The 72089-nt window shown below is 39.2% G+C and overlaps 2 protein-coding genes across 2 annotated transcripts; both read right to left on the bottom strand.

The window, feature by feature from the left end:
- Positions 1-32034: 32034 nt before the first annotated feature.
- On the bottom strand, positions 32035-36625 carry LOC117402920 (retinol dehydrogenase 14). The gene is made up of 2 exons (XM_034004585.3): positions 36185-36625; positions 32035-32948 (listed from the first exon to the last, which is right to left on the bottom strand). Exons 1-2 carry the CDS (start codon positions 36533-36535, stop codon positions 32331-32333), a joined length of 969 nt encoding a protein of 322 aa, XP_033860476.1. The 5' UTR covers positions 36536-36625; the 3' UTR covers positions 32035-32330.
- Positions 36626-37372: 747 nt separating this feature from the next.
- LOC117402919 (cytosolic 5'-nucleotidase 1A-like) lies at positions 37373-47597 on the bottom strand. Its single transcript, XM_034004584.3, has 6 exons — positions 47248-47597; positions 46939-47106; positions 45670-45799; positions 43633-43755; positions 40645-40829; positions 37373-40211 (listed from the first exon to the last, which is right to left on the bottom strand). Exons 1-6 carry the CDS (start codon positions 47368-47370, stop codon positions 39846-39848), a joined length of 1095 nt encoding a protein of 364 aa, XP_033860475.3. The 5' UTR covers positions 47371-47597; the 3' UTR covers positions 37373-39845.
- Positions 47598-72089: the final 24492 nt, after the last annotated feature.

The following is a 72089-nucleotide window of genomic DNA, read 5'->3' on the forward strand; positions in this document are numbered from 1 at the left end:
ATAACGAGTAATGATATAAGTCTTTAGAATCATGTTTGTTATAAACATTTGCTAATTATTTATTAAGAGGTGCATTTTCAAGACTTGTGGTCATGATCAAAGAAAGGATAAATATAGGCAAAATAAAATATATAGGGGCTGATGTAAGGAGACATGCAAAGGGATTTGTGGCTGCAAAACACCCATATTGCAACCAAAATCGGCATTTGGCACGTGCAAACTGTATTTAGCTACCGTAAAGTGGGACATTAGTGACCACTAAAAGTATGGTGTATGCAAAGAATGGTTTTCATCCTGACGTTCTGCACTGCTATCAAATTTGCACTTTGCTGTCATTAAGCCATTTAAATGATATTGAAATGTATTCAAATGAAGAAAAGAGCATGGAATTGGGTGGGATCTGGAATATTAAGTGGGCGCAAACATTCTAATGAGATGTAAGGATTTTGCCTTGCACTTGGGCAATTGCTGACCTCCTCTTACAAGGTGCAAACCATTGTAGAAATTAGTAATTAAGAGCTGTATAAAACCACACACCTTAAGAGACCTGTCATTGGCCTCAGGGTGGCAGCTGTGGTACACTTCCTGATGCGGCAATGCTTTGATCATGTTGAGGATAGGCAGGAAAAGCTTCGGAGGAGACGGGCAAGACGAAAAAGACCCTGCATATTCAAACCCAGTGTCACTTTGTTTGGGATGCTGGAGGATGTGGTTGTAAGAAGTTATCGTCTCGCTCTGCAGGTCATCCTAGACTTAATAGCTGAATTTCACCTTTTCATCACCTGGTTGACATTAGAAATGCATGCAGCAAAGGAGAAGTATATTAATGGGAGATTTCAACTTCCCCGATATAAAATGGGAAAACCTGGTGGGGAGCACGACAGATAAAATTGAAATGGTAGAAATGACAAATGACTGCTTCCTAATGCAATTTGTCAAGGCACCGACTAGAGGGGAGGCATGCCTTGATTTAGTCTTTTCAAAGAACGAAGACAGAATAACTACAACAGAGGTCAGCGAACCATTGGCAAACTCAGATCACAACACGGTCTTATTTGAAGTGCTTTTTAAAAACAAAAAAGTAACGACTAAAGCTAAGGTTTACAATTTTAAAAAGGAAAACTATGAAGGAATGAAACAGAGACCAACAGAAGTGGATTGGAGTAAAATAGAGAAAACATCCACAGAAAAAGGATGGCTATTTTTCAAAAATGTAGTACTAGAGCCACAAAAAAATTACATCCCAAAAGTAAACAAATCAAAATCTGAAACAAACTGGCCAAAATGGTTTAATAGATCAATTAAAAAAAAAATATTCTGACAAAAAAGGCACTTTACAGAGCGTTTTAAAAAAAAAGGCACTTTACAGAACATAGTACACAGAAAGAGTACTTGGAATTGCAAACTCAAATAAAAAAAAGGACGTTAGAAAGGTCAAGAGAGAGATAGAAATGAGCATTGCTAAGGGGGCTAAAACCAATTCCAAAAAGTTAAATTATATCAGCAAGAGAACATTCAAAGAGGAGGTCAAATGTCTAAGAGATACAAATGGCAAAATCATAGACAAAGAGAAAAAATAGCAAATATATTAAATGATTACTTTTCACAAGTTTTTACAAAGGAGGATATGGACAACATGCCCCACATGTCGACCTGTTCCTATCTAGTTTTAAATAACTTTAGCATAACAGAGGCAGAAGTGTTAAAGGGACTACGATCTCTTAAAATAAACAGATCCCCTGTGCCGGATGAGATCCTCCCAATAGTACTCAAAGAAGTGAAAGAAGTTATTTACAAGCCACTAACCAAGATCATGCAACAGTCTCTTAACACAGGGGTTCTACCGATAGACTGGAAAATTGCAAAAAGGGAGACAAAACTGAACCAGGTAACTACAGACCAATAAGCCTGACTTCTATTATATGTAAACTTATGCAAACTATAATAAGATCCAAAATTGAAAATTACCTATATGATAACAGTATCCTTGGAGACAGTCAGCATGGTTTTAGGAAAGAGAGATCGTGTTTAACTAACCTGTTTGATTTTTTTTGAAGATGCAACATCAACAATGGATAATTGCAAAGCATATGACATGGTTTATAAAGACCTAGGAATTTATGTTGACTCAGAAATGTCTTCATCTAGACAATGTGGAGAAGCTATATAATTTCATGCTGAGTGACCTCAGCCATAATGACTATTAGCTCCTTCTCAGAAAACTTTTCTTTTCCACGTGCCAAAGGACTTTGTTGCCCTTCGATACAGCGCCTACTGCTCTCTGTACTCCTAACTTGCCTCACTTCTGGGCTGTAAGTGTGGCCACTAGATAACCCGATGCACAGGAGGCGCACATTGTGACCCTCATTATCATGATTGCAGCTCATTATTTGTGTGCGTTGAGTATTTTTCTCTTACGTTTATATAGGCCGCTGTGCAAAATAATTGCCTGTCCGCTAGGGAATTTGGATTTTGCAGATGCAATTGTTTGCACTACGCCTATCCTTATATCAGCCCCATAATGTCTAATCTACATATACGCTAGTCAAAGCAACAGTTATTATAATATTTTAGCAATAATAATAATAGTGCAAAAAACATAAAAAAATTAAATGTTGTTCTGTTTTATTTCTTGCTGCCACAAGAGACAGAAAGATACTTTTAGGAATGTTTTTCACAGTTGGTTGATATTTTATTATTTTAATAATTCAAACACATGTTCGTGTTTTTTTATTATTATTACAGTGACGTTGCTGTAACAAAAAAAATCATGAATGGGAAAGACAATCGATAAAAAGTCGATCATCAGGTTTTCATGACTAATGGAAATAATTATGTTTTTGGCATCTGTTATCTTAAGAACATAAGAACGTTTACAAACGAGAGGAGGCCATTTAGCCCATCTTGCTCATTTGGTTGTTAGTAGCTTATTGATCCCAGAATCTCATCAAACAGCTTCTTGAAGGATCCCAGGGTGTCAGCTTCAACAACATTACAACATTACATCTTCCTGCGAGGGCTGTATTAAAAGCATGCATGATCAAAGTAATTGTGTTTTCTTGTCATCAAATGGCTTACGTTGGTTTTAGGGAAACTGTAGAATAGCCTGCAGCATTCTTGAGTGACTTGGGAGAAGACCAAAGAGATGTGTGGCTGTGGGAACTAGGGTGATAGAGGAAGGAATACATAAAACAGCAGAATTTCATGCATGTGATATTATTAGCAAAAGATATTGTCTTGTTGAGTTATTTAAGGGTCTATTTATTTGCAACTATAAAGTAGTTTGACATATACTTGTGTTCCATCCGCAGATGTGGGGTCCGCAGGGCGAAGTAACCAGACTCTCTGTGTTTCTTTCCCTTGACCCTCCACCGACCCATGACATGGTTCAATAATGACTTTAGAAGTCATTGTAGTCATCGTCCCCCTCTCTCAACACACACATACACACCTTTAAAGTTGCCTTATAGTAACAGCTGTGAAAATTGTATTAAAAAGATTAACAGTCTCACAGCCAGTTGCAGTTACCATTTAAAATGAATGATACTGTAATCATTTCAATATACACACACAGACAAAAAGAACTTGTGGGAAAACACTTGTTTCTAGATTCTCTGTAATTGGGCCATAAATACTCATTTAATTTAAAATGACGCATTTCAAAACATTTGTCTACCAGAATGAGACGTTTGTTTAGTTTTACTAAGATTTTCGGACTCTCTGCCTAGTAACTGTGATTAGTCTACTTTTCTGAATTTTAATCTGGGAACCAACTGCTAAAAAGACTTGTGGTATGTATTTTCATTTATCTTAGGATACCAAAAATTTAAAATTAATTAAAATAATAAACCTTGTCATCTGACAGAAAAGGGCTTACAAGTTTCTGTTGCTCTTTTCCTTCCCAATCACTGTCTTTGTGTAGGTGTCCTCAATGTCATCAATCCTCACTACAAGGATCAAATAGTAGTTGATTTAATTATCAATCTTTAAAAGAGAATATGGATTTGAATGAGTGTCAAGGAGAACAAAAAAAAAAACAGTTAGAGGTGCTTATTTGAAGCAGAATTGACAATTTTCTGCACTCTTGTGTTCCAGAAAAAATAATATGTTCCTGGTTAGGTTTTTTTTCATCAAATTGTTTGTTTCAGTGATGCTTTATGAATAATTAACTTGAACATGTTTTTTTTTTTCTAAGAGAGTTGCACACGGTCCGGAACATCTGCAGATTGTTGTGCAGCATTCTGCCACACTGACAAAAACATAATGTTTATAGTGATGAATTGAAATGACTGCTGTAGAAAACAGCAAAAACTCTAATGCAACACAGATGTAAACAAATTGGTCTGATCTAAACTGATATCACATTTGACCAAGTTTTTCAGTGCTTTCTGTATATATGGTCAAGTCGGAGTGGTCGATGTTCACAGAGTGGTCTTGTCTAGTAAAGGAACAGCTGAGTGATGTTCAGGGTGAGTCACAGTCAGGGGAGATCAAATTATTAGGAACTATGTCATCTCACCGCACTTCACCTAGGCTCCTGGTGAGCTCAGTCAGACATCTTCAGATCCTCCAGAGGAAGATCTGTAACATCCTCTGTTGAGTTCCTGGGTGAGAAGGCATTGGCTCAGTGGTGGGATCGGTAGACAACCAGTGACCTCTAACTCTCTTAGGCTGCTGTGGGAAGTTGTAGCAGTGAGGGAATATTATTGGATATTCTAAATTGGGGAGAAAAACACAGGTAAAAACCTGATAAAAGGTCTTGTAGCAAAAGTATGAAACTCATAGATATTATTTTGCATCGTCAAGATAGACAGTAATACTTTGATTACTGTAATATCCCAATCGGTACCTTTTACCTGTCTCAAGACCTACAAGTGCTAAACAAATTAACCATCTTAAACTGTCCCAGTTGACCCTGGAGCCACAAGGTCACTCTAGGGTGCTGACACCTTAATTCAGTCATAGAGCTTCATACAATTGTAGAAAAAAGAACAGTGACTGGAGGATAATAGGATTCATGTGAGACTGTTAAATTACTTGGTGTTGAACGACCTCCAAGCATTCAAGTGTGGCAGCTGTACTTTCTCACATAATACTAGCATAGTATGTCAAGTGTTTGATGAAGCGGTTAAACACGTTAGACATAGATGCATAGTGAAGGGAGTCTTGTGATTGGTTGAGACTATCCTGCTTGTTTCATTTCAAGTTGCTGAAGATGACAACTCATAGTGATTGAGGAAGCAGGGGAAAGTTAATGTCCCATGAACAACAGTAGGAGTTACATGCATTAGTATCAGTACCATTGACTTTCCTGAAGATACAGGAGTAAATTCTTATTTTTGCATTCAACCAAGTCACCTAGACATTTTTTACCCTGTGTGTTGCGTGAACAAATGTGTCTTTAAATACTTTCAGCAGCCTGCAAGTGGTGGAGAAAAGATGTGGAGACTGGTCGCTGTTCATGGCTGAGAAATTGGGTTCGGTCTAGGATGTAACCTGTAGGCACGCAAGATTGTAATAATCTATTCCTATAATCACAAGCTTTGTTCATACAACCTAACATGCCACACTTTAGATTTTGTTGTAATCAAGTATTCTGCTGTATCTACCCATTACTAGAAAATCAAGAAAGAAAACTGCATGTCAGAGCTGTACCCTACTCTGTTTATAGTCATGGATCTTTACCAAGAATGCAGATATGGGTACTTTTGGCTCTCTTATGCAGAAAAGACAATGGTGTCTTTCTCCTGTCACTAAGGGGGCATTTTCAGTAAACAGATTGTTATGTTCTAGAACACGAGCTAAGATAAAAAAGACAAGGAAATACAGCTCTCTGCTAATTAAGACAAGGTGTTCAGGATAAATGGCATGCTTTCTATTTGTCAGTTAGTCTTTACTACTTTGTGGTATGCTTTTGTTAAAAAGATATTACTGAATGCCAACTGTAGTTGACATACTTTATATTAAATCTGGAATCATTATTGCCAAGGCTGAAGATAAACATGTTGTATTAATCCCCCTTCTATGTGCATTACTAAAAAGAACTGGTTATTGTGTTTGCAGTAAAATTTGAACACTAAACTTGGTGTTTATTTCAAATAAATCAACTCCCAGGATGTAGTAGGACAAGGGAAATGTAATCAGAATCCAGGCTAGCCAAAAGAGTACTAGATGGGGCATTTGTTTAAATTAAAACATTTATAGTGCAAGAAAATCTCAACAGTGTACCAAAAAAGCTCATGGAGTTAGATAACTGACTTTCACATGATTTAGTAAAAGTAATTGTTTCCCTCATAAACATATTTGAAAAAAAAAATCCATTATTGATTCCTGTGTGAGCCATTCAAAACTGAACTAATTATGAGCTTTTGCATTTCTGATGTTCATAAATAATATAAATACACATTTATAATGCCAGAAGAGTAAAAGCTTGATATGTTCTCTGTCAACCATGTCACCCCCCAGATCCTTCACACCCAAAAGAACATGCCCTGGTGGATACCACAAAGAAATGCTGCCTCAGCAATCAGAAAGCGCATATGTCACGGGTGACGAAAGGAACATTTAAGTTTTCACAGGATTATATTGTTTTATGGGTGTTTTACTTTTGCACATTTTATTTATATTGTACATGTTATTATTGTATATTTAGAGTATTGTTCTATTTGAGTGCATTTGTATGTGTGTTTGTATCTGTTTTGTTTTGTTTCCCCCCGGACGACATTCCCAGGAACAGTGCTGGTGTATCTGAATTATGTTATTGTGTATTCGACAGACTTTGCATCTCACTTACAACAGTTGGACTTAGTCTTTGAAAAGCTGTGGGGACACAGATTGAAACTCTGCCCGGATAAGTGCAAATTATTCCAATGGCAAGTGAAGTTTCTAGGGCATTTGGTCCATCGAGAAGGTGTCTCCCCAGACCCAGAGAAGATAGCAGTAATAAGACAATGGCCTTCACCAAAGATCGTCAGGCAAGTGTGGTCTTTTCTAGGGTTTGCAGGTTATTATAGATGGTTCATCGCCCAGTTTGCCCAAATCGCTGGACCACTCCATGGATTGCTTGTAAGCACTGCTACAGGAAGAAAATGAGACCACAAGCAAAAGGTATGTTGAACCGCAGATTGTGAAACAGCTTTTAATGTGCTTAAACAGGAACTAACGCAAGCCCTGATCTTTGCTTTTGCTGATTTCTCATTGCCATTTACTGTTTATACAGATGCCAACCAACGTAAACTGGGAGCAGTACTGGCACAACGCCAGGACGGAAAATAATACATTATAGCCTACACCAGCAAAAGCCTGCACCCAGCAGATAGAAACAATACAAATTATAGCTTCTTTAAGTTAGAACTCTTGGGACAGTAACTGAAAAATATAAAGATTACCTGATGGGGGCTAAGGGTGTGGTATATACAGATAACAAACCGTTAGCCCACTTTCATACAGCAAAATTAGGGGCGGTAGAACAATTTTAGATGCCTCAGTTGGCGAGTTTCCAAGTTAAGATCAAGTATCGACCTGGCGGACTTAACATAAATGCTGATGTACTTTCTAGACTCCCACAGAGCAGCAAATCACTCCTGAGAGGGAGGTGAGAATGGTGCAAACTGAGACGAGGATGAGGAGGGAAGGCCGCTGAGTTGGGGTTGGGACCCAGGTCGATGGCAACGAAAAAAGGACAGGAACCTGCATTAGTGAGAGTAAAGGAGCACATGGACTGTGGTATGCCACCAACTGCGATAGAATGAAAGAGAGAGGCACCCACCAGTCTAGCCTGGTTGCAATAATGGAAGCGGCTAGAGGAGCGAGATGGAGTATTATGCAGAGAGATGCTGGACCCAAAGTTTCATGAGGTACGTCTACAAGTTCTCGTTCCAGAATAAAATAGAGCGGAGATCTGGAAAACCTACCATATCCACATCGGTCGTCTGGGGGTGGATAAGACGCTGCCCATTATCAGAAGAAGCTTCTTTTGGCTGAGGATGGAGAGAGATGTACAGTCCAGGCATGCAACCTGCGAACACTGCAACCTGCGGAAGGTTCGACCGGAGGGTAAGGCTAAATTGGTGCCAATTCAGACCTCTGCTCCATTAGAGATAGTAGCTATGGATTTCTTATCGCTTGGTAGACCCAATGATAATGATCAGTATATTTTAGTGATTACCGATTTGTTTACCCAGTTCACTTAGGCCATCCCTACTAGAGATCAGACTGCCTCACAACTGCTCGGGTGTTGTGGCAGAATTCATTATTCAGTTTGGGTGTCTGACTAGATTTAATTTGGATCATGGTCCAAATTTTGAGTCAGCCGTACTCAAAGGGCTGTGCCAGTATTATGGGGCCCACAAGAGTAGGACTACCTCTTATCACCCCAAGGGAAACAGGTTATGTGAGCGTTTTAATCAGACGCTATTATGGTTACTTGGTACTTCAGCAGTAGAACAACAGAGTAGGTGGCCAGAATACTTACCTGAGTTAGTCCACGTGTATAATAATACAGTGCATGAGACTACCAGTTACATACCATTCTTCTTGATGTTTGGGAGACATGCCCATCTCCCCACGGACGTATTGCTAGGCACCCCAGAAACTAGTGGAGAAAGGGGGTTAGGGGAGTGGCTTATGAAACACCATGCAAGATTAGCCAATGCTTATCAGAAAACAGGGGAGCGATTGAAGCGGGCTGCAGATTAGTCAAAGGCTAGACATGATCATACTGTAAGGGATATCCCATTGCTGCTCGGGGAAAGGGTGTTGGTGTTGAATAAACAAAGAAGGGGACAAGGGAAATTGGCTGACAAATCGGAAAGGCAACCACAGGTAGTGGTAGGTCAGGCTGACCCTGATCCCTGTGTACCGGGTAAAGCCAGAGACTGGACAGGGCTCGATTAGAGTTTTGCATAGGAATATGCTGACACCCTGTATTTTGTACCCAGAGGAGGTGCAGTGGGATAGGCCACCCCCTATTGAGCCACGGTTAGAGGAGCCCCTTCAACCCATGTGGGACAACCTCTTCCCACAAGGGTGTGCCAGGGAACAGATACTCCCATTGAGGAGATCCAAGAGAGAAGGTTGAGGAAGGCCTCCTGCAAAGTATCAGGAATGAGTATGATTGGTGTCACTGTGGACAGTGCATTTGTATGTGTGTTTGTATTTGTTTCGTTTTATTCCTCCCTGGACGACATTCCCAGGAACACTTGTTGCCTAGAAGAAAGGATGCTAGGTGCTCATTAACCAAGATTTAGTACAGCTGGGGACGCTTAAAGGCTGTATATAAGCCTGACAAAAGAAAAGTAGAAGAGAGAGCCACAGGGAGAACCGTAAGCAGGGAGAGCCGTAGAGAGAGCTGTAAACCGAGAGCCATAAGCAGGGACCCATGTAGGGAGGCAAACATAAGCAGAAGGACCAGCTGCAACTGAATCAGAATCAGAGTACCGGCAGCAGCTGAATCAGAAGGACCAATTGCAGCTGAGCAAGCAAAGAAAAAGAGATGTAAAAAGAGAGATGTAAGCAGAGCAGAGCAGCAGAGAAGGAAAGACGGAGAAATACCGATTGCAGCTGAGCCAGCAGGGCGACGCAGCCTAGGCCACAGGCACAGCAGCTGAACCAGGAGTATCGAGAGGCGGCCTAGACAGAATCAAGACATGCAGCTGGCGAGTGACATCATGGTTGTCTAAACTTAAGTACACCACCTTTCTTGTAAAATGATCGCATTGTGGACCTTTTAATTGCTTTCAGATTGCAATTGTTGATTTTAAGATACAGTACTGAACGATTAATATGTTTTATGGTGTTTTAATGTGGACTTTCTTTGTGAGATAACCATACAACAACCAAAGCAGTATAAGTAACCCATATGTGAGGCAGGGCAAGGAAGGCAGTCAGGATAATAAACAGTTGCCTGATATAGGACTGAGAGAGACAGACTCATTTGTTAGATCTGAAGTTAAATGCACTATTGCTTTATTTGCTTGTCTAAAGGAGGATTAAGGGCGGAGGGTGATTTGGACTGTTCTGACATTATTAAGTAGCAGAGATCAAATTGAGAGCCAAACCTGCCCTAACCACTCCCAGTATATCTCTCCACATTGTCGGAGGAGCGGCTGTTGTGTTGTAGGTGAAAGAGGCCATATTGTACCAGCGTTTGACAAAACTAGTTAATTATCAGAATTGGCATTTAAACAGTGCAAAACTAGTTAATTGTCAGAATTTACATTAAATAATACAAAGCTAGTTAGTTGACAGAATTTGAATTAAACAGTGCAAAACTACTGGTCACCACTTGCCCTGGCTGGGTCATCAATGGAGGATATGGCTCCAGTCTTCCGCTCCCCAGTTTAGCATCACCAATTTCATCTTTCCCCCAGCAGGGGGTGCCACATAGGATGTAAATTCTGACAATTAACTAAATTTGCAGTTAAATGTTTTGTCATATAAGTAGTTTGCATTGTGGGTTGGACATTTGGATAGTTACAGGTGAATTGTTTAAGCCTGACTTTGGTGAATAATTGTATACTGATTAACCCTGATCAAGTGGGAACCACCGTACTCCTATTATGGTCTATTGACAGAATTGTTTACTCCTGATACTTGAGAGTGAATGTGGTATCTCAATTTTGAAATGTGATGTACTATTGAAGTAATAAAATTGGAAATACTTACCTTTGATGTACTCCTTGGGTTGGGTGTGGTTTAGGTGTTGTCCCCTCCTGTCGGTATGTTTTGATATAGTTTAATAATAATAATGAAAAATTCCTTATTTTCTCTAAACATAAGTTGTCGTAGTCGGAACTATTGAGTGGGCGAAGCCCTCTTGTCTGTGGACTTTCACCACGTCCATTTTGCATTTAAAGAAAGGTATTGACTGAGCAGTCACACATATCCCGTTCTCCTTTTTGCATTTTAGGTTAAATTGTAATAATCTAAACAGTGTTTTTTGTTATTTTAAAGTTGACCCTTTGGAAGAGAAAGTTGGCACAAGTAGAAAAGAAAGCATTACATGTATCCACGTTGGCTGCAAGTTTAATTTCTGGCCTTTTTCATTTCAGTGTTTACATCCTGGCAACTTTCAAGTTCTCTTGATCAAGGGTCATGAGAAGGTCTTTCTTCTTTTTGGTACAGGGTGTTGCCTACCTTTCTTGTTCTCAGTCCGTTATTAACCATAAACCACCGCAGTCCAGTGAATTTACTGGAGATATGCACACATGTATTATATATAATTTATTAGAATACTTTTTTTTTTTTATCAATGGGTATATTTGAATGACAGTTGTTTTTAATTGCATCTTGCTTTTAAAAGTCTATGCTGTGCAGCCTCAATAGATAAGGTGATCATAATGGTCACAATTACTTTTACAGAGCTATTTATACCAGATTACTGTACTGTTGCTCAGCAGTAAAATGTGACTGCTAAAAACTATAAAGAAATGTTTAGGAAACCATATGCTAGTAGTTTTAAGCATTTGGCCGACAGAGGATGTAACAACTGATGGTCCAGATTTTCTGGTTCAGTGGACAACAAATAAATCACTCCACAGTGATTAATCTGCCCCAGGCAGCCAATAAGGTCAAAAAGCAAATAAGCAATAAGCATAGCTTCCTGTGTGAGATTTTACCGTTTTATATCAGTACAGATGATACTTTTATGGTTCTGTACATAAAGCTGGGACCTTTTCTCCCCTCTTTGTTCACTTTTTTATCTTGTTAATAACTAAAACAAGAACTGGCATACCATTCATGCTAAAGGGAGTAAGCATAACTGCTGCTCAACAGTGCCTTTGTAAAAATACAGGTAGTGGACAAAAAAATGGAAACACCTGGGTAAAATAGGGACACCAAGTATATTGAAAGCAAGGGCTTCCACACAGGTGTGGCTCATGCGTTAATTAAGCAAATATCATCCTAGCATGCTTAGGGTCATGTATAAAAATGCTGAACAGGCCTGGTTGCCTATAATTATGGCTAGCATAGCTGCAAGAGGAGACTTCAGTGATTTTGAAAGAGGGGTGATTGTTGGGGCGCGTTTGGCAGGAGCTTCAGTGACCAAGACAGCTCAACTTGTTGATGTTTCACGAGCAACGGTGTCTAAGGTGATGTCGGCATGGAACTCCGAGGGAAAGACACCATCAGCAAAGGGCAACAGTGGGCGGAAGCGCATACTCCAGGATCGTGATATCCGTGCATTAATTCGAAGTGCAAGGCAAAACAGGCGAGCAATTGCAGTTCAGTTGACTGCAAATTTCAACCTGGGGCGCAAGCAGCCAGTTTCATCAAAAACGGTCCGCCAAGAACTACCTGTACCTTGTGTCTATTTGTACTTCATAAATATGGCTTCCTATTTTCAGTTTTAACCGATAAAACCTGTTAAAACACCTCTGATACAAAAAAAATTTAAATCGGTGGATAGCCAATAAACACCGGAAAACACCGGAAAAACTGTGGAAATGGTTACTCTATTCACGTTGACTTTACCCTTTTACATTTAAAAAAATAAAACCTACTACAAAAATAATAATAAATACATTTCCCTGTGCTGCTGGGCAATGTCCCGCCTTCCTGACTTGTATCTATCATTGATTAATTCTGAATACTTTAAACCCGCCCCAACTACTGAGTGACAGCACATTCCTACATTTCTATTGGAGACTCCGCTTGCAAGATTTAAAACGAGATTACAATCAGGATTGAGGCTTGTTAGCAGGATTTAAAGCTGTATTACAGTTAAGACACAGAGTTTAAAACAGAGTTGTGGCGAAATGTACAAAAATGCTTACACACAAAAACCCCAGAAGAATGTGCCCGTGACCATAGGGATTTCGTTGTGGAAGCCAGCAAAGGAAAGAAGGTACAACTTAAGTGTGCAAGAATTGTCGAGTTACTATACATATTTTGACACACACACACACACACACACACATACAAAAAACGCTCAAGCATTCTGGGAAGTAACCGAAAACACTAATTTCATACAGTATATCAAAAACGAAATCCCCGAAAAAAAACGATTTACATAAAACAAAAAAATAGCTCAAAATAAGCACCGAAAAATACAATTAATAAAACCCGGAAAACAGAAGCCCTATTCATAAATTACATTAATTCAACAGTGGCTTCTGGTTGCTATCACAAGCATAGCAAAAGTTGCCTTGCATAGTATTCATTGTTTGAGTTCCGGTAGCAGAAAATACATTTTACTGCAGATTATTTTTATTTGTACTCACAAATAAGGTTGTCATTGAACTGCGTTTCATTAGAACTAGGAAAGGCAGGGCTTAGGTTAAAGATGGATGTATTGAGTAGTTAACTAGATAACTGTATGTCATTACCAAGTCACTCACAATAAATGGAAATTTAAAACAATGACAGCAATGTGACTCAGACAGAACTCTTTGCCAACACAAATGAAGGAATGAATGAATGACAATGCTTTTCTTACTTTTGGGAGTGGTAAAACAATAGTGTTACATTTACAGTGCTCATGTGTTCCAACTCTTTAAGTGGCATTTTGAGTATTCTGTACTCTGTTTAGGATAGTGCTGGGGCTTTCATAGACTCCCTTTAAAAAACAGCTTGGTCTGATTTTTTGGGCCCTATTTACAAGCACTATAGCCTCCATTGGGATATGTGCCAAATCATTGTCTTTTGTCTTTTGTCTTGCTTCCACAGTCTTGAAAGTGGAACCTACATCCCTTTACTAAAGGGTACGGAACACAGACATACTCAAAATACCTTCAACAAAGACCTAAAGTGGAAAAAGTTGTCAGGCTGTAAACACAGAAGCCAAAAATTACAGAAAGAAATGGATCTGCAAGTGAGTAAATATAACCCTGTACCCCTAGAAACTTGCTTTTTAACTAATGAACGTGACATTGGAAATAAATACCAATATTGATACATTTAAATTAATTGTTGAACATGAGGCTAATGCATTAAGAATGAAAAAAGAATGAATGGATACCTGTAAGAGAATAAATGAACCTTTGAATAATCAACCTCTAATATTGAGCATAAATATTAAACCTCATCAGCCCTGTACAGTCCATTCTATAGACACCGTGGGTCACAGTAGAACTACAATACAAATTAACGATATGCATGATCATTTTTCTTTGGAAATAATGGTACCCCCAGTTTTAGAGGGTAGTACTCTTCTTTCTGTACCTTAACATCTTCTGCTCTATAGATGCTAGAAAGACAGGGCTTGGGTCACAGATGGATGTATTCAGTAGTCAACTAGATAATTGTCTCTTGTATCTAAGGAGACAACAGCCTTACCAACTGTAGCATCAAACATACTCTTTTATCAACATGATGAACTTTCTATGAAATTAAAAAATAACCCAAGTGCTTTTATCCAGTTACATAGTATAAAAAATACCAACTGGTGCCATAAAATATGTATTTTCTTAAAATGATTAATATTTGTGACAGAAGTAAAGCATTTCTGCATTGGTGGGTAGATCTTTATTTGAACTTATCTCAAGCTTGTATCAAGGAATTCTCTGACTACCAGACATGAGGAGAATGTATCATTTAATAAATCGGACCACAAGGTTTATTGACCCAATAAGAAAAGCATTTCATTGAGAAGCTAATTAACCACCATTGTTTTACATACCTGCTTTAAAATGGTAAAGAGATACACATTGTACCCAACATCATCGATACCATATCTTAAGGCAATTAAAATGTCAACGTTACCAGGTCTAAATTACCATGAAAAACAGATCATATACCCGAGCACTACCTGTTAAAATCAATTACCGTATTCTGCCGAGTCAAAGCCCCGGTTTGAACGAAATATCGCGACTCACGTGAACAAACTGCCTAGAAGTAGTTGCTTTGTGCATTAATGATTAATGCTCCCTCTGCAATAATGCCTGTGTAATGTTGGAATGCATTTTCTATTGTTTTGGCCAGGTTACAGTATTTGCACTGTTCAGATAATGTTAATTTAATGTTATTAGTTGTTAGAATTAATACAGCAAACACAAAAAGATTAGTTGGTACTTGGTTTTGTACTGCCCAGCTTATGCTGCTGTAGCTTTAACTGGAAGACCTTACGCACTTTGACGTGGCTGCTGAACTGTTTTGAGTTAGGTTGTGTCTTGGATCTAGGGAGAGAGATCGTTACCACAAGCAACAAACCTGTGCCAAGGAAATAAAGAATACTGAACAGAGAAATCTTGTTTGGACATTGTTTATACACCTCATGAACCTCGGCTCCTCTGAGGAGAACACATAAACTTATACCGGCCTACACCTGGAATTTCATACCTGCCTGAGTCAACGCCCCCTGACCCCCGTCGACTCGGCAGAATCCGGTAGATGAATTCATATTTAGTGATATAGGACAAAAGTTTGCTAGTTCTCTAATGGTTCCTATCCCCCCCCCCCCCCATTTAGTTTACAGTGATTTGATTTATTAGAAGAAACCTGCTGGGTAGCACATAATGCAGAGCTGATTAATGTCAGCCTCTGTCATCAGCCTCCACTTACATTCCTGGCCAGCTCTGATTCGTATCCCCCTCAAGGAACCAGAAGTATTCAAGAGCAGATCCAAAGGCTCCCCCAGCAAGGGATTTGCAGAATGTGGTGCGAGCAAAAGAAGGAAAATAAGGAAGATGAATGAAAGTGAAATTCATGTTCAGTAGAGGGCTTGTTTCTTTAACACCACTCTCTGGAGAAATATACAAATGCCAGGACCACACCAGCCAGGGAAACAAATGAATAGCATGTTCGCTGGTTTTGTTACAGATGTCTCGCATTTCCTGCGCTGCTTTATGTGCTCACTCAAAGCTTGACAAAGCTGGGAAATTACTAAAGGACGAAATGTAAAACACACAGAATTGGGCAAGGCCACAGTTTCCATCACTGCTACAGCTTATGCTTTATATCTCATTACCATACAACACCTACCAATTTATATGCAATGATTAAAGGTGTGATGGATTTAGCGAGATCATTAGAGCTTAATGGTTCTTTTTCTTGTGAGAACTCTGCCAGTGCAGCAGTATTTTAACTTTTTTTTAGCATAGCTGTATGGTGTACAAAAGCATTTAAGAAAGTTGCTGGCTATATGTAATGTATGGCAATTAACAAATGCAGTGGCACATTTTTGAATAGTCTATATAGTTTCCTGAGTTCTAATAGTTATGGTTAAAAAACAAAAACCCTGAATTTAGCTCATGTGTTTTAGTAAGCTTTATAGGCACTAAGTATCTATGTGAAAAGGTTGTCTTTTAATGATGATGAATATCTTTTCTATTTATGTATATATTTATGCTGCATTGTTACTATAATTTACAATTGCAGTACCATTGTGTTATGTATCTTGTCCGCTCTAAACACCAATTACAGCAGTGCTCAGTGAATGGTATTGCATTTAATGTATTTATAAACTTGACAATTGTCAACATTTATATTGCCACTAGTGGTCAACAATGTATGCTTACATCCATTATGGTACCAATCCATAAAATATTTTGACATAAAAATGCATCCTCATGTCCTTTCACATTGGTCAGATAAAAATGCAGAGGGCTTTAAATCATCTTTTTAAGTATTCTGTTTAAAATTCATCACTCCCAGATGTTTCAACATACAGCCAGCTTTATAAAGCACAGCAGATTTTTGGAATTTACCAATATTATACTGCCACAACAATATAAGATGTACTGCATTCATTTTTGTGTTTGTTTTGTCTTATTATATTTCATGAGGCATAGGTTTGTCACTCCATAATACAATTTAATGTCACCAATTAAATTCATAGAACTGCATATTTTCAGTTGTCAAAATTGTTACTGGTACACAACAAAGCAACATCTGGGAACCGTTATCCAGTTTTCCTGAAACTTGGTATTCATTTTTTAGCTTACGTTTTTGAGAATATAAGATTCTGGGGATATAGGGTATCTATCTGTCCATCGGAATTTCACAATTTTGTTGCATATTTCTGGAGAACCACTTATCGGAGTGTCATGAAACTGGTGACACTGACAACACTACAAGCACTTGCATGGTTTATATGTCTCATGATGGACTTACAGCCTCATTACTCCAAGTACCGTTGGGTACACATTATTATTATAATGGTTTTTATCAATAACTTACGCTTAAGTAAAATCTACTTATTCCCTATAATGAAACAAAATAACTATCCATCCATCACTATTTAGATTTACGCAGATATACAGTACCGGTATGTGTTACAACATTATAGAGGTAAATTAGAACCATAACTTCCTTCTTATGCAATTACTATACAACATATTCTTGAGCTATAAGGGAGGTAAAGTTTTATATTAAGAGGATGGTTGCTTTAGTCAATAACACATTCTGTCTTGGGTTCTCTTCAAGTTTAAACATGCACATTACTTCAGTGCACTGGAGGCTATTGGTTTGTGCCATCTGATTGTGTAATGGGGTTCTGGACTTCATTTACACATTAAGTTATCCCTTGGTGAGGGCGTTCTTATAAACCGTGACTCCTTACGATAAAGGCGAGCAATACTTTACTTTTCAGCACTGTTCTAAAGTCAATCTGGTTTCCCTCATCTTTGAAAACATCCATTTGTCAAGGGAGGTATAATTTACTGTTTATATTTTCCTCCAGACCTAAGCACTCAGAATAATAAAACAGTCAATTGTCTATCATGTTATGTCAAAATAAGTGCTACAAACAGAGGCTTGTCGTAGTCCTAGGAGCGAGGCTCAGCTCACTACCCTAGTCCTTTTGGTTCCTCAACCAATATAGTCCAGGCTCACCTTCCACTACTTGCTCTGCAAGCCTTTCTCCTCCACTTCCCTGTGGATCAAAATGCATGTTATTATTATAATTATTATTATTATTATTTTTAATTATCCATTCTTCTATGTGGATGGCAATGTTAAATAAAGTACATATTGAACTTGATTTACATAGTGTAAAATATAATGCAGATCCCTGAACATCAAGCCTCAAGGAGGCTGTGTGGTCCAGTGGTTAAAGAAAAGGGCTTGTAACCAGGAGGTCCCCAGTTCAAATCCCACCTCAGCCACTGAGTCATTGTGTGAACCTGAGCAAGTCACTTAACCTCCTTGTGTTCCATCTTTCGGGTGAGACGTAGTTGTAAGTGACTCTGCAGCTGATGCATAGTTCACACACCCTAGTCTCTGTAAGTTGCCTTGGATAAAGGCATCTGCTAAATAAACAAATAATAACATAGAGGCACTTGATTTTAAATCTAAATCTTAATAAGCACCATAGCCTGAACACACAACTTCTGAATTCACAACATCAGCAGCTTCAATCCAACCTATTCAGTCAGAAATATTTCATTGGTTCCCAATGCCTCTCCCAAGTTTCAGCATTTTGATTGGTTCACCTGTCCTACCTGCTCACTCCGACACAGGTTCAGAGGAGAAACTGAATTTTTCGGATTGAAAAGAATGGGCGATACATTCTCATATCACGCACTGCCCACACAATATTGCTGTTGCTTTTCTCATTTTGTTGATACAAGTAAAACAAAGCAGACTAATAAAAAGGGACAATGCAGATACTGATGTAAAATCTACAAACTGTGTTCCCATAAAGATGTCACATCATTCAAAAGTTGTTACATAACAATAATAGCTATACAAAAGGAATATAAGACCAAATCATGAGGAACAATGCTGTCTAAACTCCACTAGACTCAAACTGAGTTAACTTTCAACACAGCATTAGGAGTTTTTGAATGGCTGATATTTTGATGCTTCAAAACATTACATTGGTAATACAATTAATTATTCTCAAGTTATTTTAACAACAGAAGAATCGGTGCATGTGGACAGCATATTTCTCTTTTAGAGCTGACAGTACAAAACAACTTAGTCCTCATTACTTGATTAGTGCATCCCCATTTTACAGAATGGCATTCAGTCCTCGAGTGTAGTGCCCTGTGTCTCATGAAAGAAGCACTACTGGAAGATAAACAGATCTCCTCTACTGGAATATTTTAACTATGTTTACAGAATGAATGACAGCAAGCAGCATGTGCATATTAAATGTACGTACTTCCTGATAGGTATTAATAGCAAATTGAACCTATTCTGAAAGTTGCAGTTCCATTAATCTGTGATGGACTGTCATGGTGCTAAAGAGCACTTTACATTAGCCTCTGTGGGACATGTTGACTCATACTAACGGGGGAGTTCTCTGTTTATGTATGGAGCAGATATTTAAGATGGAGCATCCATTTTCCTGTTTATGTTTTTGGAAGGGGGGTGGTTACTAAACGATGCGAAATAGCTCTGTATTTGTGCATGACAACAGTAATAATTGGGGTGTTACTGCAGCATCAATTTAGAGGACTCACTGCTTCTGCAATATGAGTATACTTAGCGCTACATTGTGATTATTTCAATCTTATCTGTTAGAAATTGTGACGGGGTACTGCCCCGTCTTTATGATCAATGTTGGGACTGGCAGGGAGGGGGTTAAAATTCCTCCCTGCCAGAAAAACATGTGAGAATGTGGCTGGAGCCCTAATTGACTAATCAGTAATTATTGAATAATTGGGCTCCAGCCACAGGGAATAAAAGCCAGGGGAGAGGCCCTGGCTGAGGAGAGAGTTAGAGAGTTGGTAGAGAGTTCTGGAAGGAGAAGAAGAGTGTTTTCTGTTTGTGCTGTGTTTTGATCCAGTGAAGGCAACGCCCAGCCTGGAAACCTTTATTTTTGTAAGTTTTGCTTTTTGCTTTGTGTTTATTTTATGTTTAAACCTTTTTGTTTGGCCCTTGTGCCTATTTATTTTGTATTTTTGTTTATTAAAAACTTTATTTTTGAACTTAAAACTGTCTCTGAGTCTCAAACCTCGGTCCATCCTGTCACATTTGGTGTCAAACGGGAGAGCGCCACCTGGAGGCTCAGAGCAGTAATTTTTTTTTTTTTTCTTTCTTGAATTTTGGGAGTTTTTTTTGGAAACTTGATTTAAATGGGGAGGAAGAGCAGACAGCGGCAAAGGCAGGAGATGCAGCAGCCGAAGAAATGTAGGCTGCTGCAACAACAGCCACCCCAGCTGGAGGACCCAGCCAGTCTTTTCCCCTGGTGCTCATGGTGCGAGATGCAGGACCATCGATGGAGATCCTGCCCAGAAGTGCTACCAGCGGACTGGTGTGGGCGCGGTGAAGTCTATGGCCACAACTGGGCAGGACGCCCCTACGCCCTGGCCCAGGAGGAGGCAGATGACGACGGGGAGTTGTTTTTAAAAAGTCTCGCGGCAGAGTTGTGCACTGGCTGTGGGGCATATGGGCACACAGTGGCCATCTGCCCCACGCAAATAGAGGGGAGAAGAAGGAGGCAGAGAGGAAGGAAGACATGGGAGGAAGAGGAGTGGTGCACCCAGTGCATGCAGTATGGGCATGAGGAGCACCACTGCCCGGAGGTGTTATCGGACACAGACCTGGAGTGGGAGGAGCCCGAACGTCCTGCGCCTGAGTGGGAGGAGCCCGAACGTCCTGCACCTGAGTGGGAGGAGCCCGAACGTCTTGCGCCTGAGTGGGAGGAGCCCGAACGTCCTGCGCCCAAGAGGGGGGAGTCGGTGCGTCCAGAGCCCAAGAGGGGGGAGTCGGTGCGTCCAGAGCCCAAGAGGGGGGAGTCGGTGCGTCCAGAGCCCAAGAGGGGGGAGTCGGTGCGTCCAGAGCCCAAGAGGGGGAAGTCGGTGCGTCCAGAGCCCAAGAGGGGGAAGGCCCAACGTCCACGGTCCAGGTGTCCACCAGCAGAGGGAGAGTTCCTGCTGGTTTTGCCTCCATCACCGTCACCAGCAGAAGGAGCATGCCTGCTGGTTCCCCTGCTGCCGCCGTCCCAAGAGCCAGAAGGGGAGGAGCTGCCGTCCCGAGAGCCAGAAGGGGAGGAGCTGCCGTCCCGAGAGCCAGAAGGGGAGGAGCTGCCGTCCCGAGAGCCAGAAGGGGAGGAGCCGCTGTCCCGAGAGCCAGAAGGGGAGGAGCCGCTGTCCCGAGAGCCAGAAGGGGAGGAGCCGCTGTCCCGAGAGCCAGAAGGGGAGGAGCCGTCGTCCCGAGAGCCAGAAGGGAAGGAGCCGTCGTCCCGAGAGCCAGAAGGGGAGGAGCCGTCGTCCCGAGAGCCAGAAGGGGAGGAGTCGCCTCCCGAGGGTCCGCCAGTAGAGGGAGACGAGCTGCTGTTCCCGCCTCCGCCAGCAGAGGGAGACGAGCTGCTGTTCCCGCCTCCGCCAGCAGAGGGAGACGAGCTGCTGTTCCCGCCTCCGCCAGCAGAGGGAGATGAGCTGCTGTTCCCGCCTCCGCCAGCAGAGGGAGACGAGTTGCTGTTCCCGCCTCCGCCAGCAGAGGGAGACGAGTTGCTGTTCCCGCCTCCGCCAGCAGAGGGAGACGAGTTGCCGTTCCCGCCTCCGCCAGCAGAGGGAGACGAGTTGCCGTTCCCGCCTCCGCCAGCAGAGGGAGACGAGTTGCCGTTTCCGCCTCCGCCACTAGAGGGAGAGGAGCTGCCGTTTCCCCCTCCGCCAGCAGAGGGAGACGAGCCGCTGTTCCCGCCTCCGCCAGCAGAGGGAGACGAGCCGTTGTTCCCGCCTCCGCCAGCAGAGGGAGACGAGCCGTTGTTCCCGCCTCCGCCAGCAGAGGGAGACGAGCCGCTGTTCCCGCCTCCGCCAGCAGAGGGAGACGAGCCGCCGTTCCCGCCTCCGCCAGCAGAGGGAGACGAGCCGCCGTTCCCGCCTCCGCCAGCAGAGGGAGACGAGCCGCCGTTCCCGCCTCCGCCAGCAGAGGGAGACGAGCCGCCGTTCCCGCCTCCGCCAGCAGAGGGAGACGAGCCGCCGTTCCCGCCTCCGCCAGCAGAGGGAGACGAGCCGCCGTTCCCGCCTCCGCCAGCAGAGGGAGACGAGCCGCCGTTCCCGCCTCCGCCAGCAGAGGGAGACGAGCCGCCGTTCCCGCCTCCGCCAGCAGAGGGAGCCGGGCCGCCGTTCCCGCCTCCGCCAGCAGAGGGAGCCGGGCCGCCGTTCCCGCCTCCGCCAGCAGAGGGAGCCGGGCCGCCGTTCCCGCCTCCGCCAGCAGAGGGAGCCGGGCCGCCGTTCCCGTCTCCGCCAGCAGAGGGAGCCGGGCCGCCGTCCCCGTCTCCGCCAGCAGAGGGAGCCGGGCCGCCGTTCCCGTCTCCGCCAGCAGAGGGAGCCGGGCCGCCGTTCCCGTCTCCGCCAGCAGAGGGAGCCGGGCCGCCGTTCCCGTCTCCGCCACCAGAGGGAGCCGGGCCGCCGTTCCCGTCTCCGCCTCCCGAGGGTCCGCTGCTGCTGCCGTCGCCTCCCGAGGGTCCGCTGCTGCTGCCGTCGCCTCCCGAGGGTCCGCTGCTGCTGCCGTCGCCTGGGGTTGCCAGGGATCCTGCTTCGCATGGGGTCGCTACACTATGGCCGGAGCCCCACGGAGGGGAATTGCTGGCCATGAAGAGGGGGAGGGAGGTCAGGAGACCAGCTCCCCCAGCTGCACTTTCGCAGCAAGATGGTGTGTGGCCGGAGCCCCGGAAGAGGGAGCTGCTGGCCACGAAGAATTGGGTGGTGCCGGACGTCCCACCATGGCCACCCCCATGGACACTGTGCTTCCCCCTCTTCTGGGACTGAGACTGAGGGGGGAGGTGGCCATTTAGGCCATGTTGTGCTTGGCACAAGGGGGGGGATATGTGACGGGGTACTGCCCCGTCTTTATGATCAATGTTGGGACTGGCAGGGAGGGGGTTAAAATTCCTCCCTGCCAGAAAAACATGTGAGAATGTGGCTGGAGCCCTAATTGACTAATCAGTAATTATTGAATAATTGGGCTCCAGCCACAGGGAATAAAAGCCAGGGGAGAGGCCCTGGCTGAGGAGAGAGTTAGAGAGTTGGTAGAGAGTTCTGGAAGGAGAAGAAGAGTGTTTTCTGTTTGTGCTGTGTTTTGATCCAGTGAAGGCAACGCCCAGCCTGGAAACCTTTATTTTTGTAAGTTTTGCTTTTTGCTTTGTGTTTATTTTATGTTTAAACCTTTTTGTTTGGCCCTTGTGCCTATTTATTTTGTATTTTTGTTTATTAAAAACTTTATTTTTGAACTTAAAACTGTCTCTGAGTCTCAAAGCTCGGTCCATCCTGTCACAGAAATGTTATTGGCTTTGTTGGAATAAGGCCCATCTGGTTGGTTTTGATCGATACATGTTTAACAGATCGTTCTCCGCCTCATCTTTCTTGCTTTTGAGTGCACAGTTGTGAACAGGCTGCCTGTAGGGGTGACGTCAGGCTAGGAAATTAATGTAAGACACCCAGCAACTGTGGGCGAAACTGAGGCGCAATGACGCTCAGCTCTTTTATTAAATAAACAAAATAAAAAGGTTTAACAAACACTGAAAAAACAAAACGGAGCGTTGGCCAAAATAAATAGACAAAACACTGACCCAAACAAGTACCGGGCTGAAGTGGTTTAGCCCCAGTAGCAATTGTTATTATTATTAAATTACTCACTCTCTCCTGTTCTCTACACATGAACACCCAACCACGAGTGAGTGACTCATGCATCTATATATACAGTTGTGCCGGGATTCAATTACGTGTACTAATCTGTGGACTATTACACACTTTATCTGCACGTGAAGTGATTGTGCAATCCCCGTGCCTAAATACAACTAGATATTTTAAATCACTCGTGCTACACAGACCCATTTATATCCCGTACACCACTATAACCCCATATAACAGACAACATGCAGCACAGAGATACGCACAGCGGTAGGGCACACTGCCACAACAGTGTATTCCAAGAAACAAAATAGATTTTGGTTCATTTGCATATCTTGACTAGTTTATGGAGTACTTTACCTGGAGATATTAAATCTACATGCTCTAACAATTTAGAGCTGTTTATTTCTTTTTTAAGATCCTTGGCTAGTTGCCAGTACTATTGGCTGCTGTCAATGTTTTTATATTCTACCTTCTCTGCTTGTTTTTATAAACAGGGTGACAAAGGGTGATCTTTCCACAAAACCATACCCTAAAGAAAAGGATCATAAACGAGTATCTAAGCTAACTGACAGTAATTTCAATATATTTTTACATACAATAGGAGTCTGGTCATGGCTAAAAGTTACTAATTCTGAAACAGAAATTGATTAAAAATAAAAAGGCATACAGTATTAAGTAAATCCTAATCCTAGGTCTGACCATTCATGCAGTTTACACATGCACAGTTTATCAGTATTCACAGATAAATACAGGGAGTCTAAACTAAACATAATGTATTGATTGTCTTAGATATGCATTTCACACAATGACATGCTATTTTAAAATGGTTTCCCTGCTGCAATTCATTGATATCAGTCTGATGTGTGTGGTGACAACCTATTGCGAAAAGTCCTTACAATGCAGAAGCTCTCCAGCAGGGGGAACTAAACCTCTACTAAGTAGATCACCTGTAATTGTGAAACTTTTTTTTTTTTTTGTGGTGAAAAGTTGCAACATAGATTTAAAATGAATCTACTGACAATAATGAAAACCAAACGTGCAATACAATCCAACCACAAGAGCATCCTTGCATATATTGTATACCATGATATTTACCATCCACTTAATATGTTGAGAAAACCTCCTTTCTCCCTTTCCAGCAATGGTTTTGTCCCAATTAATTAACCTATGATTATTGATACACTTCTTTTAATTTGCTTTATTATAGATTGTATTCTTGGCCCATCAAATTGTTCTCAGTTTCAACAATATACTGCAAACACACAACCATCTTTACAAGTATATTCAGGTATCCCATAATGATTTACTGTATGTTTTACATCTCTTGTTAAGGAAAGCATACTTAGTCTTTTTGCAACTGTGCAGTAAACTTAGCTCAGTAACTAATTTTTACATTTACATATGCGAACCAATTCACAGCCACTGTATATCACTTCAAAGCTAAGTTGCTGGAATGCCACAAAACTATAATAATAATAATAATAATAATAATAATAATAATAATAATAATAATAATAATAATAATAATGTTCTTTCCCATAAGGCTGAGGGGTAATGTTCATAGATGTTGTCAATTTACAGTATGGTTTGAAGTTGTCTTGTTAAAAGAAGTCTCCCATTCCTGTAGTGCAGTCATTTGATGATGACTGGTACTAGTCTACCAATATCTGCACTCTCTCAATTACATGTCAAAGTTTTTGTGCAACATCACATCATCTATATAGTTTTACAATAAATGCTGACAGTTGTAGATCTTTATTGTCTTGTCTCTTTCACAGCAAACAAAAGGGACGTTGTGTGCATTTAGAAATACAAATTATAACTCCAGATTTTACAAGATTTTGCTCTAGTACAATCTTAAAAAAAACGAGTAATACAATATTTTTCAATTTCCATTATTATTATTGGAAACATGTACATTATACTGATATCAATTTGTTTCACATCCAAGATTTTTCTTATACAATACCCAAATCCTCAGTATTGATTCATATGTGTAGACTGTAAAATAAATCACTTTGATTTAATAAAAACAAAACATGCCTATTCTTATAACAGCAGGTCATACATACCATAAACATAATTTGTTTATTTCACTGTTTGTATCAAGTAAGGTATAATAGCACATGGTGTTCAAATAAAACTACTGAAGGCCAGTCATTATTAGAACAATGCCACCAGCACAATATTGCTTGGATTGGTTAAACCAAACAAAAATAAGTCTGCCAGATAGCAGGAAAACCTGGATTCTTTTTTGTTGAACTGCATTGTTGTGCTATTTTACAGTAGACAGTTCCAGATTAAATGTGTGCGTGTTCTCACAGCTGTGGTTTGACATGTTCTTTACCGCTCAGTTGCAAAGAATATACAGTGCAATAGCAAATGGACCACCATTGCGCTAAACTCTCCCCGTAGGCTACTTCCAAATCCCTCTCTACTTAACCGACATAGGATAATAAGAAATATAATACTTTCACTTCGTAATTTCTGTCAACAGGTCTGTTTAGTTTGTACACCTACTACATGGAGCTGTTTCCTGTGTTCTTATAGTTCTGGATCTAAGAGGCAGTTTCTTCCATTGCTGCGGTGTTAAAATGGTCGCCCCCATCTATTTCAAATGACAACATTCTGTTTTTTTTGAGGAAAAAAATAAACATTGTCTGTTAACGTTTACATGAGGTTCTTACTAAAAACATCAAACACAGCTGCTTATATACACCTCCAGACACTTTAAACTGGATACAATGAGGGAGATATGATAAGCATTCACAATGTTGCATATGAAAGCAACCTTAAAGATTGAACTGCATCTCATTTCATGCCAGTGACTGAGCTTGAACCAGGACAATGTGTGTAGGGTTGCCTTGTACTGTACCAGGGAAAATGCTAGCAGCCATGTTTTAGACACATGTTAGTCAACGTTGTTTTAAAATCACCTTGACAACACACCATGGAGAGAATCCTTGGTTAAAGCACAAAATACATTACATCTAAAACCCTCAGCCGTTTAAAACAAACAATAACACACACCCGAAAGTGAATCATGACAAGTGCAGCTCTGGAATGGAATTAAATCACTTTTTTGAATTCTGGAAATGAATAACAGTCATGACAGGATGGTTTAAGTTGATTACAGGACACAGTTATGAATAGGGTGCAATATAACATCCAGATTTATTGTAACTGCATGATAAACAAGATAGATATTGTATGGATTAATAAGTCAAATCATCACGAAGACTTGCATCATTCCTAACGGAATAATGAATGTGACTGGTAAATGTCTCTGTACATCAATGCAATAATTCATTTAGAATGATGGGGGTCTGCATCCAATATCTACACAAAACATATGCAACCAGTATTGATCACTTACTGTTAGCAAGCAGAAGCTGTCAACTTCTGTTTGAAACAAACAGGCAAAAACAAAAAAATACCAAGATATTCAAGTTTAAAAGTTCAGCGGGACTGCTGTTGTTTTTAAACTTTTGGACATACACAGAATCTTCATCCAAAGAAAATACTGAATGTTTTTCTTCTTCTGGCTACAAGGTTGGACCTCAACCAGACTGTCTTAGAAGAGGGGGTGAGAAAGAGAGAGATAAATAACTGCCCACATTAGTCATGCTATTTGTAAAGCTAAACTGATGTTGGCAGTGTTACCATAATGTTCAGTATTACTCACCACTCAGCTATTCTCTTGTTTTACCAACAAAAGAGCACTTCGGACACAACTTTGATGTTTATTGTCAACTTATAGCGTGCCACATTTTCTCTTTGTTACTGACATCCTCGTGGGTCAGTCAGTGATACTGTCAGGACTGCCCAGTCCCTGACCACATTCCGGCGCCTCCTTAAGACTCACCTCTTCAAAGAGCACCTGTAGAACTCCTCTATTTGTATCCTGGGACACTATCACCCTTCATTTAAATGTGCTTTATTTTGCTCTTATCTGCCCCCTATTTTTACTGCATTTAATCCTGTACTTCAGAATACTGTAATCTGCCAAGTGTTTAACCTGTAGTATTTTGTATTCAATCATATCCTGATGTAACTATCACTATTTAATCATATCCTGATGTAACTATCACTATTATCTGCTGTATTATTGAATTGTGGTTTGTCACACTTGAACAAAAGTTATTGTATTTCTTGCTCTTATTATATTACTTGTATTGTAACACTTGAAATGTATTTGCTTACGATTGTAAGTCGCCCTGGATAAGGGCGTCTGCTAAGAAATAAATAATAAATAATAAAAATAATAATAGTACTACCTTCAACTTCCAATAACAAGACCAACTCAGTGCAAGTTATGTTTTTCATGTCCACGTTTGATGCACTGTACAGCTGTGATACTGTATGTTAAAACCGAGTCTTACAGTACAAAACTTGTAAAATACTACAGTGCTAGCCATCATTGTTGCATTTCGGTAAGCAAATCAGTAAAATAGCATACCTCTTGCCAAAATCCTTGGTTATGAAAAGGAAATTTAAAAACTGACTAAACGTGTTTCTATAGCAATTATCACTGAGCAATGTTTTCCAACAGCTGTATTTATTTAAACGAAAATTGCAACATCGTGCTGGTGACCTCAGAAGTTGACCTGAATTAACAGACACACGGTAGGTGATTGCCAGGGTGGAGCCATTTCCAGATGTTAATGCAACTGGATGAATTTAGTTGCCAGTTAGTGACTTTAAGATGCCATACCCATTTTTCATTTTACAATATACAAATAAGAGATATGACATAGACTATTTATCCTATACAATAGACTTCTGCTCCATGTGTTTATCGCATACATGTGTCACATTCATTATGGAGTGTAGCAATACAATATGTTCGTCACAGTATGATACCTACCATGATACTATACATGTGATGGTCCTGATGGACTACCACTTTGTATGATGTGTACTAAGATTAAAACTATCCATGGACTTGTTAAGGGACTCAACCATCCAGTCAAAAGTAATAAAGTATTATCACATCTCCAGCAACTTAAAGTAACGATTACATTACTGCAGGAGACACATCTTCGCACCTCTGACTGCTTTCATAAGGGGGAGGTGGGTGGGGCAGCTCTTCCATTCAAACCTTCACTGCAAGTCCAGAGGTGCAGCCATTTTGATCCACAAATCAATCTCTTTTGTTAGCTCCCATGTGACTGCAGACCCAAATGGTCGCTATGTGATTGTAACTGGAAAACTTTAATATCCCCTTGGCCCTGTTTTTGCTAGTAACTGGGATGATAATGATTTTGTTTCAAAATTTCTGGCATCCTTGCCTGACTTAAATTCTCATCATCTTATTTTGGGGGGGTGACTTTAACAGTAACCTGTGCTGCTCTCCGATAAAGCATTTGCGTAATTCATGTCTGCACAGATAGCTTTTTTTGTTGAAACAATCTCTTCTCCAGAAGTGTCAACTTCCACACTGTGGGAAACGACGAAGGCCTCTCTGCATGGACAAATAATCTTGTATACAGCCCAAATTAATAAAACCCATAGTAGGAGACTGTCTGAGTTGACCGACCTTATTTTTAATCTTGATATAAAGATTAATAAAAAACGCCTGGCACTTCAAACTGGGTTTGATCTTCTCTCCAGTTGCCAGCCGGAGCACCTCCTGCAAAAACCCTATTCTCTGTAAGTCACCTTGGATAAAGGCGTCTGCTAAATAAACAAATAACAACAGAAAGCGGATCGCTAACACTGCCCAGCTACTAAATGCTTGCCGGTTGTCACTGATTGAATGAGCACAATTCCACTGAGCCTAGGTGGACGCACTGTCATTGAATACAATACTATGGAGATTACTAGAATATACAGGAGCCCCGATTACCCCATTCTGTAATTCATGTAGCATATATAGAAGGAAGACCTGGCCGTCAGTTTTGTACACAACGTGATTGTTTAAAATAAAAACAGTAGCCATACAAAAGATGGATTTATGAAAATATCACTAAATCATGTCACAATGATGTAGAAATGTTTATATTGTAAAATGTTTATATTAGAACACACAAGTTTTAATGGTGCTCTGACTCACAGTCACACACCTCCTTTCACTCCTGGTCCTGTGTCAATTTCCCCAGCACTAAAATGTTTAAACTTACCAATAGACAGGGCATCAGTAGAGGTGCAGTAGAAGAATCGTTTTACAAGAGTTTATTTTTAACAGTACATTTTAGTGTGGCGTGATGTGTTAAGTTAAATTTGTGTGATGAGGTGACAACCGGTGGTCCCCCTTCTAGAATGCCACTACTGTAGCCAATAGCCAATCAGATAATTAGTATAAGTTTTAACAGACAGATCGTCCGTGGTAACCAAAATGTGTCAACTTGAATTAATTTACCTTATGTTTTACCTTATAATTTTTGAAGTTACAGATTATTATTATTATTTCTTAGCAGACTCCCTTATCCAGGGCGACTTAGTTGTTACAAAATATCACAATACAAAGTATCACGTTACACAATATCACATTACATAATATCACATTACAGATAAGCGCAGTTATACAGTACAGTAAAATCAGTAGAAAATTAGATCAAATTAAAATAAGATCAATATACAGTAAATAATTATATTTAAGAGCAAATTCGACTAAGAGCAATTAAAGGGTACGTAGTAAGATAAATGGGTAAGAACGATTTCAAAAGACATGAATACAGATATCTTTAAGAGTAAAATCAAGTACAAGATATAGAACACAGTTATAATTAAGAGCAGTAGTAGAATACGGCAAAATATGGAGCAGTTAAGTGCAAGTACAAGATGATGCTAGTACTGGTACAATTGGGTGCCATATAGTCCAGTATAGTCGAGAGTTGTGAGGCTTACAGATGTTGTCTGAACAGGTGTGTCTTGAGGAGGCGCCGGAATGTGGTCAGGGACTGGGCAGTCCTGATATCCATGGGTAGGTCGTTCCACCACTGAGGGGCAAGGGTGGAGAAGGAGCGGGATCTGGAAGCGAGGAAGCAGAGGGGGGGTACAGCTAATCTACCAGTGGTGGAGTCACGGAGGGGACGAGAGGGGGTGTAGGGAGAAATAATAATCTGAAGATAGGAGGGACAGGAGATAGGAGGCAGCAGAAAGGTCTAACTCTAGTGATGTCTTGTGTCAACGTGTTGGATGTGTGCCAACACCATGAAACCACAAAAAAAAAAAAAAAACACAAAATTAAAGGTATTTCTTCTCTGACTGGATTTCAGAAATGTCCTTCAGATTAATGGGAGTCCTTATTGAAGACTACAGCCTTACCAGTACTTTTTTGTTGCACGCATAACTGTTAACATGTGTTTAATACTGAAAAAAACGAATCCAAATATTTTATTAAAGCCTGAGAAAAGTCCAAAAAGTTTAAGAGCATTCTTTTAAATAATGTACAGCTTCTCCTTTGGGGGTGCTTACTGAACAAAGTATTCATCTTTTTTAACATTTATCAACCTACTGCTCTACCGAGCTTTGTTGTTTTTCTTTATTTTCTTTCCTTTTTTGCAGCCATTGCAGCATTTATACTCTCAGCTCATTTGAATGCTGAACGTGCATTTTGATTACATTGTTTAAAATCTGTACAAGCAATGTTGTCCTGCACATCATATTTATGTGTTTCGTTGAAATAACAAATTCAAAAAGCAATTGGATCCTGTGCTAAATGTGACACCACCAGTAAAAGAGGATTTAAAATGAGTTCCTGGAGCTTCTACACAGTAGCAACCAACAATGAATTGCATGGAAGGAATTGGTATGTCCCATAATTAAACATCTAGTTTATCTATTGTATTTAATGAAATATAGGGTTAAATTCTGCACTGTGCCACCTAGAATATCCTTTGGATTAGAAGCCATTGTGCCAATTCCCACTGATTGTTTTAATGTTCATGCGAAAATAAGCATGACTTGATAATAACAGTTTCACTGTTTTGAATTATAGATTACGAGAAAATGTACCTCGGGCCATTGCTTTTATTACATAAACAAGTCAAAAGCAAACATGCCAGGACCACCTATTTTGTGTGTCCCTGGGCGGATCAATTTAAGAATTAATTTTGGTTAATTTGCAAGTTTGCCACTATTCTCTAAATTATTACATTACTTTCCAACTGTTTTCTAAAAAGGAGGCCAAAATATTTAAACTAGCTGTAAATGAACCACATTTCCTCAAATGCAGACCACACAAAATAAGACATGGGCAAAACAACTTTACTGTAAGAGTTACTTGCTTTATTTAATCCTTCTTGGAAAATAGGACCATTGCACCAACGATAGTTCAACTTTTTCCATGTATAATCAATGCCATAGCTGGTATTCAGCAATAATATATGGTATTCATCCTCACATTTAATTCCTTATTAATTAATTCTAATCCTGGTTTTATACTGAACATACACTGTGTAAGGCAAATAATGTACATCACTCCAGAAGTAGGAATACTAGACTGTGTAGTGAAATGTTACTCCTCATCCAAAATACATACTGTATGCAATGAACACCACATTGCAGGTGGTTTAGGTATATATATATATATATATATATATATATATATATATATATATATATATATATATATAATATTTTTACCAAAGTTAAATGGCTAGCTCTCAATTCAAGGCATTCTAACAATTAAAATTCCTTTTTGAAAAAAAAAACAAACAAAAAAAACATTATTAGTTAATGCTTCATTTGGTTTAACTCAAATTCAGCACAGTATTATTTTTTACACCTCAAAAAACCCTAAATACATTACGTAATGCACAAAGCAATCATTATGTATCTCATTCACTGAAATATAACAGCACTTGGATGGATTTGTATTATTTTTTGCCAGCAACACACAATTATGGAACTTCATAATTCTTATTTTGTCAGTCCCACCATAACTTCACTTATATCCCACAGTTTCTTTGCAACTGAATCATCTACTGCTTTTGGCAATAACTCCTCCTCTTTGCAGTTTGCAAAACACTTTCCAGAAACCCCCTCTGCATCTGGAGAACAGGCCAAATAAATGGAGGACTCAGCACCTTCTAGTGGGGTTTTAAAGAATGCCCAAGATGCTAAATTGAATAGAGGCTTGGCAAGCAAAGGAATATTAATATGCCTACCCAGGTTTGTTCTAACTATTCCCGGAGTTAGAGCATTTACAGTTACTCCAGTTTCTTCTAAGCGTTTCGACAGTTCATGAGTGAATAACAAATTGGCAAGCTTACTCCTGCTGTAGGCAAAGCTTTTGTTGTAACTCAGCTCGCTGTTTAGGTCATCAAAGTTGATCTCCCCATATTTGTAAAGCTTGGAAGACACCACCACAATCCTGCTGGGGGCAGACTTCTTTAGGAGATCAAGGAGAAGGTGGGTCAGAAGGAAATGTCCCAAATGGTTAACGCCTAACTGCATCTCAAACCCATCTTCTGTTTTTGTATATGGACACTGGTAGACTCCAGCATTGTTTATGAGCACATCTAACCTGGGTTCTTCCTGTAGAAACAAAATCAAATGAAACATTAGTTATATATGATGCTTAAACTTGTACTTATCAAGGTGTTTACTGAAGATGGTACTTTAATTGGATGAAATGGTTGTGTACTTTTTTGTTTATTTTACTGCTGGTTTCATAGACCATGATTTGTACTAGTCATGGACTACCTTACCTAAGATAACATTAGGTATTTTTGTGACATTAGTGTGAATTCTGGAAACAAGACATCTGAAAACAAGACACTTAAGGTTTAGCAGCTTTATTCATTGTATTGTAATGCAACTGGCACTGTGGCTTTCATTACATTGCATGTTTATATATAATCCATGTTATTTGTGATTATGACTCACCAAAGCAAAAAATAACGTTGGGCCCGTAATAACAAAAAGTTAAAAAAAGATTTATCATTCATTTCAAACATTTTAATCCCAGTGTGTTCTATTTAGAAGATACCCCTATGCCAGTAAGGACTCCCATTAAAACTGCAGAACAGAAAATTACTTCAGCATTGAAAGCATGGCAGGATAACTTGCAGACCAAAACTGAAGGCATAAAGTTGCAGTCAAAAGTACTGTATTGACACCCTACACTTTATACAATAATTCAAGGTAACAGATTAAGGACAAGCATTTAGTAAACTTTAACCACATTTTAATAAAACAAAAAGCAAAATACACATTTATCAAAAAACAAACAAATGGGGGCTCCCGAGTGGAACATCCAGTAAAGGCACTCCGCCCGGAGTGCAGGATGCACCCTATAGCTTGGAGATCACCGGTTCTAATCCAAGCTATGCCACTGCAAACTGTGGTCAGGAGTTCCCAGGGGGCGGCGCACAATTGGCCACGTGCTGCCTGGGAAGGGTAGGGTTTAGGTCAGCTGAGGAGTCCATGGCTCACCACACACCAGCGATTCCTGTAGCTGGCCGGGCGCCTGCAGGCCGGCCTGTATGCAATTCAGAACTGTGTGGTCCTCTGACACTGTAAGGTCTGGATATGGCTGCACAGCGGGCTTGCAGAGTGAAAAAAAAGCGGACGGCTGATGGCACTTGTTTAGGATGCAAGTTCTCATCTTAGTTTCTCCAGAGTTAGTTCGGGTGTTGCATCAGTGAACCAGGTTGAATAATAATTGGACATTCCAAATTGGGAGAAAATTGGAAAATTAATAAACATAATTGTTAAAACAAAAAAAAACAAAAAAAATGTACTTAAAGTATTCGGTCATGACAAAAGTATTGGCACCCCTCTTTTTGTTTCTATTACAGATTTCAAACATGTATGATCATTCTTAACCAGTATGTTACATCCTGTCGGTGTAATCTGGGCGCATTCTGTCTTGCATATTTCCTTCAATTCAGACAGATTGGTCACAATGCTTGGCCACTGCTTTTTTCATATCAGTCCAAGGCATTTCTATTGGATTTCGATCTGGTAATTGCAAAGGCCATTGCAGAACTTTTATCTTTGTTTTCTTCAAGAAATTCCAAAGTTGACTAAGCCGTATGCTTTGGGTTGCTGTCGTGCTGGAAGATAAACTGTCTGCATTTATTGTAGTTTGTAGAATATTTGAATACATGGCTGCATTCATTTGATCTTCAGTCACATGCTAAACTGCTAAACCACCACCATGTTTAACTGTAAGTACAAGGTTTTCTTCAGTCAAGGCTTAGCCTTTTTTTCTCCAAACATGCTATGGTCCATTTTGGGGTAAAAATTATATTTTAGTCTCATTGGACCAGAACATTTTGTTGAAGAACGCTTCAGATTCCTGTTCATATTTTTTGGCAAATTTTGGATGGTTTGTTTTAACAATTTTCTTTAAAAGTGGTATGCAGCGAAGTCCATGTCATACAACTCTTCTGTGTTCAGGTGCCTTTGTTCAGTTCTTTCGTGCACTATTATGCTTGATGCTTCTAAATCTTTCTTTAAGTCCTGGCTGTTTAATCTTGGATTTATTTAGCTGCTCGGACGATTCTTCTACCTATTGTTTCCGCAGTTTTTCTTTGGACGTCCACTTCTTCAAGCTGTTCAGTTGAATTTGTTATGTGGTACTTATATTGCTCTGATTGTGGATTTTGGTATCCCAAATTTATTTTAGCCTGTTCTGTAGCCATTTACTTTGTTGTAATTTTCTACATGTGCTTTTTCTCAAACAAAAACTCTTTTGTCTTGATCATCATCTGATGTGTTGCCAAAACGTTCTTCTTCAACAGATGTTGGACATAATAACCTCTTTTTCTGGCAATTGACTTTATAATGCAGCTTAATTACAGTGTAATGGTTTTCAACCAATTAATATATTTCTTAAATTGGTTCTATTACATTTCTACAGACTTTTAATATTAAGGTACCAATACTTTTGTCATGAAACTACCAAAAATTGTGTATTTTGGTCTTTGTCATATTAATTAGTGGCTAATGTTCACTAAATGCTTGTATTTAACATGTTTTCTTGAATAATCTTATAGTGCAGGGTGCCAATACTGTCTGCATGTGCAAGTACGCTATATTGTTGTACTGTACCTTCAGAGAAAATTGGCTTTATTCACAAAACTTTAAGGAATATTTTTAAGAAATGTTTACATACATTCTTTTAAAGAGTAAACAGTGCTTTCTGAAACTTTTGAAAAAAGGGTTTCATGAACTGCCAACTTGATTTAATTAATCAAAATGGGGTTTAAAATGTGTCCTTATCAAACATTTTCTCTCTTTCTTTTCCGGTGACAGGTAACTTGATACTGTACCTGATGTGAAAACCTCAGAAAAGTGATCAGGGCAGGACAGCACAGCATTTTGTAGGCCGGTCTATAATGTTAAATAAGGCTTTTTTCTTCTTTTTTTAATGATGATAGTTATTATGACTTTTTTTTCCCTAAACCTGTATTGTATCAGATACAACAATTCAAAATAGTATATTTAATTGTGTATGAATAATGCTATTTAGATAACTGCAATTATTTTGTGCATTCCCCTCATATGATGGAATGAGTAAAATACATAAGAAAATGAAGCAGATGCATACGGGAAAATGCAAGTTTTCCAATTTATGAAAATAAAATGTTTTAATCTTAGCAAAATAACGTTTCATATAAATATGTTTCACAGGTATGGTATGTAATTTAATCAGACTACATTGTAGTCTACCACTAGTAGTACAGTTTTTCGGTAACAATAACGTGGTAAACTCGACATACAGTAGTAAGAATATAACTTGATATGTCATTCAAGCACTGCACCTTGATAACTTCCTCACAGAAACTGTTAACAGATTTTAAGGACGCTAGATCCAGCAGTTTGATAACTACTTCCCCCCGATCTGACCCAGCCTCCTGACGCAGTTCCCTGGCTGCTTCCTCGGCCCTCTGTTGGTCTCGACACGCCATGATCACACGGGCCTGCAGCTTCAATAGCTCGGCTACTGTGGCCTTGCCGATCCCGCTGTTGGCTCCAGTCACGATAACAGTCTTGCCTCGCATCATCCCGGCAGAATAACGTATGATTTGAGCGGAATTTCTGGAGAAGTACCGGCGAGCGAGGAGAATTACTCCGCCGCCCAAAACAGCGGCCAAAAGCACCGCTGTGGACATCAATACGAGAAATTAACTTAGCAGGGACTCAGCTGGATGCAAGCAAAACAGTCAAAAAAAAAAAATCTACGCAAAACTACAACCCCCAAAAGCCTTTGCGAGGAATTACCGAAAACAAGTTCTGAATGTTGCCGCAAAAACGACTGCACCGGCTACATGAGGTTTGTCATATCGTATATTTCAAGGTCAGATACTCTAGCTCAGTGCATGCAGCACACATACAGTTGGAGATTAGATAAAGGGGCATTCAGAACAGAAAATATGAGGCACTTTTTTACACAGAGAATTGTGAGAGTATGGAACCAACGCCCAAGTAATGTTGTTGAACGTCCCTTTTCAAATACTGTAAAATAGCGTTACCCCAAAAATGTAACAATATTCTAGAAATTTATATATATATATATATATATATATATATATATATATATATAGATATATATATATATATATATATATATATATATATATATATATAGATATATAGATATATAGATATATATATATATAATTAAAAAGGCTGTATTTTTTTAAAGCATTTTACAGCTGTATTTTTTTACAGCACGGGAATCCCCTGCACTGTATTATCCTCCTATTTTATTTTAAGGTTAATCCCAGGATGAATACAGAAGATGACTCCCAAGTGCTTTTAAATCGTATCCTGGTTTATCCCGGTGAGTGGATTATAGAAATATTTAATAACTATTGGCTGAGCGGTTCTCAACCAGCTAAGTGTGTCATACTGTACTTGTATGAATGGTGTGTTCTCTTGGCACCATGGATATTTATCATCCACATGGGGATAACATTGAAAACTGATTCAAATAATATTTACACAGATTGCACTTCAAACCAGCTTTATTGCAGTACAAATATTAGGAAAAAATAAAACTGACAGCAAGATTCAAAGTTAAAGTTAATCCAGCACACATACTAACATTCAGAATGTGCACATTACATTCTTCACCAAGCAACTACAAAACTTGGAAAAATAAAGTGAATACTAAAAAAATAAAATAAAAAAAGCACTGATGAAAAACTTTTAAAAAAATTTTATAAGAAACCTAAGTGCATGTTTTGTTTAAATAACGTCTTTAGCATGATTCACATGGGACTAAAAAACAGATGTCCTCAGAGTTGGTCAAAAGCAGATTCAATTCAAAATGAAATGCGATGTTGTGGCCAGAGAAGGTGCTTTTGTGCAGGATTTGGAAGCAATGAACCAGGTTTAAATAACTTATTTTGTTGTACCTTCGTTGGCAAAGGCTACAATAACCATTTCGTCCTGAGTTACATGCATTTCCATACATATCTTCAAATGCACTGTTAAAAGCTTTTATATATATATATATATATATATATATATATATATATATATATATATATATATATATATATATATATATATATATAAAATGTGTCGCCCATTATGTTTTGTATTTTCGTCTGTCCCCAGTTTGTTAAAACATACATTCATAACTGTACAATTTGCATTTGCCAACAAGAAACTGTAGACATACTGTGTCCGTTTTGCATGTATTTTCATGGTATAAAAAAGGATACAGTACAACATACCACTATGCACTGTAATCTATTTGTATCATTCTGCTGACAATTCAAACTTCCAACTAAATCACTGTTTTTCAACATTATAAGGTAAGAGTCACTCAGTTTACTAAATTGGGCCGCAAAGAACAGTTATGTAGTGTAGTAAGAAATGAACAAATTTCAATGTTGCTGCTGTACCCTTGATTGCTCCCGTAAAAACCCAACTATATAAATGGGTAATTGTATGTAAAAATAATGTGATATCTTGTAACAACTGTAAGTTGCCCTGGATAAGTGCGTCTGCTAAGAAATAAATAATAATAATAATAGTTTTAGACAATAGAAAACAACTTTAAAAACCGAAATGAATTGAAGTATTTTCCTTTGTTTCATGTACAGCAGACTAGCTGAACTACTGAACAACTAAAGACAAAAATTAAGGACACACACCAGTAAGTAATTTACCATGGCTGGGTGGTCTAACATTATCAGATAATGTTTTGGGTCTGGGAGTAACTTACTCTCTAATTTTAATACAAGAGAGTAAAATGTATTTTCAGGGGTAAAATGCAACATTACCTTGAAGTCATGAGTAATCTCGATAAATACTGTACAATCTTTAATGTTAATGGGGTAGGCATTAAAAAAGTCTTCCATTTTAACTGTGATGTTACTCTGAACTACTGTACAACCATGCATGTGTTCTACAAGTTTTTGTCGGCATTTTCATGTGCATTTTCTTTGAGGTATCACACTGACTGTAAATTAATTACGTTACTTATATTTTAACATTCTTAAACTCAGTGAACATGTTGCCCACACATATATGTCAAAAAGGTAATCAATAGACAGTGAGAGAAGGCTATCCAAGTATAGACTTCATGGAATCTATTCCACCCACCTTAACTATTCTTGATTTATCTTTGGCTATTAATACAAGCAGATGGCTGACTATGTTAAAAAGCAAGGTGTTGCAGCACTGTACAGTGCAACTTGCACTAAAGCAAACGTGAACAGCATGATTATATCTTTTTCTCTTATTATTGTAGGTATGGTGCTATAAAGTCAAAGTAGGCACAACAGTCTTAAAATGAATACAGGGAATTCAAGATTGAGGCTGTCTTTGACAAGTTCCACAGTGCTTTAAACATAATGCAGCCCAACTACTCTACTCTGATTTTAACATTTGCTATCTTTAGAATAAACACATCCTTTTGTGTATGTCATGTACAAGTTATTTCACCCAATATTTAAATTACAATGAATACCTCCAGAGGAGCAGCATACCCCTAGTGTGCTAGACATCATAGACAGAGGATCTGCAAATGTAATATGCAGAGACACCTTTGTAACTGTTGCTTGCATTGTGGTTTGGTACATTTCTACAACGTATATGGTCCCTTAAATAGTATTTTGTTGGCTACCTGCAAATCTAATATTTTACTTCATTTGAAACAACCTCATGACAGTTCAAATAACTCTAAAAAGACAAGTCTGTCATAGGCTTTCCAAAGGATATTTTTGCTTTGTAATGCAGATAGATAAGGCAGCTAAATCATTTAAATCATCTTGACAATCATCTTGCTTAAATCTGAAGTAAGTACGTTAACCAAAACGTCAGGGGGATAACATGGAATTTAAAAGCAGCACCCGCATATGAATAGGAAATTCCCACAGAAAGACAGCTGTTTCCATTTAAAACCAGTAGAGAATATAACTGCAGCTTCCACCAATCCCCAAAACATTAACCCACACCCTTGTTCTGTTACTTCTTCGTAGGATTCTCCTCTTTAAGCTTGCCCTTGTTGTACTTCTGACCAATTCCATAAGGCACATGTGCAGCAATGGTACCCAGCTGTTGAGCACCCTCAATGTGGAACATTTGATCATCAAAGAAGATATGAGGGCGGATCTTTTCCAGAAGCGGCCCCTTGGGGGCCCCAGCCAGGAAAAGTGCCTCATCAATCTCCAAGCCCCAACTCCTCAGGGTCTTCAGAGCTCTGGCCCCTGAACTTGCAGCACTCCTTGCAGTCACCAGGTAGGTCCTGATTGGGCAGTCCATACGCTCATTTTTTGCGTAGAATTTTCGCTGGAGTTTTCCCAGGGCCTCCAAAAAGCATTTCAAGGGACCCTGAACAAATTGAAAATGTCTTTAGTTAAACATATAACAGCATCTAAATGTTTTTTTTTTCTCCCTCAAATTACAGTCTGAGGTTATCTGAATGGTGCTTTCATTGTATTCTAAACCCTGTTAAAGTCTTCATAAGAGGAAACTGAATAGAGAGACAGAATGCCTCAGCTTATGGACTTGAACCCTACGGTTCAATTACAATGTTCCACTGACTCAGACTATCTTGGTACTAGCCTGAGGTCTGGTTCAACCCCAGTTAGACCATTACACAGGTCTAAACACAAAAGCCAATTAAGTGCCAGAACACGACCTTACTGGTTTATTTTAGACCCGTTTGAAACCAGTCTATGTTTATATATAAACCAGTTTAAGTGCAACGTTGCAACTGACCCAGTGTGTTTAATGTTGTTGAATTAAAATAAAAGAACTCTACCTGTGCCAGAGGTTTGTTCTCAAAAGTTTTCTCATGTTCAAAAAATGAGTCTAATCCATGTTCCTTCACAATCTGTTCTGATTCATCAGAGAAGAGAACAGCATCCCCATCAAAAGCAACCCTCAGCTGATTGTCACACAGCTGGATTTCTTTTTCAATGTTGAACATGGTGGCAGCTGCAATACCTGGGGAAAAAAAAAAGAGACACACTGTTACTTTTCATGAGGCCATTTACCAGCCATTTTGACCATGGATTCTGGCCATGGAAGCTTAGCAATGACTGGCGACTGCCACAGTCTCTGTACTTGGGAGGGTTGGGAAGTAGGGGGCACATCTCAGCCAATACCCCAGAATGATGTTAGGGTGCTGTATTCCAGAGACATTAGTGCCAAGTATAAAAGTTAACCGATTACTTCAATGCTGACTGTAAAGGGACGGTTAATTGTGAAACAGTATTTAGCTGTGTTGCTACATACTGTGGGTGTAATCACAGTCCCCTCCACTGAGGCCTTTCCTTCCTTCCTTTGCTTCACAGATGGGTATGGGTTGCCAATGTAAAACACAGAAAGACCAACATTTGAGGACAGTCTATACATTATTAATATCCCTCTTGTTGAACATATCACTCATTACTTTTGCGGTGTTCACATTATTTTGCTTCTGACAGGAGAACTTCTGAGAGAAGAACAAGGGTAACATTTAAGTAGGGACACAGTTTGGTGTGGTTGCACAATTAGTAGTCATGTAAAGTGTTAATTAATAAGCAACTTTTTGTTTGCTTTAAATTGAGGAGGACGTATAGGTAGGTGGTACATTCAGTGACGATGGAGTGGCTAAAGCGAGATTATATACCATTTCTGCTCAATCACGTGGGTCAATACAGTAATCCGTCGTGTGGGCTAAAGAAGCTTAAATTTGGGGACGTGTGTGTGTGTGTGTGTGTGTGTGTGTGTGTATATGAGTGTGAGTGAGAGAGAACCAGTGTTGGATACCGAAGAGTGAATAAGCAAGTTGAACCCGCCGACACTCGGGCGAGTTTGTTTATTATTGAAATGAGAAGATTAGTTCAGAGATTGTAGATCCCACCAAACATTTGGTACACTGTATTGTATGTAATCCGTGCGCTATCATTACTGGTAGTGTTACGTGACATGTTCAGTGTGTTGATATGTAAATAAATCCTGTTTGTCTGCGGGGCGTATCAACTTCAACCTCCGTCTCGATCTCCTGCCTGTCACTCAGCAGCGAATGCACGCTCCCACATGGCAGACGGCTACCCTGTCACAAGCATTAATCATAGGGGATTTAGGGGAGCTCCCTAATAAAAGCTTTTATTTTTTATTTAATTTGGAATCTGCAATTATTTTTTGCATGAAGAGCAGAGCTTCTCTGCTCCCCTCAGGTCTGACTCACTGAATCTGCATGCGATTGAGCTCTCCTGCTCCCCCCTGCCCCACCCCGCACCCTGCAAGTGTTTACTAATGGGAATGGATCTGTGCAGGAGTCTTCAAAGTAACAGAGCAAGTTAAGAGCATTGTGCTTGAATTAGAAATACTGTATTGACTAAGCTACATTGCCTTCCAATTATTTTCTAAATTAATGTTTACAGTTTTGCTGTTTTAAAGGTTCTTTAAATTTTCATTTTAGCACACAAGTCAAAAATGACTCTTGCTCTTTCCAAATTAAAGTCTTAATAATTCTCAGAAGCTTCCATTTTAATTGTCATGTTTTAGATGATCCTCATGTAAATGAGTGTTTGCCGGTCTGCACTCTGTTCTGACAGTTAAAACCTTGTTCTACTGGTACACAAGATATGGGTATTGTAATTGCAATTGCTGCAAGTTTTGCGAAAGCAGGAAAGATGTCGGAATAGTTCTCAATAAAAACCCTGCAGGCCTCATCCACAGTCTTCAAACCACAATTTTTTGAGCATGTGTTTTACTTGTCCAAATTCTTGCTTGAGTGTCTCCGATACAGATTACTGAGTCTCTCTAATACCAGGGATGTGCACAGTGCTATATGGGATACTGAGACCTCCGCAGCTGCTTTTTTTTCTTTCTTTTAAAAGAAGAGGATGCAGGGAGCAGTGGAACCATTTTTACACGTTGCATTGCATAAAACTACTTCGTAATATAAACAAAATTATTGGATAGAAATGAAAAGGGGATCTGTGGTCTTTTACATCTGTGTTTTAGAAACGCTCTGCTGTTATTTGTTTGCGTTTTAATAAGATGTCCTGTGTATATAATTCAGAATTCTGCGTAAATGCAACCTCTGGAGATGGCACCCTACAAAACTTCAAACAAAATCTGCATTTATTCATTTGAACTACCCCAGAGTAAAAATTAAGAAAAACAACCAAGTGAGCAAGTTTTCAGTAATGCTGGGCAGATTGTAAGCAAGTGCCAGTCATCGCTTAAATTAAAACAGAATGTGGACACTATCATGTTCTTTAACACAATTCAAATATAAGCCATGGACAAAACTCTTCTAACTAAACTGCTGTGGACAGTGGTAACTTTTTTTTTTTCTTGAATTTTGTTTTGACCCCCAACTGGTACAAATCAACACGAAAGGAAAAAAAAAAAAAATTATTATGTTTTTTAATTACTATATGCATAAACCGATGTAATGAATTGAATATGCATAATAGTTTTAAAGCTTTTTATGTACTATTATTACTTTTTTTTTGTTTTTTTACCCTTTCACAACACCAATGAATCGATGCATCGTTTTTTTTGCAGAACGATATATCGATTGTGGTGTAGTTGTGTTCAGGTCCGTCAGATTATTTCCTATTTACACTGTAAAAATATACGCTTTTTGGTCTATTTCAATAGTATATGTTTTTTTTATGAAGAAGAATAACATTAAGAACAACATTGTTTTGGTTTCAGAGGGATTATAGTCCCTGTAAATGATACCCGTTAACAGATCTTGCCTGAGGAATACTGCAGAAGGATTCTTCAACCTGTCACTTTTTCATACCTTCTTCTATCGCCTCATGGACTTTTTCAGAATCCTTTGAAAGGTAGAGGTTGGTAAGGTAAGCCTTCAGGTAACCAATGGGGCTTTTTCCACCAGTCATACAGAATCTCTCAATTGTTAAATCTATAATAGACAAAACAAAGATACATTTGTATCAGTAACAACAGATACTAAAATGACTATATTCTTTTGATGTAGTTTATATGAGAAACAAAACAGGATGGCTGGAGTGAATATAGCTGATTTATTTTTATTGTACCAAATACCGATGATTTATAAAACATTTTCCCTCATCACATTTTATTCATAGCCAAATTCACATGGAAAACACTTCAGAATGTGGGGCCTTCCTCAAGTTGGACAAATAAAGAAAGAAAGAAAGAAAGAAAGAACCACATTATCTTTCCATTAACACATTAATACTACTGTTATGTTTGCTGTCAATATATTTTATATGATTTATTCCATTGCTTAAGAAAAAGAAGAATATATAGAGAATACTGAATGATCATTCGTGGTATACGGTTTTTATTCACCGCAAGACAATCATTCAATATTCTGTTTATACCACAAGCATATATTTAAAATAAATAGCAAAAAAAATTGTACATTTTTATATTAAAATAAATTCAGGGATTATTTTACCTGGCGGATCTTTACTTTCATTGTCAACAGACTGTGCTTTGACATGGATACATTTTGAACCCTGTTTATGGCCTCTTTGCTACCATCTTTAGATAGAACCTTGAGCTCAGTCTGTCAATTTACATCCTCTCTGTTGTTTCCTACCTTAACCAGTTTTAATGAAAGGGCTACACACAGGCTGTTTGGATAAGTCAGATGCAGGCAGATAGGTAACTGGCATTTCTTGACTAAACTCTGTTATTTCCTGCCGTTACCAGTATTAATGAAAGGGCTACAGACAGGCTGTTTGGGTAAGTCAGACGCAGGCAGATGCTAACTGGCATTTCTTGACTAAACTATGTTGTTTCCTGCTGTTACCAGTATTAATGAAAGGGCTACACACAGGCTGTTTGGATAAGTCAGACGCAGGCAGATAGGTAACTGGCATTTCTTGACTAAACTCGTTCAAGAAAAACAACAAAACATTAAATTATTTCAGACATTTTAAAGTTGTTTTAAACACGTATAGGTGGCAGTATTGTCTGAACTACTGACACGCAGCTCCGTCCTGAATTTCAGCAGCACACCACTGGATTGGAATGTAAACAAAGACACATTCAAAACTAGTCCCAGTAAGCATGTTATCCACTCAAGTGAGATAACAAAAATATATCCCACGCTAGATATACCGACTCTTTTTCATAGTATCTATCAATACTGTATGTGTTGGCCACTCCCTGGAAAAGGATATACAGGAAACGCACAATGCTTTGTCATGAACTACCTAGACTGACATTCCTTATTAAGTTTGTGAGGACCAAAGCAGAAGCAAATTTGTTTTGTTTACACATAAGGAAAATCATCTTGCAAGCAAGTATATTAGTCACACTTTCAGACAAAGCAATCAGCTGCTACAGATTGTGTTTGCAAGCATCATATAGTATTTATAAATATTTAGCTGCTTGGTGTATGTTTATTTATTTTTGGTATAATTTTGTGCTTAAGCAAGGGATGGTGTTTTTGTATCTTCTCTGTGAAACCTGTGCACCTTCACCTTGTGTGTTACCTATGACATTTTGTGAAAAAGGTGTGTACCAGACTCCCCTGATTTGCACAGTTTTGACACTTGTTAAATAAGTGCAGACCTTGTTGCCATACAGTCTCCCTCCTAGGAGTTACACAACTGGTCAAAGGGCTAACTAATATGAAAATATAATATTTTAAGTGACTGCATATAGTTATACAGACCTTACAACATAGCTAAATAAGGAGGTGGCTCTAAGACAAAGTCTGTTACTACTAAACTTTCAGACTGGAGAATTAATCCGGTGTATGCTGCAATGCAAAAAGCTACTATGTATATTAACTGAACAGACCCACCTAAAGGATTTTCCCTTTAATTTATATACATACCATAATGGTTGATGCTGTTAATGAGCCGCACTCCAACCTGGGCGTGGTTGTTAGTCATCAGAACAATATCAAACAGTTCCTCGCTATCAGGATACAGTTCCCGTAGACGGGCATTAACTGTCATTATTGCCTGTGAAAAAGACAAATACAGAGTCCTTACCATGTAAGTAGCAGGGTTCTGAAAAATAGAGTTACACATCCCCACATGTTGCTACAATTATTTACATAACGTACCTGCAATTTTTATTTTCATTGTTAACATCCTGACAAATTTTTACACTTATAACTTTAAAGTCTGTTTCAAAGCTGTTTTCAAAATGTCTGTTCTAGCGCACTGGGGTGAGATCTGTCCTCTAAATCACTGCAGGAAGAGCTTTTCTGTTCCGTACCACATCATGGATCGTTAATGCTATGTTATATGTTTGACAACGTGGGCAATAATCCTTACACTATCAATGCACTAGAGCAGCCCTTTTGAAAAGAGCTTTGAAACAAAAAAATGATAGGTACAGTATTTAAACAGTTGTAGGCGGGGTCGTGTAACACTATATTTTTCGGAACCCCGCTACTTACTCTTAAAACCTGCCCATGCTTATCTCTAAGTTTGTCTTGAATGACTCATTGCTGTTTGTTGTTTTCAATACATATGGCCATTTTGTATCATCCCTTTAGATTCATAATAAATAGTACTGTTCATATTCATGGTGCACTTGTACCTCTCACTAGCTTTAGTGCTATTTTCATGCCAGTAGTTTTACATTTTTATGGATATCGATAAAGGAAAGGTTACTTCCTATGCTTTTGACATGATTGTACAGTTTGTTTTTGTGGATTTTCAGTTCCTGCTGACCAATCACAGTATTCAGAGTACATCTTTTGCAGTACATAGAATGGTATGCTCCTTGATATTATTTTACATGAAACATGTAAGTTGTTATGCATTCAACTCAGTGCCCTCTTACCATGATAGGTAATCGCTGTAGAAGGTGTATAAAAGGATGTGCTTTTTTTTTTAAAGAACCAAACCACATTTTAACGAAAGAAAGTGCTTAAATAAGATCTGTCAAAAGCCAGGCCTTTCTGTTTTCTGTATACGATTCCCTTCCTCGTGTGACACTGCCACTATTGGCGATGCACATTTGCAGTTTGAGCATTTAGACGGATGAGAAAGATAATACAAGTACAGAGCAGTTATCACAAAATGAATGCTATGTAAGATATCAATGAAGTACAGGAATCGCATCGTTAACTAGTCCTGCACACACCTACCTTTACAAACGGGAAAGCCGCTCCAGGCATCAGGGGCTCATTTTCGTGCTCCTGTTGGTACGCTACATATTTTTCCACCCCTTCATCTTCGTAGAATTGTCTTTCTTTCACCATATTGAACAGTGTCCGTGAAGACACGGCGATCGTGACAGCATTTTGGGGTTTGGGCTGTGTAGGAAAAATTGGGGAAAAAAAGTTATAGGTTACAGTATACTTTAAAAAAAAAACTCATCGTTTTAAATTAAAGCAAACAAACAAACAACAAAATATGCGCTATAATATTAATAACTTAATGTAGGTTACACTTACAGGTCTGGGTCTCTTTTTAGACCCCAACTTATCAAAGAACGCCTTAGCCGCAGCCCAGTCGTGTTCGTCTTCCTTCGGATCTTTGTTACTCACAGAAACATCCGCTGCTTTCATCTCGCTCATTATTAAGTAATGAAAATTGTATCAATAATATCAATGCTTACAAAAAATATTGCCGATAACTGTATAGGAAGACGAAGCCAAAACAGTTATACAAATTGCGGAAATACTAGTCTGTACATTGCTGAGATTGAAGGGCGTTTCTAAATCCCCCACAATGCTCTAGGATAGAAGGCTGCTCATGATGGGCAGGTCACAATTCTTTTTTTTTTTAAAACCTTATTCGTGTTTATTTGTAACACTGGGAACTCTGGATGCTTAATACTTCTGACCAAAGATACAACTTTTGGAGAAATCTTGGTTGTTTTTCTTAATTGTTACTCTGGGGTAGTTAAAATGAATAAATGTAGATCACTTGGTTTGAGGTTTTGTAGGGTGCCATCTCTAGTAGGGGTCGCGTTTACGCAGAATTCTGGGTTTACAGAGTACATTTTAATAAAACGCAAAAAAAAATAACAGCAGTGCGTTTCTAAAACGCAGATGTGAAAGACCACAAATCCCCTTTTCATCCCTATCTAATAATTTCGTTTATATTACTAAGTACTTTTATGCATAGCAACGTACAAAAATGGTTCCACTGCTCCCTGCATCCTCTTTTTTAAAAAAAAAAACCGCCACGGAGGTCTCAGTATCCCATATAGCACTGCGCACGTTTCTGGTATTGGAGCACTGTTGCATACCTGTCATTGAGTTCAAAATACGGGAGGGTTTGTAAACTGAAATCTCATACCTGTCAACTTTTGAACATACAGACTTGCCTCGGCACTGAATGCATGCCTGCCTACCACAGGACTCCCCTGGGTCCTAAACCCTGCTATGTACAGAGAGGGATTGCAGTAATAACACCGTGTAACACTTTTTTTTTTTTTTTTTTTTTTTTTTGTTCCTGGGTAGTAAGTGTTATTTCCTAATTGCTTATGCCTCAAAAGTATAGAAAATGGCTATTATTCCCCACAAACTTTGCTTTTGTGACCATGACAGTGATATTTTGAAATTTACCTATTTTCCAGAACATTCCAGATAGATTCAGTGCTGAGTAAACTTGGAGTAACTTCTAGAACTTTCTAGAACTTTCCAGTAATATAAATAGTAGTATAAATACAGGGGCCTTAAGCCTACCAGTTCAGTTTAGTTCCAGCTGCCTAAGTGGATACATATCTGCATTTTTCTGAGATGGCATCAAGGTCATAGGAGACTTCAAAATGGTGGCAATGGTCTCCAAGGCGGTTTTACCAAGTTTCCCTGCTATCTTTGCCTTTGGGACAGCAGGGACACCAAGGCGCACTACCACAGGCGGGACTGGCCACAGCAGACCGAGTTCTCTGTGGGGAGGAACAACGTCAAGTGGGAGCCACTGGTGGACCCCCGGAAGGTGCTGACGCCACCACTGCACATCAAATTGGGCCTTATGAAACAATTTGTCAGAGCTCTAGATAAGGAGTCGGCAGCCTTCAAGTACCTTCAAGACTTCTTCCCTAAGCTGTCTGAGGCAAAGGTCAAAGCCGGTGTCTTCGTTGGACCACAGATAAAGAAGATCCTGGAGTGCAATGAATTCCCCAAGAAGCTCACTAGTAAGGAGAAAGCAGCTTGGAACAGCTTTGTCGCAGTGGTTCGGGGCTTCCTGGGCAATCACAAGGCCGAAAACTATGTGGAGCTGGTTGAGACTCTGGTGAAGAACTACGGCACAATGGGCTGTAGGATGTCCCTCAAAGTCCATATCCTTGATGCTCATCTTGATAAATTCAAGGAGAACATGGGAGTGTACTCGGAGGAGCAAGGCAAGCGCTTCCACCAGGATATACTGGACTTTGAACGCCGCTACCAAGGACAGTATAACGAGAACATGATGGGAGACTACATTTGGGGGCTGATTCGTGAAAGTGATTTACAGTATAATCGTAAATCTCGAAAAACTACTCACTTCTAAATCTTTTGTAGTCATTTTTGTATTACTTTAGTATAAATACATGTTAATTTGGATTCATATGTTGTTTTCTTCTGACTTTATGTGAACGAAAAGACACAAATTCGCCCGTTTTCTCATTGGAAATAGGTCAATTTCAAAATATCACTGTCCTGGTCACAAAAGCAAAGTTTGTAGGGAATAATAGCCATTTTCTATACTTTTGAGGCATAAGCAATTAGGAAATAACACTTACTACCCAGGAACAAAAATTGTGTTACATAATCACACAATGGCCATGAATTTTGTAGACAAGGTTTGCTGACATAATGGGGTATAACAGTTGAATACAGGAAAAAAACAAACCTGTCCCAGGAGATGTCCTCGAGAAGGACTCTCGGTCAAAATGGGAGAATTGACAGGTCTGCTGTTTACAGTCACATGCTCAAAAAATCGTGGTTTTAAGACCATGGATGAGACTGCAGGGTTTTTACTGAGAACTATTCTGACATCTTTCCTGCTTTCGCAAAACTTGCATCAATTGCAATTATGATACCTGTATCTTGTGTACCAGCAGAACAGGGTTTTAGCTGTCAGAACATAGTGCAGATCAGCAAAAACTCTTGTTTACGTGAGGATCATCTAAAACTTATGAACATTTCAATGGAAGCGCCTGAGAATTATAAAGACTTTAATTTGGAAAGAGCACGAGTCATGTTGGACTTGTGTGCTAAAAGGAACATTTTAAGAACATTTAAACAGCAAAACTTTAAATAGTTATGATGTTGATACCCGCAGACATTGATACATGTTCTACAACACTGATTTTTACGTCGTGAATGGGGGGTTTTCAAAAGAAAACGTTTCATGGTAAGCTTGTCTTTATGTCTATTTCTACTACCATTATTAATATACTGTGTACTGTTTTGCGTGTTAACTTCGTTAATTTGAAGTTACACTGGAAAATTGTATAACTATTTTGATGCAATATGTAAACGCAGATTTTGAGATGGTATGCTTTTTTAAAAATGCACATTTAAGGCACACAATACCATTTGTAGACTGTTATTTCGAACAGGTTTCAATTTCGACACCTCAAAGAGTCCGTTCTACAGGTTCCACTGGGCCTGTTCCGGTGAGCGCCATCGGGCCAGAATCAATGATACCTGCTGTTATTCTAAAAAAGCAATTGTAAATGAAAATACATTTTAAGTGGGTGTACTAGCTGTAAATAAATATATAAAAAAGAAAAAAAAATGCAACAGGTTCGCCAGAGTCGGGCCAGAACTGGCCCGATAATGTTCAGAACATCAACTGATTATACGACGGTACAGACAGTGGCCCATTGCTGGCCTGATTATTGGTCGCCAATGCCGAAGGCGAGCCGACAGTGCCGATAAAATGCCAGTTCTGGCCCGATGTTGACGGTTGCTTTCTTTACTTTTCTTTCTTGCTGTCTTACTTTAGAAAATAATTGCCAAACATCGGAAGGCATTGTAGTCAGAAGGTGTGTGCTGTCAGCCGACCGCTTTTCTTCCACATTGCGGACTCACCATGCAGCCACCCAAGAGCTACGGCGTCGGAGGACAACGCAGCTCTCGGGCAGCTTACAGGCAAACCCCCGTCTAGGGGTCGCTGGTGCGCGTTGAGCCGAGGACACCCTGGCCGACCTAACTCCCCCAGGCGACGTCCAGGCTATAGAGTGCATCCTGCACTCCACCCGGAGTGCCTTTATCGGATGCGCCACTTGGGAGCCCCCCCTCTGTGAATTCTTTCCATGTGTCTCCCCGTAATGGAATGTTTCATTCACTCATGAATATGATAGTGTCTATGATACCGAGCATTACCTCCTGGTTTCTTTTCACTCTGTCTTCATATGCCTTAGAAATACAAGACTTAATGTCTTTCTTCTGTGTAGCAACAACTTGAAGAAAATCCAGAGCTTTGGTTTCTGCACTTATATTAAATCAGATAGCTGTGTAAGTGCTGCATGTAGTAACTATGTTATGTTCATGCAAGCCTGCCAGCTGGGGTGTGGAAGTGGGAATGGGAGCAGCCTGGAGGGGTACAACCTAGCAAGAACACAACTTAATCCCAACATTTCATAACCACCAGTTAGGCTGCTTCTTTATGTTGTTTGAAAATTTATTCTAATGTTATTAATTTCATTTGTGCTTCCCTGCCTGTTTACTGTCTGTAACTGCATAGGTAGCCTACCTTTTAGATGGATTTCAATGAGATTTCACCATAAAGGCCCCATGCCATTTTAACCATAAAAGGTTACTGCTTTAGTCGAAGTACCTGTTCTGTTTACAAGAAATACATCACTAAACAAAAATCACGGGATTTAAAATAAGCTATTTCAAACTAACTTGCATGGCTAACTTCAGGTGTTTTAGCCCTTTGGGTTGTTCTTTGTCGTCTTCTTCCTCTGCATGTTCAGCCTGAACAAGAAATTCTGCTGATGCACCTGCAAGTAATTAAGTGACAACTGTGGTAGATTTTCTGTTTGCCACTAAAACATGTTAATAGATGTACCTGTAATGTAAACTACTTAAAAAGTACAAAATAGCAGAAACACTGCATTGATTCCTTTTAGCTAAAAATCTGTTGGAAATAAGATGATGCAATTAGTTAAGTTCAACAGTGTATTTATATTTTATTTATTTACATTTATGAATTTAAACAGAGGACGCACACGTTATTTGTTAAAAACAGTGTTTTAATGCATACACCCCTCAAAGCAATATTTATTAGAAAGACCTACAATTCTTAACTCCACAACCATTTCTACACCTCCCAAAGCAAACTGAAAATCAAAATGAGATTGCTTATTATATACCAAAAAACACCATGCTAAACATACACCTCCCAAAATATTGTTTTTCTACCATTGTAATCTCCACAACCTGCAAAGCTTAGTAAAACAGCAATAAAAATCAATCAATCAATATTTATTTTATATAGCGCCTTTTATAGTGGACCACCATCACAAAGCGAAATCAGATGTATCGAAATGAACCCCAATATTAACCCAGATATGCCTGTTTGTTTCTCACTTATAGTATCGCAATTTCTTGTGAAGATGACAGTAAATAATGTAAGACATCACTCAGTCAACGTGAATGAAACTGAATAAAACTTGGTTCTGAAACGTGTAGCGAGTTAAGGGATTGCAAGAGGACACCAACAACACGCTCTTTTATTTAAAAGCACAGCAGGTTCAGCACCACGAACAGCAACAACAGCCCATAACACACCAGACAGCAACCAGCTACCTACCGAGCGTGGCAGAGCTCACAGAGCTTTACACAAAGCAGACCAACTGAAAATCCCCAAACGTTGAGCTGGCGCACTGCCAGCTACAGTGTCAAGTAGGGGAAAGGTCGCAGACGGTCCCAGTGCTGTAGCAAGTCGGCCTATGCATTACACATGGCCCTTAAACGTAAGCCAGTGTGAGCATCAGTGTGCAGTCAAAGTGATGACAAATAAATAAACCCATATAAATAAAGCAGACTCAACTGCCCAGTTTACACTTTCTTCACAACACATCAGTATTAAAACCAGTACTTCCTTGGATTTTTTTCCTCTAAAGAGAACATTAGGAAAATACATACTTTTTTTAAACTGCTGTCACCAAACAGTACATTTATTGATATAATTACCTCCAATTTTTCCAGTCCATGGCATCGGGGCGATATCGCACAAATAATACAATACGTGAAATACGTGAAAAACGTACAATACGCTGCTTCAGGGGCCGGTTGTACTAGCGAGAACAAAAAATGGGATTGGTTCCAGGATCAAATTTGTACACGGCCTGAGATCACAGTGATTAGTATATAACAAAGAAAAAATGTGTTTGTTCATTCATGCGGCTAGCAGGCCAACTGAAATATGACACTGCCTATCTCCTCACACACCAAGCAGCAACCTCATCAGCCCAAGCAAGCTGTGACTTAGCTAGTAACTTGCTCACACACATACACACCCACATACACACATACAGCCTAAACTGAAATGATGCAGACAATCTTAGAATATATCACATTAAGCTTATTAATGGTAAATTTATAAAGGATATGGCAAGATTACTTTTAAAGAAATTCTTCATACAGCAATATGAGTTAGATTACTTATAGTTACTTCATCAAGTTTCACTAAAAGTTATTTCACACGCAAAGTGTGCAAATTAAATAATTAACAGTTCAATTATATGTGAATGTGTTACAATTAATTAATTTAGTTCCATGAAAAGAAAATGCAACTGGCATTATACTCAACGGTTCCTTGAAGCTTAGACTTTTGGTCTGCTGGCTTGGAAACTGAATCTGTTGAAGTGTCCAGTACAAAAACTCTCCACTCAGCAACAAAGTCTTCAGTCCTACATTGGATCAAACTCGGCAACAAAGCTTTCAATTCTCGATAGAATCAACAACAGCTGCAACAAATTCTTCAGTCCTCTGTACAGGATCCACAACAGTGCCCGTACGCTCTGTCCTCTTTGCTGAATCTTTTAGTTGTGCAGGTAGCAGGGCACAGTTTCCTTTGGATACTGTGGTTTTAGGTGTAAACCAGACCCAGACTTATTACTTATTACTTACAGTCTCTGTAAGTTTTATGGCAGTCCTCCAGCCGAGTCTCAGTCTCGTTGCTTGTGGTAGTGACTTGCTTGCAGCTTCTTTCCTCTTCTTGGGTCCGTTTTCAGGCGGAGTCCCGTCTTGGGTCCCGGAGTTGCTGCTTCGCTTAGCAGAGTAACAGCACCTTGGTTAGCATTCGATGTGGAGCGCAAAATGTTTAGTTTTGCTTGGATACTTATAGTCTTTTCACTCTGCTGAGTAGCTACTTTCATGAGGTCACTTGTGTACCTCGCCTTTTTAACTTGCAGATCTTTGAGATTTGTCTTTTGTCTGCTTCCTTTTGTCCAGTAGCTTGTTGTTGCAGTTGGGACTTGTTGACATCAATATTTTATGTCTTCCTTGCACCAAACCGCTTGGGTTTGCAGTTTTACGGTTGTTTCACTGTCCTTTCACTGTCTTTTCAGCCTGACCCAGTCGAGATGCCCCCCTCCTAGCCCTGGTCATCTTCAGTTCAATATTCCTGCCAAAACACCAAGGGGCCCTTTTCTTAAGACACAGCAGTTTGCTCTTTTTCTTAAGACACAGCAGTTTCATTATTTAGTCCAGTTATATCATTAATACACATTCAGGTATTAATATCATATTCAGGGAATCTGATATTACATCAACCCCACATGGACTTGTATTATAACACATTCAAACCACATTAACCCTTTTCAATGAAACTTGATGAATTTCTTAGCATTTACTATATACATATACATATAAATATCTTCACCCTAACAACATGTGTAAATCACACTAAGGTATATCCTAAAAGGATAGAAAGATAGAAGAAAAGTAGAAAGACAGCACACATTAGTATATATCTGCTTTCATGCTTGTTACAGTGACTTTTCTTTTATACTGTTGCCTCAGCATTTTCACTCTGACCTGCTGCAATTAATTGTAGGACAACTATTCCCTTCCTGTTCATTACTCTCAGGCTTTTCCTTTTTCATTAAATTAATTGTCTTAGATCTCCAGTTAACATCCACTAGAGCCAAAACCAGAAATATTACGTCCATGGCTATCCTTACCACCAGGTATTTTTGGACAATTAACCCCCACTCCTGTGACCAAGACGGTCACTAACCCAGACGATATGCTCAGAGTGAATATAACTCCAAACTCTGTCTTATGGATTACTAGGTTGTCTCGGTCCCAGTATCAAATCCGAGACTTGAAGGTCAGTAGGAGTGACGGTAATTTCCACTGTGTGGAGCTCCTTTTGATTCAGGAGCTGCTCTATTGCATGATCCATTTGAAACTCGTGTCCTTTAAAGACAGCTAATATTTCAACTTCTGCCTTGTGAAAATCAGTCTCCAGGGTTAAATCTCCAATGTGGGCAATTGCCCCCATCGGCACCGTGAGTAACACAGGGTCTGCTGGTAGCTTAATAACCTTAATGATATTGTACTGGTCATATGATAGTGTAAACTCTTGTTGCGGGGTGCTCACGAGCCGTTGAGCATTGGCTATTTCAGCTCAGGCTATTGCCTGTATCCTGGCATATTCACAGAAACTTTGCATTTCTCAGCAGTAGCATCTTTCCTCAAACCACACAATATCTGAGCCGTATCCCTTTAATAAAGGGTTTGCTAGGGCAGAGCCAATGAATGTCCCAAATAGTGCTGCACATTTCTAAGTTAGGCACCAGATAGAGATTGGGACTGCTATCTTGATACGCAACCACGGGTGGTGTGACTAACTGCACATGCTTATCACCCTGCCAGAACCCGACGTTCAAGACAGCTTTCAATCGATAGACATTCACGGATTCCACCACCGGCAAATTAACCAAAAAGGTGACTTCTCTAGCCCTTGTATCCACATATATTGGGAAGGCACTTCCTAAACTGTACGCTAAATGCACTTGCAAGGGCTGTACAATTTCTTGTGTTGCTTGCTGTATGGCTGTGAGAGTCATCACGGCATCCTGTTCTATGGGGGAGAGAACAGGACCTGGTTTTGACTCATTCTCGGTAATATACTGTACTTGAACCCATTGGTGGGGTTTAGTATAACTAAGCTTCCCGTCCCCCCTTTCCAAGTATTCAGGACAAGGTCCCACCATGGGAAGGGTCAATTCAGAATCATAAAATTACTCACCCACTACCATGCCTACATCTATGTGCGGGGGAAGCCATATTTCCCTAGCGCTTGGATCAGCAAGTAAGTCACTCTCCCCTCTATTTCCAAATAAGGGCACCCTCTGTCTACTAACCCCAATTCTTGAAACTCTAAGGACGGCTGGAAAAAAACTCTCTTATCCATAAATTCTGGAAACTGTTGTGTGTGTTTGTTTGTTTTTTTACTAAATTGTATTGGCTTTTACATTTTAAGCAGTTCTGTGCATGGGTAACATTTTGATTTAATTTTGCTGTTGGGTCGTTCATGGAGAATTTGACATAGAAGCATGTATTTCTGTCTACCCAGAATGCACGATTCAGTTGTAAAAAATAAATTCTGCGTCAATTTTTTGTTGATTAATCGGAACAGCCCTAATAATATTTTTATATATACACTGCTGTGCAAAAGTCTTAGACATGTTGCATTATAGAGAAACATCATCAGTAATTGACAAATCCAGGACTGGAAGATCCAAAAAGCTGTCTAATAAGGATGATTAATAGTTGAAGATACTATCCTTAAGGAATAGAAAGAAGACAAGCGTTGAATTGACAACAGAACTGGCAGAAGGCACATGTGTCCTTCTCCATCAAATCAACAGTACGAAGGTCACTCTTTAAATCAGGACTTAAAGGATGTGTTGCAGTAAGAATACCTCTGTTAAGAAGGGGGAACAATACTAAAAGGCTAAAATATGCACAAGAAAACAGAAGTTGGACAATGGAACCGTGGTCAAAGGTGCTTTGGACTGATGGATGGACAACGACATCTGTGCCTTCTGCCAGTTCTGTTGTCAATTCTACCTGAATATAACACTACACAGGTAAGAAATTTAAGTTACTTTCATCTCTGACTACTTTGACTTCAATTCAGGTAAAATCTTCCAATCTGATGTAGACATTGCCAGAACTGTATATATACTGTGTTCTTAAATAGTAAATGTTGTATTATTTTTATATGTTCACACCTCAGATGCAGGTGAGGGGATGGGGTCCAGGGGGCCAACCTCAGTTGTAGAAGCACTGCCCAGCCTGATGCGGCTATCAACAAGATTAAAAAAATAATATAAAATACTATATAAATAATACAAATATACTGTACAGTATAAGTAGAAGTTAAAGCACTACTGAAGGGCACAGCCTCGGTAGAAAAAGGGACACACAGTGCAAAATAAAAAGCAGATTAAAACTGAAAAGAACAAAGTTGAACAAATAAGACAAATAACATTCATTTAAAGTTAGACAAAGCTAATTACACTTGTGAATTTTATTTTAATATTTAAACAGCTTAAACGTTTTCTGTCTTTCCGCAGACTAACACACTATGCAAGACTGAGAAGTGCCGAAGTTGTGCTGCTCATATCTATTGCTTTTGTTGTCTTGGCACGTGTGCTGATAACCTGATCACCGTGTTTGCTAACCAGCTGTGCTCCATCCAGACATTTTTAAGCCAGTCCTGGCTGACGGCTGGCTGCTACTGCACATGTGCACAGTGGATTTGGGCGCTCACATTTCTGAGTTAGCACAGCCCAGCTTTAGCCTATAAACTGATGGGATCAGTGGCATTGTTGATGTGCCATTGTCACGTGAGAGGGGGAATGAAATGCACATCACCTAGAAGAAGGGAAATGCAATTCATTAATAAGAGACTGGGGGTCAAGCAAGCAAATGAACACTGTTAACCAGCCGCCCCGTCACTCACGGTCGTTCGTTGCCCCCAGTGTGCAAGGCCCAGGACACAGAATTGGAGTTTAAAGTGCTGACACACTATTTTTAATAAACAAAACCAAACACATAGCTCTATTTGAGCAATAACTAAAACATAAAACAGGAACCTAAACTATAAAACAGGACAGCTAAGCCGTTTACCTGTAACACAAACAAAACCACACAGGTTTACACCACACGCAGTTTTGTCTTGACTGCTCGGAAACAGAGCTCACCTTCTGTCTCCTACTCAGCAGCCCTTTGCAGACTGACTGCACCTCTTAAATACCCTGCACCTGGTTCTAATTTCCAATTACTACCAGGTGCAGGGGATAATTAACAATAAAACAATTAACAAAACAATTAAACTAAACCAACGTGCATTTACACATGTTTTTTTTTTTACGCAGGGAGGATTTTAACCCCCTCCCTGCTGTGTTACAATATATACAGTATATGTATATTGTAAACCCGGCCGACACCACTCACGGTTCTTGCCCCTTTTAAAAATTAGACCCAGACACGGAAATTGATTTTTTTACGCACTGACGCACTATATTTTTAATAAACAAAATAAGCAAAACACAAAATAAACAAAACAAACACCTAGCTCCTTTTAGAGCACTGACTAAACACACAGGAACCTAACTAACCCGCAGGACGGCTAAGCTGTTTGCCCGCTACAAACACCAAAACACTCTCTTGAACTTACTTCTTAATGACTGCTTGGAAGCAGAGCACCTCAGCAGCCCCAAGCAAACTAACTGTTTTCTTTAAATACCCTGCATCTGGTTCTAATTTAATAATAAGCACCAGGTGCAGGGGATAATTAAGCAATAAAACAATTCACCAATTAAAATTAAACAATAGAGCAAAACAATCAAACAATAAAGGAAACTAACAAAAATGTGCCTGCTGTTTTACAATATGTATTGTGAACCAGAGGGGTACATGTATTAGCAGGATTTCTAGGTGTCTCTAAAGGACTTTTGTCGATGGCAACACGGTGGCGACAGATGTTGCCGGCTTGTGGCCTCGTGTGACCACCCTGGCGAAACACCAGCGACATGTCTCCCACTTAGGACGATGTTCTATTTTTCAGACAACACAAGGGCAACATTTTCAATACCAGCCAATCAAATTTGATAGTAGTGTCACATGACGATAAGGCTAGACCATAACATCACATAGACAGCGTATATGATACATTCTGGTTCCTGCATTTCATCCAATTAATTATATGTAGTCTATAGATATGCAATACAGTGTGTATGTGGATAAGTGAATGTTAATGTCCACGATTACAACAATAACAAATTTAAGTTATGGTTACAATTCTACAATAATAAAATACACATATTTTTATTTTTAAATTAATTTGCTGTGTGTATGCAGTATTCCTGTCATTCCTACATTAACCCCAAATCATAACATCTTTCATTTTAACAGTAAACAAAGTGAAATTTGTTTTAAAAAAATCTCAGTTCTGCCTTCTTGCTCTCGAAAGCCTAGAATTAAAAGTACAGTATTGAAAACATTGTTTAGGATAATGAATACCGATATATTTATTATGTTTGGCATATTAAATATGTAGACCTAACTAAATAATTCTACAATTGTACAACTTTTATTTAATTAAGAAGGAACTACAGGTTTGTTATAATGTAATTAGTACATTTTTCATAGACTTCCTTCACAGCATGTTTATGTCTCGTGACAAAAACGTGCATTATGATTGGGTTGTATTACGTTATTGCCTGTGTGTTGCCAACTTGTCGACTGTAAGACAACAAAGATAGTTTGGAAACACTTGCGGATTCTACATAATTCAGAAAAACTAAAAAAAGTATTTCTTAAGGCCCCAGTTGTAGCATTCAAAAGAGAAGCCAATTTAGGTGATATTTTAGTTCTCAGTAAACATAAAATAACAATTGAAAGAATAGGTTCAACAAATACTTGCAATAGTGTGTATATACAAGTAAACATAAGAACAACACATATCCACTAAAAACTAATACCTACTGTAAAAATAGCAATGTTGTTTATGGAATAGCCTGTGAAAAATGTGATGAAATAAAATGTGTTGGAGAGACTGGAACAACTTTATAGCTGGGGAGGCCAAATCAAGGCTGATCCTCAGAGCCAGTATTGCATGATAATATAAATATAAGTTTACAGAAATTAATGTTAATTTGAATTAATACAGATTTAAAAATAGCAGTAAAAATGATGTCATAATATATAGAACACCATTACATCACGTAAGAATAAATCATGGATTTGAATATAAACAATAACAAGTCGTTGTCATGCCGTCAAAAACACATGTTTCCTTGAGAAAGATATGTACAACATATTGAAATGTTGGGCAGCTGGCTCTTAGAGCTAAAATACTCAAACACTGTATAAGCTGTCTCTTCTTTTGTGTTTCACTGTTTGCTAATTTTCCATTTTGCAATTTGAGCAAATAATTTGCTCAAACACCAAAATAAACTTTCATTTCATTCTTTGATAATTTGTCAATGCTCAAATCGCAAAATGGTTATTTTTGTCGGTCATTGACCGAATTCTGACTATGAATGTAACATATATATGTATTATTATTATTATTATTATTATTATTATTATTATTATTATTATTATTATTATTATTTTACCAAACAAAGAGGGCTCACGCACTGAATGCATGCCTGCTAGGTACAGACAGGGATTACAGTAACTACAGACAGTACATGCCTTTTGCAGAATTTAACGGTTTGCTGATATAAATGGGGTTTAACAGTAGACTTTTGAGCAAAATATGGGAGAAAATCTGTCCTGGGAGTTGTCTGGGAGAAATGTCCAAAAAACGAGTTCTGGCAAATAAGGGAGAGTTGACAGGTCTGTATTAATGTGTATTGTTCCTAAAATTAACAAGTGGTATGAAACACAGGCCCTCCCCCTGCCCCCCTAAATGGCGCCCTTTATTTAGGCTCTCTTACACGTTGCTTTGCCGCAAAATAGAATGCATTTCATCCCTCATGGTGTGCATACATGAATTCCCAAGTCCCACTGACAACTGTAGTAGCCTCTGTACTCTTCAAAATCTTTTACTGTCATTGCAGACTACAGCGACACCATACGGCTCAGTTCATACCCCCAGAGCCGCGTTGGTTAAACTTGTTCAAATGACTTCGAAACAACCTCATTAGCGACTTTTTTACAAGGTGAAGTAAAGTAATAATGTTTATTAGAAAGAAGTACATATCAGCCTAATAATAAGGAATAATGAATTCCATTGGTAGTCTGCATTTTAGCAAACTCAGCTTATTAATATTCCAATTCTAAACCGCTAGTTCAAGCAGCTTGTTTAGCGCAAGCAGTTTTTATGCACGTTTTAACAATTCTATACAATATAGTTTAGAGGATCCAGGTTTTGAATATTATTACATGATTTTAGGTAGGGGTTTGGGGAAGGGGGTTGTTCACCTAAGAAATTACCATTGTGAGCTTTGCCAATTTTGGAACTGCTACCTCTAAATGCCAAAGTTCTTGATGCTAGAAACAATGTTACATCAAAAAGTCTCCCTAGTAATGCTTTAGTCTTTTCTGCTTCTGATTGGATTTGTTTTATGAAGTTGGCTATCGATCCCTTTACCTTGCAAAGACTGCTGTAGGTTTTTCCACTGCCAGTAATAATGTTGATGCTGACTACTCCTCTCATGCTCTGGAAGTTTTTCATATAATTTGAGCCACTTGCTAGTTACCAGGTTGAACCTTCTTTTTTTTGCACAGTGCACTACAATATTTTTTCTCTAGATCGTTGAAAAACAGCAAACATGGGGTGCAAAATAAGGCTCCTTTACTCTTGCTTTAAATTAACCAGTCCTTGGTATTCCCCCTACCATTTGGCAATTTTGAATACAGAAAATACTCTGGGAATAACCGACCATCAGAATCTGCTTTTGTAGATTTTCTGAATTCCATAAAATCAACTTGGCTCCTGGGGGACCCCAAAGTGGGAGAAGAAGCCTTCGATCAGGGCACTTAAGTCACTCATGCAGCTTAAGTTGGATGAAAAGGCATGGTCACAACGCACCCATCAAATTTCTGTTTTAATGTTTCTGTTGTCTCCAGGCCTACAAACATAGGCAGATACACATTCAAGATTGATGGAGTAGGCTAATAATTCGAATTAGTTGTTGTAATGTTAAGTAATTATTGGTTGTTTAATTAGATAGGGAAACACTGCTAAATAGTGCCCTGTACACATAATTACATTAAAAACAGCATCTAAAAGTGAATAAAGGTATAAACAGAGCCCCCTACTATTTAAAATGTCTCTAAAAGAGTTTATATGGTAAAGTTAGTAAATTATATGTACTGAAAACAAAGCTTGGTTTAAAAAAATATGTATTATTGGCCTAATTTTATTTTTTTACAAAATAGGTAAACTGCGAAGCACAGTCCCAGAAAAGCAACTGTATGTCAACAGAAAACTGTTACTTATGGAGCATGTCAGTAATTGTCAAGGGAACAGAAGAATTACATCACTACTGGCCTGCACTGAAAGACAGAAGCTTTAAGGCAGTGGAAAGGAAGTACGGTGGAACTACTTTATAATTAACAGCAGTGTGTAATTCTCTGGTGAAAAGCACCTTCTTTCAACTTGTTAAAAATACATTACCCAGATGTGTACTAAAAAGGTACTGTTGTCCTAAAAAGGCAGCCAATAGTAAAACAGAAATGTATAAACAAACATAGATATTATATCGTACAACTAAACTGATTAATATAACATCATAAAAGTGTATTTTTATGACAAGTGACATGTTAGGAATGGCCAATGTACCAACTGTAGAAATGATACTATGGCCTGAGACTAACTATATATTTTACTTGGCAACTGCTCTCTAAACTCGTGGTTTGTTTTTCTAAGAATTTGGCAGTGAGAAAATTAGGAATTGTTTAATAAAATGAGGACTGGAAGACAAATCTACAAGGATCCAGGTTTTACCAGGTACAGTTAACCGAAATCGACACCAAATAAACATTGCTGAAGTCATTGAAGATGGCAAATTAAAACCTACCATTTGATTAAAACATTGGGAGCTGGCAACTTTATTTTGCATGTGATAACACAGTGTAACAATTTTTTTTATTTATTTTTTGTTCCTGGGTAGTAAGTGTTATTTCCTAATTGCTTATGCCTCAAAAGTATAGAAAATGGCTATTATTCCCCACAAACTTTGCTTTTGTGACCAGGACAGTGATATTTTGAAATTTACCTATTTTCCAGAACATTCCAGATAGATTCAGTGCTGAGTAAACTTGGAGTAACTTCTAGAACTTTCTAGAACTTTCCAGTAATATAAATAGTAGTATAAATACAGGGGCCTTAAGCCCACCAGTTCAGTTTAGTTCCAGCTGCCTAAGTGGATACATATCTGCATTTTTCTGAGATGGCATCAAGAGGCTGCAAGCATCCAGCAGACGCATTTTGCTATGTCTGCGGCCAATTTATCAAGACAAGAGCGAATAAGTACTCCGTGGAAGCATCTGCTAAGATGTGTGAGGCCTACAAGGCGTATTTCGGCATGCCTGTCGGGGATCAAGACAAACCCTGGGCACCTCATTTCACCTGCGAGCACTGCAAAAAAACTCTGGAAGGTAAGATGGACAATTTTTGCTTGGAATTTTATGTTATACAATTTGTTAAAATTTTTAAAATTGTAAAAGTTTTTAATTTTAAAATGTTTTACAATTTTCAATGTTATTGAAAAAATATATCATATATGAAAAATGTTGTGAGAATTTCTTACACATTAGTCATGGGTGAAATAAATGTATTTTTGTAGGATGGTACAGAGGGGAAAAGAGAGCCATGAAGTTCGCTATCCCAAGAATTTGGCGGGAACCCACTGACCACTCAAGCAACTGCTACTTCTGCATGGTGGACCCTTCCAAACGTTGGACTGGCAAGAATGCACCTGCTATCACGTATCCGGACCTTCCTTCATCCATCGCCCCGGTGCCACACTGCCATGAGCTCCCCGTACCCACTCCTCCGGAGAGAGAGCAGTCTTCTTTAGAAGAGAGCAGCAAGTCAAAGAGTGAGGAAGACGTTGTAGATCCAGATGACAATTTCAGAGGTGGAGCTGAGGAGAGAAACCCATACTACCCCAACCAAAAAGACTTCAACGACTTGATTAGAGATCTTGGTCTCACCACAATGTGACCAGTCTGTTCGAGGCAATCGGAATCGCCTGTAACCAGAATGAGTGGCGCCTCTTCATTGACAGCTCATCCAGGAGCCTCAAAGCTGTGCTGCTCCATAATGGTAACAAGTACCCGTCTCTTCCCCTGGCTCACTCGGTGCACCTCAAAGAGGATTACAACAGCATCAAGACCTTTCCTGGACGCCTTGAAGTATGATGAGTACGGCTGGGAGGTCATAGGAGACTTGAAAATGGTGGCATTCCTGATGGGTCTCCAAGGCGGTTTTACCAAGTTTCCCTGCTATCTTTGCCTTTGGGACAGCAGGGACACCAAGGCGCACTACCACAGGCGGGACTGGCCACAGCGGACCGAGTTCTCTGTGGGGAGGAACAACGTCAAGTGGGAGCCACTGGTGGACCCCCGGAAGGTGCTGATGCCACCACTGCACATCAAATTGGGCCTTATGAAACAATTTGTCAGAGCTCTAGATAAGGAGTCGGCAGCCTTCAAGTACCTCCTAGACTTCTTCCCTAAGCTGTCTGAGGCAAAGGTCAAAGCCGGTGTCTTCGTCGGACCACAGATAAAGAAGATCCTGGAGTGCAATGAATTCCCCAAGAAGCTCACTAGTAAGGAACAGCTTTGTCGCAGTGGTTCGGGGCTTCCTGGGCAATCACAAGGCCGAAAACTATGTGGAGCTGGTTGAGACTCTGGTGAAGAACTACGGCACAATGGGCTGTAGGATGTCCCTCAAAGTCCATATCCTTGATGCTCATCTTGATAAATTCAAGGAGAACATGGGAGCGTACTCGGAGGAGCAAGGCGAGCGCTTCCACCAGGATATACTGGACTTTGAATGCCGCTACCAAGGACACTATAACGAGAACATGATGGGAGACTACATTTGGGGGCTGATTCGTGAAAGTGATTTACAGTATAATTGTAAATCTCGAAAAACTACTCACTTCTAAATCTTTTGTAGTCATTTTTGTATTACTTTAGTATAAATACATGTTAATTTGGATTCATATGTTGTTTTTTTCTGACTTTATGTGAACGAAAAGACACAAATTCGCTCGTTTTCTCATTGGAAATAGGTAAATTTCAAAATATCACTGTCCTGGTCACAAAAGCAAAGTTTGTGGGGAATAATAGCCATTTTCTATACTTTTGAGGCATAAGCAATTAGGAAATAACACTTACTACCCAGGAACAAAAATTGTGTTACATAGTGTAATAATACATATTTCACCCATTATAAAATAATTATTTCAACATTCAATGTAAGTCTTAAGTTTGCACAGCCCTTTTCCATCAACCCTCTTTGTTTTACTTTGAATTTTATGATTTTTACAGTACAACTGTAAGAAGAAAGATGGCAGTCTGTCTCAGTGCAACAGGGTAAAGTCACAGCTCAAGCTGCTACTGGCAGGAAGAGAGGCTCAGACAAGAAAGCTGCAGTTTAAGTGCTATAGCGCACATTTAATAATCCCCAAAATGGGAACAAAAGAACAACAATTAAACAGGAGCAAACAAACAGGACACGATGGGAACAAAACACATAGAGGGAGAGGGCGAGCCACACCTTCACTGGCCTATCTCCAGCCACACCTTCACTGGCCTGTCTCCAGCCACACCTTCACTGCCCTATCTCCTTCCACACCACCCAACAAAGGCTTTTCTCTCCTTTTATACCATGTGGCTGGTGCCTAATTAACTATCAATCATTCAATTAAAGCCACAGCCACATTCCCACATGTATGTTGGCAGAGAGGATTTTTACCCCCTCCCTGCCAACCCTATATTCCCCCCTCACACTATTTACATTTAGGGCTTTCGCCCTGCCACACTCAGGTGTTTCAACCCAATTGCCCACAATGTCCGCTCAGTAGACGGACACATTAAGAGTCTGAAAGATACCCTGTCCTCCTAGGGGAATCAAAGGTCCTAGCAATTCAGTGGAGTTGGATCTTAATAAAGAGATCACAGTATTATTGATAGATGCCAACAGTGCCTGTACATATATATGTTATTATGTTTTATTTTCTAAATTGAAATAATCTGATTCAGACGTTGTTCACATGATGTTCAAGATGTTGGCTTATATTTAACAACCTATATTCAACAAATTCAATTCAACGGTAGTTGCATGGTTGCATTATTTAATATAACGAAGAAGGTAAAGTATAACTCAGCAGGGAAAAAAATAATCTGACTTAAAATTAGTGCAGATTCCAACCAGCTATCTATAAATGGTTACTATTCACTGAATATGTAATACCTGCATTCTCATAAACGTTAAAAGTGTAAATGTTTTTATTTTTCACTTACAGTTATTCCTATAAACCTATCCCAGGGCCTGGTAAGAAGATACTGGATTGCTCGGTGCTTGTGCTGCCAACTGTTGTTTATAGTAATTTGATTTCCATAGCATTTTTCATTACTAAACTACTGTCGTCATACATCAGCAAGTTTTCTCCAAAGTACTTATCTGATGGAGAGGCAGGCCAGTTAAAATACATTGGTGTTGACACCTGCCTTCTGCAAGGTTTCCTATACTTTGAGGTAGGTTACATTATGATTTTGTTTTCACATTACTGTTTTAAAACAAAGGCACTTGTGCTGGCCACAAGACTGACTGGTTAGTTAACCAGAGTTAAAACAAAACACATTGAAATATATTGTAACAACCAATAACTTTAGCACCCGTGTCATGTAAATACTGTATACAAGGATTTCTCACACACACAATGAGTGTTATATTGTTATCGATTTGATTTAAATAAAAATAAAAAAACTGCTACATTTCACAAAGGAAAGAATTCTCTGGCCTATCTTTATCCACCAACACATATTTTCCAGTTCTCTCTGTTGTACCCGCTTACATATTTTCATTAATATGTGTGGCTATGTAAGTGTTCTAAAATATTTAGGCAACCTTCCAAGAACAGTAAAGTCATGATCAAGATATTTAAACAAATGAGCAGTCCACATGGTATCTACCCAAGTGATGATATGATCACTTGGCAATGGCAGCCTGGTTCACAGATGCATATTTCTTTTTTTTCAAAAAATTTCTTCACTGCTATAAACACCAGTGTCTGCGATAAAAAAAAAAACAACATATATTTTGTCATCTCTTTGAAGCTATATCATAATATGTATTTCCCTTAGCATTATATATATATATATATATATATATATATATATATATATATATATATATATATATATATATTGTCTTTTGCAGAAATTGTTTTTAAATGTTTATTTTAATTTTTATGTGAGGGGTTTTAACATGACGTGATAATATTCAAGTAAAACTAGAAAGAAACAACTCAGGTTGATTATCACTCCAACCTGCATATATGTTGTTTGTTTTGTAATCTTATTTTGTTTACACTATTCTACAACACACCTTGTTATAAATGCAGTCCAGTTACAGTAGATCCCAACCGTATATTATTTATGCACATAACCAGTTACACATGAGCTATAACCATGTAACCTAATTATGAAAAATATAACTGGAATGGACATGAATGTCTCTGCATTTTGTGTGATTATTTGGAAACTGAGTCCATACTTTAATGCATTGTATTCTAATTGTGTAAACGCATATAAATACAAACAGAAGACAATGTAATAAAGCAAGCCATTGATTGTTTTTCTGACTTACGCAATCTGCATTTCATTTATTTTTATTTTCTGCATTCAGCTGCTTTTCTTCTCTTCCTTTATACAAAAACAGACAGTTTTATTGGCCTTTTTACAATGTGTCAGTTACATGTCATAGTTTTTTTTTCTTTAATCAATTTTACTTTGCCACATGGTTGCTGAACAAGCCAAAAAAAACAGTGCTCTATTCACGACAGAGATATGCCTGCGTTACTCCTTTTTTCAAACGATCAATATAGTTTTTAGCTTTGTTGCAACATAAAATGATTTTCGTTTCGGAGGCATAGTTGCACTTTTTATTAAGACAAAAGAGTTGACTTCACTGCGGATGTGGCATCCCGTGCTTACAGACCAGGATGTTGACAGTGTGTGTTTATATGATCTTTTTTAGTTTTTAAATGCTATCATGAAGTAATACATATTGCCATCATAACACGTGTCTCTAATTACTGTGTAGTGTAATACAACTTCACCACTTTGGGTTCTGTGCCCCTTTAAAAATAGACCCAGGACACAGAAATGGAGGTTTTCTTAAGCATTCTTGCGCTATTTTTTTTAATACTAACAAAAAACAAAATAAACAAAACAAACACCTAGCTCTTTTCTTGAGCACTAACTAAACACGACAGAGGAACCTAAACTAACAAACAGGACAGCTAAACTGTTTACCTGTTAAAACAAAAATCAAACCAAAACACAGTTTTTAAACAAACAACACAAAAAGGCTTTACACTACCTTTCTTCACATAAGCTTGTTCACACTAACAAGCAGGCTCTCCACACAGCAGTCCAGAACAGACTGGCTGCTTTCCTGTTATACACTGCACCTGGCTCTAATTTACAATAATCACCAGGTGCAGGGGATAATCACTAATAAAACAATTACATTTATGAACAAAAGTTATTGTATTTCTTGCTCTTATTGTATTACTTGTATTGTAACACTTAATGTATTTGCTTACGATTGTAAGTCACCCTGGATAAGGGCGTCTGCTAATAAATAAATAATAATAATAATAATAATAATAATAAATTAAACAAAAGCAATTATCTTGGCAGGGAGACTTTAACTCTGTCCCTGCCATAAAACAAAACATTTTTATAATGCAGGCCCCCCTTTCCTGCTACATCCATTAAGGTAGTGGGCAGCAGTGTGTAGTAGTGGTTAGGGCTCTGGACTCTGCTGTTGTACCCTTGAACAAGGTACTTTACCTAGATTGCTCCAGTAAAAACCCAGCTGTATAAATGGGTAATTGTACGTAAAATAATGTGATATCTGTATAATGTATGTAAAATAATGTGAATCTGTATAATGTGAAATAATGTATAATGTAAAATGTGATATCTTGTAACAATTGTAAGTCGCCCTGGATAAGGGCGTCTGCTAAGAAATAATAATAATAATAATAATAATAATAGTTACATAGTAGTTACAAAGTAAATACATGTAAACATACACACTTACAATGTTATTATGCATAGTTCTAATGTACTTAACTTGTAAATCTTTTATTATTATTTTTTATATAAAAATTGTTTACTTACCATTTTTGGATGGCTATTTAGCTACTTCTCCTCAATCCACACCGGAGGGAAAGCATATGAAGAGGTCACTGGGCCCCTATGATTGGGACGTCCGCTTGGCAGAGGTTGCACGCACTTTCAGGAAGCAATTGATGTGGCTTTGCAGCCTGTGATTCAAAATGTAACCGAAACAGCTACTTTCCTCAACGCTCTTAAACAGGAGGTGTTTGATATTCCTTCCTCTATGAAACAGCTAACTGCCAGGCAGGATATCACCAGAGCTGATCTTCGACAACAGAAAGACTAAATCAATCAGTGCAGTGGTCGTATTGATGCTATGGAAGATAAAATGGCAGATCTTGACAGAAATCGTCGCTGTAACGTCAGACTGGTGGGGCATCCTGAAGGGGCTGTAGACGATGATCCATTCACTTTCTTCAGCAGAACATTCCGTAATGGTACCCGACCCTGAAACCCTCTGATAACCACCCTTTCCTGGAGCACATCGCCCCTCTGATGACCACCCTTTCCTAGAGTTAAATAAAGCACGTCGCGTATACGCAGGTGGCCCCAGGGATTCCAATAAACCTGCACCGTGATATTTCAATGCCTTCGTTATACTGATCGACAACCACTCCTCCAGGCTGCTCGAAAATCTGCTCCGGTCATCGTGCAGGGTCAAAAGCTCTCTTTTTATGTGGATTACTCTGCTATCACCGCCGCAACGAGCAGGGCCTTTGGTGAAGCGGGAGCGAAGCTTCGCTCCCAGGAAGTGGACAATTTCTTGGTGTATGCAGCTGTTTTGAAGATTAACCATGGAGGAGAGCATCTGTCTTTCACTACTCCTGAAGAGGTCGATTTTTTTCTTTGCTCTGTGTTTTCAGGATATGACGGGGGCTGTTGATCCCTCTGCACACAGGGCCCTTCGCTTCACGTTTTGTACCTTTATGGTATGGAAGTGGAAACATTTTGCTCCTTTTATGATTGACAGTGACCTATCATGTTTGCACATTTTCACTTGCTGTTTCTTGACATTAATCTAGTCATTATGTCTTTATTAATTTCTGTGACTTTGATGTTATAGTTGGTGACAATCTGTACTCGAATTAGTAGGGATGCCGAATACCGAATCCATCTCAAAAGATTCAGCCGAATACCGAATCTACAAAAACTGTCAAGAAAACTGAAGGAAAAACAGACTGGGAGCTACTAACAAGGGCGCACATAATCTATACTTTTGAGCCTTTTAGTTAATAGTATTTTTATTACCGAATGGAAATATATCCCTGAATAAGTTCAGTTTGATACTTCCACAATTTACCGCTAGTCTCCTCCCCCACAATAGAAACGTCAAAATACAGAACCATTTACTTTACCTTTACAAGAAAGGAGAGCTGCATCTTTGCCATAACCCTCTATTTTCTTTAATGACGTTTCAAACTGTGTCATCTGATCTGAGAGTAGGGTTGCCAGCAGGCTCCAGAATCTCGGGACACTTTAAGGCAGGTCAGGTTTTGTAACTCACCTCTCTAAACTGCAATGTATACAGTAAAGTCAGTGTGACTTGTGCGAATTGTCGCTAAATCAATTTAATTGTTTTACTAAATTGTTACCAAAAGCACACACCTGCCTGCGAGGATCGTTTCCATCAATCAGACCTATACAGCAGCTGATTGGCTTTCTGAGTCTCTGACTGGGCAGGACTGCGTGAAGCAAGAAATATTAAACAAATAGAAACTTTACCTGCTGTCACAAGGTTAAATGAAAGAGTGTAGGTGAGTGCAAAGGTATCTATAATAATGGTGTTGCACTATTATAATAGATATTGTTTACTGTATAAAAAAAATTCAAGCAATACGATTAATCGTTGTTACGAGGCTCTCCGGATAGAATCGCCACCACAATTAAACAATTAAATACATTTACTAAACTGCTCAAGCAATTCACACTGACTTTACATGTCGAATACATTGCAGTTCAGAGAGGTGAGTTAAAAAACCTGACCTGCCTTAAAGTGTCCCGAGATTCTGCAGCCTGTTGACAACCCTATCTGAGAGCTATGAGGAAGTGTGGCAGAGTGTCCCGCCCCTATTTATTATTATTTGTATTTGTTTGCGGCGCGGATAAAAGCGCTGCGTCTTTTGTTATTGTTTTTTATATTTATATTTAAAAACCCTGTGAGGATGCATGACTGATCAGCTACTGATTCTAGCTGACCGTCATGCATCCTTACCAAACGCGTGCAGACTGTGGCCGAGGGGTAATAAGATAATTAACAGCCAGTTAACCCCTCGGCCAGAGTATAAGAACCTGCAGCTGTCTGTGCTGCGGGGTTGGGTGCAGAGAGGAGGTAAGGGTAGATAGAGAGGAGACAGTAATAACAATTGCTAAAACGTGCTGGATTAGCCAGCACGACACTTATTTAAGAACATAAGAACAAGAAAGTTTACAAACGAGAGGAGGCCATTCAGCCCATCTTGCTCGTTTGGTTGTTAGTAGCTTATTGATCCCAGAATCTCATCAAGCAGCTTCTTGAAGGATCCCAGGGTGTCAGCTTCAACAACATTACTGGGGAGTTGGTTCCAGACCCTCACAATTCTCTGTGTAAAAAAGTGCCTCCTATTTTCTGTTCTGAATGCCCCTTTATCTAATCTCCATTTATGTCCCCTGGTCCTTTTTTCTTTTTTCAAGTCAAAGAAGTCCCCCGGGTTGACATTGTCTATACCTTTTAGGATTTGGAATGTTTGAATCAGATCGCCGCGTAGTCTTCTTTGTTCAAGACTGAATAGATTCAATTCTTTTAGCCTGTCTGCATACGACATGCCTTTTAAACCCGGGATAATTCTGGTTGCTCTTCTTTGCACTCTTTCTAGAGCAGCAATATCCTTTTTGTAATGAGGTGACCAGAACTGAACACAGTATTCTAGGTGAGGTCTTACTAATGCATTGTAGAGTTTTAACAT

This window comes from Acipenser ruthenus, chromosome 5 (genome assembly GCF_902713425.1).
Source record: "Acipenser ruthenus chromosome 5, fAciRut3.2 maternal haplotype, whole genome shotgun sequence".
NCBI classification, from domain to species: domain Eukaryota; kingdom Metazoa; phylum Chordata; class Actinopteri; order Acipenseriformes; family Acipenseridae; genus Acipenser; species Acipenser ruthenus.

Bases quoted from the DNA above. Each gene is read 5' to 3' on its own strand.
- LOC117402920 (XM_034004585.3), bottom strand. From the start codon at position 36,535: ATGTCCACAGCGGTGCTTTTGGCCGCTGTTTTGGGCGGCGGAGTAATT. The intron at 32,949-36,184 runs GTGCAGTGCTTG...TTGTTTCTACAG, and splicing joins TCTGTGAGGAAGTTATCAAG to GAAGAACCCAGGTTAGATGT.
- LOC117402919 (XM_034004584.3), bottom strand. From the start codon at position 47,370: ATGAGCGAGATGAAAGCAGCGGATGTTTCTGTGAGTAACAAAGATCCG. The intron at 47,107-47,247 runs GTAAGTGTAACC...TTTCCTACACAG, and splicing joins CTAAAAAGAGACCCAGACCT to CCCAAACCCCAAAATGCTGT. The intron at 40,212-40,644 runs GTAGAGTTCTTT...CAATTTGTTCAG, and splicing joins AGAACAAACCTCTGGCACAG to GGTCCCTTGAAATGCTTTTT.